This window comes from Glandiceps talaboti, chromosome 2 (genome assembly GCF_964340395.1).
Source record: "Glandiceps talaboti chromosome 2, keGlaTala1.1, whole genome shotgun sequence".
NCBI classification, from domain to species: domain Eukaryota; kingdom Metazoa; phylum Hemichordata; class Enteropneusta; family Spengelidae; genus Glandiceps; species Glandiceps talaboti.
Genome location: NC_135550.1, coordinates 18,481,427 through 18,534,483, shown reverse-complemented (window position 1 = coordinate 18,534,483; position 53,057 = coordinate 18,481,427). Strand labels below are relative to the sequence as shown.

Sequence of the window (53,057 nt, the reverse complement as noted above, 5' to 3'; positions counted from 1 at the left end):
TAAAGCTTCTATGGCACAACTAACACTTAAGTATATCGAGTTGTCGGCTGACTGGATCCAAAACCACCGGATATAATATCTGGACCAAACCTATAATAGTAAATGTCTTAAAGCTAATGTAATTGGTATCTGGTGAATTGCACAATAGACTAATTTTAATCAAATTAGCATTGAATGTGAATTAGCTAGAAGCAGGAAAGTAACACTTTTCTTGTAGCTCTGACAAGCAATTAATTTAAGTGAGTGATGTCAACACTATCCCCCTCAAGTGGATTTTATGTATAATACAGACATTCTCTTTGCCTAATTAAGTTGCTTTCCTCAAGGTTGAGACTGAAAAAAAATTAACTTAATTAGCATATTATGATTTTAGCTATTCTTAATTCCTATTTATCGATTCTAAGAAGAAAAAAAATGGCCGATGAAATCCATAACTCGGAGTTGTGACAATTTGGTTTTGAGTTGGTGTATAATTTTATATAGTGGCAGCATTCTAGCAGCAGTCTGTCTTTGCTGTTTGTACCATCACTAAAAATTAGTGTGTTTAAAAAAAGAACAAAAACTCAACATTAAATCGTGTGTACACAAGTATTTATGTACATTTATTCGTATGTTTATGCAGACATGTTTTCACATTTTCTTGTTCTACAGTGAGACATTCTTCAAAAGGAAATGTTCCATTATAATACCTTGTACTTGGCAAGTTGTATGGTGTCAAACAGAAAATATGGAATTTATTTGTCTGGTCTTTCTATGTCACAACAACACATGTCTACTATGCCATTGGGTCTGTGGTGCTTAGTAAATGAGTCAAAACATTCAAAAAACACAGTTATTTTTGCCCATTTTTACTTACTTTAGGTTTGTGCTGGTATGATTATGTTATTCTTCGAAATTTGTCTTCAATCAGCCAGATAATGCTCATAACATAAGGGTTTGATCACCACTTGTTTTCAACATATAGTGACAAAGCCCCTTAGGTCACTTGTATTTTCCCCTTCCTGCTTTTACTGCACACCTCTGAACTATACTTTTATATTTATAACAGCAATATTTATGTTTTCTTTCATCAATATCATTTTAAAAATCTTTGGATATTGCAAAAACATTCATGATATAAAAATTGTTACAATATAATTTTTGTGGGTACCGGCCGATAAATTTGAGAACACAGTCCTAGTTTACAAGGCTTTTTTGTGTTCATAAATAATTTGAACACTTTTATCACATTTGGTTCAATATATTAAGTGTTAGTGTCTATAATTGTATTAAAAAGAGACATTTTGTACCTTGACTTTTAGTTCAAAAACAGTTACCCTTCAAATTGCTAGATTTATAGTTGGCAATATATTGTACATGCAGTCTGACTTTAAATTGCCCCCCCCCCCCTCCCCAGTGTCGCACAACCCCTATCCCGTCCACTTGTAAAATTGTAAGCCATGCATTTAAGAATACCCAAATTGGTATTTTTTAAAATGATTTTGTTAGATTTGATTCCAAACTTTTGATGTACAAGTCATATCCAATAAGAAACCTTGAATTTGTACATGTAGCACTTACACATTAGAAGATAAAACTTTTAAAAAAAAAGAAACTAGATATTGTCAAATATTTTTCTCACAATTTTATTTTCAAGATAAAAGTTGAATGTTTAAATAGTTTTCTTTTATAGATGAATTTATAGTTGTTGGTATTTTGTGTATGCATCATTGAAATTATGTGGTTTTGGTCAATCATATAACATATCTGCAAGAGGATATGCATGTACAAGTGAAACCACAAAGCTTAAAACAGAGTGTAGTCTGGTGCTCTTACGGTAGTACTAACTGCTACATCTTCATCCCATGTTACACTTATTACATTAGCATTTTGTTGCACTTTAGGTGATATTGTTCTGAATAGGACACTGTGACTTGTTTGCAATGTTGGATTATATTCAGTGAAGTATAAGTTGTTACACTGTATCAACGATCAGATAAGATAAAAACAATGTAGCAATGTTGGTGAAACAACTTTAATATCTAGCCAGAAGATGAAATGTATAGCTACCATTTCAGTAAGATATGTCTGTTGAGTCTAGACACTGAAATGTAGCTTAATTTATTTATTTATAGAAAGATTTTAGTCGTGCCAGGTTTAGTAGTTTCAACTGTAGCTAAGTAGAACTGAAAACAGAACAGTTTTGATGTGGATTGAGGTAGCCAAATGTCACTACAGTATCGTGACTGAGGAGTAATGTACAGCACGTCATTTATAGTGGAGAAGGGAGATTTCAATTATGACATGCTATAAGATGTATAGCATCAATATGGTGGCAAAGAGAAGAATTGCAAGTGACCATATGATGGTTGTGAAGTATAATCTATACTCTAACTCGGATCATTACAAATGTAAGTCCTCAAGGGAGTAGGTGCCCCAGTTCATATTATCTTACCATCTTTCCTTTTTGATTCTCAATGGTAGAGTGTAAAAGTAGTTTTGACAAGGACATATTCACAACACAAAATATGGTGTACTCTATATACTACATGCATGTATGATTGCAGTGTTCAACATTTTGTCTTAAAACACAGTGTACATCAACCCTGGTTACAAACACAACTACTTTTTGTAGTTTAGTCAGTTGAGTTTGTAAGCTTTTCTCTGGAGTGAAAATATACATACATAAGATTTAGACTATTCCTGGTGCTAGTTTATTTGTATTTATTTATTTATTTATTTATTTATTTATTTATTTATTTATTTATTACCATCCAACAGGCGTGCCACAACAATCATGTGTCTGTGTCATTGATTCTCCTCTGTTCGAAATATTTGAGTCAAAATGCTTAAAATTGCCAATATTTTCCCCGATTTTTTAAATATATTACTGGTGATGCTATAATTATATTATTCCCCAATATTTTTCTTTATTCAGCCGGAAAATACTTGTGACCTATGGGTTATCACTGCATAACAAAGTCTCCTTAGGTACGTCACTTGTATTTTCCTTGACTGAACAAAGAAAAATATTGGGGAATAACATCTAAATATATCTGAATACCAGGTTTAAGTTCTGCCAATAGCAAATGATGGTAGCAGAGTGTCTAAAACATTTTAATATGCCACAAAATCTACCCCATAAAAACATGCAAATAATGTTTGGATCCTAGCAACATAATTTATTGAGAGTTTCACTGAAACAAAACTATCAATTCTCAAGAAATGTTAGTAGTTCAACTGTCATATGTTACTTAATATCCTAGCTGCCTGCAAGTGGTTGAAGTTCAGTGTTTTCCTAACAAACTTGTAGAGTTTATTTATTTATTCAAGTCTTCAAGCCTTTTCTACATTGACACTTAATTGACAAAAAAAAGCCCTCCACACAAAAATGGAGAGAGGTGACAATAGAGTTTATCATTCATACTGAATTATTGGGGATTATTTTGTTAGTAACCGTGAAAGTGTATCATTGACCAGCTAGCTCAAACTATGTGCAATGTGTGTGCAATTGGTAATTGAACAGTTGAAATGTCTGTCAATAACTTTGTGTTAAAGAGACAGTCTGTAACTATATGGTCTTTTGTTATCATGTTTTGTTTAAAGGGACACAGTCCATAACTTTATAGTCTTTGGTGGTTACTTTTGTTTAAAGGGTCACAGTCCGTAACTTTATAGTCTTTGGTGGTTACTTTTGTTTAAAGGGTCACAGTCCATAACTTTATAGTCTTTGGTGGTTACTTTTGTTTAAAGGGTCACAGTCCATAACTTTATAGTCTTTGGTGGTTACTTTTGTTTAAAGGGTCACAGTCCATAACTTTATAGTCTTTGGTGGTTACTTTTGTTTAAAGGGACACAGTCCATAACTTTATAGTCTTTGGTGGTTACTTTTGTTTAAAGGGACACAGTCCATAACTTTGTAGTCTTTGGTGGTTACTTTTGTTTAAAGGGACACAGTCCATAACTTTATAGTCTTTGGTGGTTACTTTTGTTTAAAGGGTCACAGTCCATAACTTTATAGTCTTTGGTGGTTACTTTTGTTTAAAGGGACACAGTCCATAACTTTATAGTCTTTGGTGGTTACTTTTGTTTAAAGGGACACAGTCCATAACTTTATAGTCTTTGGTGGTTACTTTTGTTTAAAGGGACACAGTGTGTAACTTTATGGTCTTTGGTGGTTACTTTTGTTTAAAGGGACACAGTCCATAACTTTATAGTCTTTGGTGGTTTTGTTTAAAGGGTCACAGTCCATAACTTTATAGTCTTTGGTGGTTACTTTTGTTTAAAGGGACACAGTCCATGACTTTATAGTCTTTGGTGGTTACTTTTGTTTAAAGGGTCACAGTCCATAACTTTATGGTCTTTGGTGGTTACTTTTGTTTAAAGGGTCACAGTCCATAACTTTATAGTCTTTGGTGGTTACTTTTGTTTAAAGAGACATAGTCTGTAATTTTTCTTTATCTTTGGTAAGTTAGAACACAGTCTGTAACTATCTTTGTGGTCTTTGGTTGTTACTTTTGTTTAAAGGAACACAGTCTGTAACTTTGTGGTCTAATTTTAGGTTTTTTATAACACCATGCATTTTCATTGATGTTTCTCTTGTTGAACACTTATGCAGAGAACTGTATTTAATACATACATAAGATTACTATTGATATATTTTTGTTTATTTTCCGAACTATTTTATTTGTAGTTATGTGTGTATGTAGTGAAACAACACTGTCATGATCATCCAACAACAGTGAATGAGTACTAAAGCTAATAGTAAATATGATATTCAATGTTTTGTTGTTATAGAAACTGGCAAAAAATACAGAAAAATAAACAAATAAAAAAACCATCATTTTTTGGTTAAACTACAAAATATGTACATTTAGTACCACGGTGTCATATTTTCAGTGACATATTAGGTGTGTATTAGCTCAGACACTCAAGGTTATCTGGGATGGTACCGTGTTGTTATTTTGCTCAACATACTAGCTTGACTGATGAATGACATTGTCACATCCATCAAGCCAGATATCCAAGTTTCTATAAGGTACCTATACACCTACAGAGTATGTTTTACAGAGAAATGGTCATGTAAAAAAACCAAAAAAACACACACTTCAGTTGTAACTATTTTTTTTTTTTTTTTAAATTCGAAGAAGATATTTGGAAGAAGCAATTGTTCACAACCTTGATATTTTCACATTTCTGATTTATATAAAAGCTGAAAGAAAATCTGCTCCTTTCATCCCACTTAACACTAAAGATCAGTCTAGTATATAACCCCTCCTAGGAATAATTCATTTGCTGCTAGTTTGATGATCCCCTGATACTATATAGCCACCAACCAACTCAAGTCAACTTTGCAATGCTTTGTTGTCAAATTTGCATGGCTTAATTTGTCTACCAGCCCTGTATATTGTCTTTCAATGGTGTCTCAGTATGGCCGTCTATCAGCGTAAGGTAAAACCCCATAGTCTCATTATGACAATATCCTAATGATGGAGTCTCACTAAGATGAGTGTGTGTTGGCGTACAGTGACTCATTTATTCAAAAATAAAAATGATACAATCTGAAATATTTTCAACATGATGTCAGCGATAAAAAGTGAAATTATTGCATTCACTAATTTATATATATATCATGTGCTACTAAGTGCTCCAGATGACAATACTGCACAAACAAGCCGTCAAAATAACAACTTATTGTGTAAATTTACTGAGATCTTGTTGGCCTTGTTGCTTTTTTTTTGTGTGTGTGTGTGTGTATTCTGGTGACAAATACGGGAGGAATAAAGGTCGAGTGAAGTGATACTATGAGCACAATGCAATCGTGGATTTTACTACTTCCAATAACAGGTTCTATAAATAAGTCCTTTGTTTCTCACAGAAATAGCATACGCCCTAATTAAATTCAAGACATGAATTTAGCAATTTACACTACCAGCAAAGAGTAGCAACCATCTGTAGACAATGTAAGGTTTCCATTTCATTCGTAGCTGCAGGCTTTGCATATACATCAGTTCTCTTAGCAGGCCAGTCTTTTTTTTTTTATATAATGAATTTCTTACCCTGACTAGAATTGTTGTTGCTGGAAAATGACACAACCCGAGGCAAGAATGTACAGTCTATAGATTTGATAATGATGACAGCTTTCTGCATATATGGTGAAATATTATCAGAATGGTGTCATTATCACAAAAAGTAGTACATCACTGCATGGTAGATTTATGACTGACAGTACCAGTGATGTGGGAGTACATACAGCCTTTGTGTTCATGATATTACTCCAAGGTTGTGGTATTCACCTTACAGACAAACCCAGTAGGAGCTTTTTTATGAGCTAGAATAATGCATGTCACCGAGAGTCAGATTGAATTATTCCACTTCCTTGCTAATATCTCTCAACCAAGGCACTATTACTAAGTTACAGCATGACAGATAATATATGGATCAGCTTAAGTACACACTTCATTATATGCAACAATAATGGTATTTTTACTCTAAGATCCATCATTAATCATCTCTTGTTTTGGCCCCAGACCTTTTTGAAGAGGGCAAGATTAATGAATTAATGATGCACTACTGTACCTTGAGAGGAAATTTATTGGTAACGCACTGCGTTGGCCACTGAGGGAGGTAGGCAATTGGTAACAGTAAATGGAGTCTGACATTCCTTGTATCTGTGTTGGTTACTTGGATATAAAAGACTGTCTTCAGATTAACCTTGTTTAAATAAGGAATCTACACTGAAATTGACATCTATACACAGAAATTGATATCTTTACACAGAAATTGACATCTTTACACAGAAATTCATGTCTACACAGAAATTATGTCCTCACAGAAATAAACATCTACACAGACATTAACAGCTACACAGAAATAAACGCGTACATAAAAATTAACATCAACAAAGAAAAATACATCTACACAGAAATTAACACCTACACAGATATAAACACCTACACAGAAATTAACATGTACATAGAAATTAATGTCTACACAGAAATAAACACCTACGCAGAAATTAATGTCTACACAGAAATAAATGTCTTCACAGAAAAGAAACATCAGTTCTATACACAAAAATTAATGTCTACACAGAAATAAATGTCTTCACAGAAAAAAAAAAACATCAGTTCTGTTCACAAAAATTAATGTCTTCACAGATTATAAATGTATACACAGAAATAAATGTCTTCACAGAAAAAAACATCAGTTGTTTTACACAGAAATGAACATCTACACAAAAATTAATATCTACACAGAAATAAACATCTACACAGAGATAAACGTCTAAACAGAACTCTGCCTTTGGTACACTAAATTGTATTTTTACCAAATGAATACTGTAAGCTGTACACAGGAAATGATGTATCCTAAAAAAGATAAGTTTTCTATTGCTGTTTTTAGAAATTGTTGATAATTACAGAAAATAATATGGTCTACAAAAAATTGTGTCTATTTTTATTTTATTTGTGTGTATTAAATATATTGGACTAAAATTTTAACTTTTTTTTAGCTACTTAGCACTATTAAAGAAAGAAAGATTTCTTTTTCAAAAACTGAGAATGGATAAATATTTGCCATTGAAATGTACAACTGGTACATCTGATTAATAGCATAGAACAATAGGTAGGCACTGTCTAAATTAGCTAAGTATGATGAATTAAATTCATACATCAATTTCACACATTTGTACAAAACGTTTGTGTCAAAGTACTTGGTGAAAGGATGAACTTATATTCACACACACACACACACACACACACACACACACACACACACACACACACACATTTAAATTTATCATTATAGATGAAGACAAAATATGAATACATGTCAACTAATGTAAAGATGGTAGAATTAGAATAAGAGTTTACATTAATAAAGGAATGAATTTAATAGATTAACAGATTTATGTTTTGCTAAATGGATGGATGGTTGGCTAAACTGATGGATCAATGGATCTATTGATGGTTAAAATGGATGGATGGATGGATGGATGGACGGACGAATGGATGGATGGTTGGCTAAAAGATGGATAAAAGGATGGATGGATAGTTGGCTAAACGAATGGATAAAAGGATGGATGGATGGATGGATGGTTTATATATAGATGGATGGCTGAATGGATGGATGGATGGTTGGCTAAAAGATGGATAAAAGGATGGATGGATGGTTGGCTAAAACGAATGGATAAAAGGATGGATGGATGGATGGTTTATATATAGATGGATGGATGGATGGTTGGCTAAACGAATGAATAAAAGGGTGGATGGATGGTTGGCTAAACGAATGGATAAAAGGATGGATGGATGGTTGGCTAAACGAATGGATAAAAGGATGGATGGATGGTTGGCTAAACGAATGGATAAAAGGATGAATGGATGGTTGGCTAAACGAATGGATAAAAGGATGGATGGATGGTTGGCTAAACGAATGGATAAAAGGATGGATGGATGGTTGGCTAAAAGATGGATAAAAGGATGGATGGATGGTTTATATATAGATGGATGGATGGTTAATATATAAATGGATGGATGAATGGTTGGTTTATATATAAATGAATGGATGGATGGATGGATGGTTTATAAATGGATGGATGGATGGATGGATGGATGGTTTATAAATGGATGGATGGTTTATACATGGATGGATGGATGGTGAAAGCAAAATTACAAAAAGACAAATATGAGTATTAAAATTAAGAATCATTTTCTCCAGGATTATGATTACGGGAGACATTGTAGGCCCCTTAAAGTATTTGCTTGAAACCCAGTCACCTCTATATTCCTCTTTGCTCTAATTTCTGATTGGCTGATTTCTGCTACAGTATGACCACAGATAAATCCGCTTTGATTTTTATTTTTAGATTGGCACGAGATATAAAAGATGTGTGTGTATTTCTCCAGGCCGGGTGGACACATGTCAAACATTTTACCAATGAAACAATAAATGGTATATAGCGATAGTTGGAAGAGCCGAACTGCTAGTGTTAACCAATCACGTATGCAAGAGAAGCTGGTAGCAGCACGAAAACGCTTAATTTCAAATGAAAATATTCCAAACAAACATTTGTAGGTCATGTACGTGTAGATAGCAAATCTAGTTTATACTGACTGTGGGCAGTGGTTAGGACGGGAACATTATAGAGAAAATAAATGAATAAATAAAATGAAGAAATAAATAAATAAATAAATAGATAAATAAATAAATATAAATAAATAAATATGCAAGAAAAAATACTAATGAGATACGAGTCAATAATTGATGCAGATTTCAAGTCTTTTTTTTTCCATTGTTATCACATAAGACAAGTATTACAATAACATATAAATACCCTGACCTGATTAAGTTGCTGGCAGATTCTCCACACAAACAGGATATCAAAAATGAAATTATGACGTTTTGATTCTCAAATGACAAGCATATAAAAGCAGACATCTTTTTTAAGTTTTAGTAAATTCAGTGGGTAATAATGTGTGTGCTCCTTTCCTTAAAATAGGGAAGCTTAGATTAGCACTTCTACAAAAAAAAAAAAAAAAAAAAATCACTCCCCAAAAGCCTTGATATTTTAACACTTAACACCACATGGTGTGACATACTCAAAATCAATGAAATTAACAATTAATCTTTCAAAACAAATATGTAACTGATTGAAAGGAACACGGTGTTATTGTAATCTACAACACTGAAGTGGTCAATTTATTGGATATAATGATTCCAACTATGGCGGAAGATGTTCCTGTCATCGATTTAATTACACGTTGATGAATAGTCATTTTCTCATATTGACTCAATGCATATAATACATGTAACCGTCACAAATGGTGTGTCCATTGTCTAGGTGGATGGTGCAAGGTTTTTTTTTATTGTTTAAATGGTTTGTTCAAGGTTCTATGTAATTGTCAACAACAGTCAATGATGTGCTTATCATTTCTCCAAGGGTTGTTGGACGCAATGGTTCCCGGAATCAAGCAGTTAAATCTCTCTCCTTTAAGTGATGTCATTGTCTCATACTTTTAAGCCCTAGCTTAATCTCATTTGCTGAATATGTGTGTACACATTGAAATCAAAACAGACTGTTTTTTTTATTAATTCTTTAGCTTTTTTATTGCATGTGTATATCTTTAAAACACAAATAACGACACAAATTCTCAACAAAAATACAAAAATTTTATCAGAAAATCCAGTTTTTCATACTTTTGACGTTTCTTAATATTTGTGTATACGTTGAAATCAAAACAAGGACAGACCATCAGAAAAAATTAGAAATTCTATTTATTTTTTTTAAATCCAGTTTTTCATCATTTTAAATATTTTCCATTTATGTGTGTACATATTAAAATTAAAATGAAGTTGTCAGAAAAAATAGAAACATTATAAAAAAAAAGTCAGAGTTATCCATACATACTTTACTCAGTTGGTTTCAGATATGAGTATTATGCAAATATATGTTTTAATCTTAATTTCAAGAAATGTACAAATAATCAGGAAAGATACCAAGATTTTCTCAAACTTTCCATCACGGCTAAATAATGTAAAATAATACATCTGAGTCTTGGTATACATGTTTTCGTTCTTAGAAGTTCATTTTTTTTATTTTTTTTTTTTGGGGGGGGGAGATAAAAACACAACTTGATACTGGATGGTCTCAACAAAAATCAACTGAATAGGTTTGACAAAATTGATACAAATGTACAGTTTGATGAAAGATAAAGCCAAAGCCCTATACATTTATTTTTGAGTCGTCATTATTTTTCTCTCAGGGAAGTAACATCACCTGGAGCAAGTATCCAGGCAACAGTCTGTTGAACATTTTGCCCAAGATGAGATCATTTTCTTAATTGACATGGTTTAATTGCTTTAAATGATACATACTGTCTGTAGTAACATTGATTTATCCCCTTCTGTCATGCTGCATGAATAGCTCTGTGTTATCACCAAATTTAATACTCCATAAATTAGCTTGAAATTGAAATTGTAACCGTCTCTGGTAGTGTATGTAGTAGTTTATTTGTGAATTGAATGAGACTTGTCAGTATTAAATATACTATCAACTTCCTCTTCAATCAGTTCTAATTCCAAACATATAAGTATTTATTAAATAAAACATTCATTTTTTTTTCCTGTTATATTTGTAATCACATTTTAGAATTCTGTTATTACTATTTGATTCTTTTATTTATTGATAATGATAATTTATTGATATTCTTAATTTTAATATGAACTTCTCTCAACTTTCTGTTTTCCACCAACACATAAAACTGCAGAGATCATGTTTTTTGTTACAGGCAGTAGTAATTAATAGTATTTTGGGTAGTATGTAAAAATTCGACCAGAAGTTGCCCTGGTAGGTTTCCCAGATTTAGCATGATCACCCCCATGATTCTAATTATAGTCAAATATATGGGAAACTGTTTTTTGTTACTACATTTTCTTCGATTACTGAGGTCGCAACTTTGTCAAACAATACTAAATGTTTGGGGGAAAATTAAGAAAAAGGTAAAAAAAAGGGGGGGGGAGGGGACAGTATGGTTGATTTTCTCTCTCTCGGACTTAATCAAAATTTTAGCTGCAAATATCTCCAATTATCTCATTCTTTCTTCAATTTATTTGGGATTAAAATATTTTAGTATATTTATTGAAAATTCAAATTTGAAAGTAAAAAGCTGACCAATATTCACTATTCTGACAAGGCTATATACTTAATTTAACCTAGTCAGAATCTGAATCATCTACCAATTCTATCATGCTGTTTCTAATATAAGCGTACAGTTATCGTAACATTTCATGATTTTTATTGATGTCTAACAAGAATAATCTATTGACAGCGATCTTTGACCTACCTATTTTATTAACGGATCACGAGTGTGAAAATATGTTGTCAGGGATAGCGGAATCCTTGTGTCACAAATTTGAAGAAAAAAAATCAAATCAAATTCACCAAAAATGAGATTATTTATACATATCCAGATTACTACAAAGTTTGATGATGTAGGACGTAGCAAGGTATATAAATAGAACATGGTTGGAATGGTTAAATACTATCATATATAAGTGTGTATAGCGTTATTTCCACATATCAATAATGAACACTTGTACAATAATTGTATTTGCTATTCCAGTACAAGTAAAGGGGAGCAGTAATAGCAAGTAGCCTTATTATAGCGTATCAATAGACGCCACATGGCAGGCTTCTCAAGGAAATCTATTTAATCAAATTAATGTTCTTTTGTAACCCAGGTTTATCCACTAAAGTGTCACTGTTTGCATTTTTCTTCAAATCGAATGTGCCAACACTACACGATATTGATTACATACTATTTCATCAAAGAAAAAAAAAATCAGTTCTGTTGACTTTCTTCGTGTAGTCGTATCTTGTTCCTTTTTTTCTGTAAAAGTGAAATGTAGACACGCACAAAATACTGAGGTGTAGTCTGGTTGAAAAAAAAAAAAAATCAGTGGGTGGGAAGTTATTGTTATTTAAAATAGGATTTTAATTTGAATACTTATTGATTTCTGTTTTAGTTTTGCCTCCAGCCACTAGAAAATGTCCAGTTTCTCTTTTAGTATGTATGATTCAAAGTGAGGAAACACCCCCCTGAGTCATTCCAAACGGTTGATTCAAAGCTCACACCAAGATTTTTTGGTCTCAGAAGTGTCCTAACAGAACAAATATTAGTGAAAGTTCCCTTAGCTCAACCATATCTTTGTTTGGTGTACCATTTCATTTTCCTGTGGGAAAATCTTGTTCCAAGACATTTGGAAAACATGAATGGTGTCTTCATGTATAGCAAGAAATGTGACAGCTTGCCTTCTGTGTGATGGATAGGGTTAGCTAGTCAGTTATTGGTTTGCACAAATTGACACAGCCCTTGGGAAATTGAAAGATGGGCAACAGGATAGCAGAAAAGGAGGCTGGTTTGCTTTCTTTGTTCTCAAGACAAAGCCTTGGAGTTGCCTCTTAAAGATGGCTCACAAGATACTATTCACTCCTAGCTGACTGACTTATCTTCGCATCTTTTCATTTCTCTTGGCAGATTACAATCGTTGTTCTCTGTGTTGAGAAAAAGACAATTTTGATATTCGCTTTTCATTTTTCAGGTTACCTTAACAACCATAACACTTGAAGCATCTGAACATTCACACTCAAATTAACACACAAACAAACAAACAAAAAAAGAGTCATCACACAATGAGAGTACGTTTTAATGTTGATTTAATATTGTACAGGAGTAATCCAAGAATATATGACTGACTGGTAATAATATTGTAACCATTTGAAGGGGGAAAAAAATGGTATGTTACCTATAACAATGGGAAAGTCAACAAACTTCTCCCATTTCAATGAATTGAACTTGTAACAACCAACCAAGTTTATAACAGAAACCATTTGATTTATTTTTTCTTAAATTTTGAACTTCTTCAATGAGCTATTATTTCCATGTAAGTTTTCTTTTTTAAATTTGAAAATGATGTAATCTTCATAATAACACTACGGTAATATCCTCATGCATAATGTCAAAAATTGCCCGCATTTAAAAAACTGAGTGCATACAAGGCAGATGAAGGCACCTATTAAAGATTGGTCCAAAACTCAGTCTAAAAACCATCCCAAAAGTGGCATTTTATTTTAAAGCTCAATTTCATTTCTCTAGAATTTTTGTGCAAATATAAAGAATAATATTGGAAGATTTGAGGTGATGTTAAAAGTGAGCTGAAAAGCTCGGAAAAAACCAACCAGTGGTAAAACCCCCTAGTAATACTACCGAGCAGTAAGAATGAACGTTTAGGAAGAACTTTTTGAGGAAAAAAGTACAAGTCTAATTGATGCATAGTATTAAAAGTGACTACAATCGACACTACAAGAACTCCTCTGTAAATTTAGTTGAAAATACAGCATTTTCTTAACATTGCGTTTTTTGAGAACAGAGAGATGGCATATATGTGGCGATGATTTAATCTTTACACTCCTCATATCATGATGTTTTCGTTTCCAACGACAGTAATATTATTAGTATGGTACTTCAGGTCATTGGATCATGCTATGAGCACATCAGCCATGTGTGTAAGGAAAACAGACGTCTGTCTTTTCCTTTATTGCAGTCAACCAACATTTCCCACACAGATAAAAGAATGAAGGTACAAGCGAGTGCCTCCTTATCTAAATATACTTTGCATAACAATAAAGGGATCACATTTCAGTGTGTCAGCTTGGGAGACATGTACATTCAAGACACGCACGCAACAAAATACCAATATGGACATTTTTTATATTGCCATTTATAGTAGAGTCACTATAAACCACTCCGCAAATACAATCACCGTATAGAAAATGAAAATAAAGAACATGTATTGGTGTCATCCAACACAGCTACTTTCAACATTTCTCGAGGCCAGCACGATTTTTTCTGGAAATATTCAAAAATGGAAAAATGTACTGGTACATCAATTCTTCTTTGTTTTTTCTGGAGCAGTAAATCATGCAAGTGGTTTTGCAGAAGACAAAGCCTTCTAACAGAAAACAGAGTTGCTTTTTTAAAAAAAACCTGACATTCAACAACCTTTCTTAAACTGAGGGTTATACCAAATAATATATGTTGTAAATCAATGGGGACAGGGTACCACACCCAAACACAATTTCTACTTTCAAAAAAACAACTATTTGCATCATTTATCCATGTCGGATTTTATTTTTCCTGATAAAATTTAAAGGCACTTGTGGTTTGGTGTATATTGCTTATTCTTTTGAAAAAGAAACTGTTGTATGGGAAATGAATCATGCCAAGCTGTGTGACACTGGAAGAATATGATTGACTGCCATTTCACTGGTTTTTTTATCTGAGTCACGACTGGCAGCCTTTTGTGCATACTGTAAGAGATACAGTAAAGGTAATCTAATATAATCAGGCAGCATTTATGACCCACACTGTCTTTGCACTCATTTGCATAACAAAAGGCCCTTGTCAGAGTGTCATGGAAGAATAAGCAAAGAAATGGGCAAATCCAAATGGGGTGGTGTTGAGGAGAGCTGCGTGCATTACATGTTTCCCAGTAGGGCTTGGCTGGCATTGTGCGTGTACCCTGGGAATATGAGCTTCCTACGGAGTGGCCATTTGTGATGAACCAACTCACAATTGCAATATTGCAATATCAAACCATCTGCACTCTAGATAACAATGCATTATTAAAAAATATCCAATTCTGTTTGTAACATGTCATGACTGGAACTCTTAACAGGGAACACAGTTACATGACTGCTCTCTGCCTGATTACAATCTGTCCCCATATACTGCTATGTTATTTCTGAGTTGCAACTTCTTTCAAGCCATCCCTGACCAATCACATGCGCATGCAGGCACTGACGGTGAAAACACTGAGCGTGACATTTGCTATATTACCAGACTGCATGAACTTTGGGGTTTGATCATGTTCAATTCAAACCAATGAAATGCTGCAAACCACACTAACTGAGTTTGGATGGCGAGAGCATGGAAATAAACCCTCTCTATTGCAGCTGGGAAGGGCAACCCCCCTTTATTGCAGCAGAGAAGGTCAACCCTCTATTAATTGCAGTAGGGAAGGGCAACCCCTCTACTGCAGCTGGGAAGGGCAACCCCTCTACTGCAGCTGGGAAGGGCAGTGCCCTCTATTACAGCAGGGAAGGTCAACCCTCTCTATTGCAGCAGGGAAGGTCAACTATCTCTATTAATTGCAACTCTATTGCAGCAACCCCCTCTATTTCAGTTGCAAACATAAGGAAGACATAAAGTATGGCGAGTTGCTATAAAAAGCAGTTTCAGTTCCCCCTGAATATTTTACATTTCCAAGAAAACAGGACTGTCCACAGACATTTCTATAACAACCACATTTTTTTTAAGACTGTCCTGTTGTAGTGACTCTTTTAGCAACAACCCAAGTTATCTCTACAATGTACACTCCATGTTAACAGCATACATGGGACACAATCCTAACAGACAATATGTTGCAGATTTCACAAAATGTTGGTAAACATACTCAATATCAAGAAGGTCATCATCATCAAACCAAACAATCAGGGTCGACTTAAAAAAAACACAGAACTTCAGCAATTTTTCATCGCTGAAACTGTGTGTGTGACTCAATACATCAGGTTTTGAATTTAAAAGGATATCAAACAATGTACTGTATTGACTTGTATCCATACGGTAATGTTGGTTCACAAGTACTCTTTCAATCACACACACACACTATATGCCACTCTCTGTTCAATGTACAAAATATGACTAAACTTCAACCGACAGGGTGAAACAAAAAGAAAAAAAAGCAAGACAAGTTATTGAATTACACTGACAAAAATTACCTCAAAATTTTTTCTTCTCTTTATAAATAAATTTCACTAGACTATTCAAATATTAGGACAATCTCAGAATAAAGTATGTATTTCTCTTAAATTCAACCAAACATATACAGAAAACAAAATACCTTATTGATAAAAACCCTTCAATTTATAACCTCAAGACTTTTATATAAATCATAAAATGATGAAAAATATGACAATAAAAGTACACATATGATAAAACTCTATTATTCCGCAAAACAACAGGCTTGTTTTTTTTTCATCATCATCATCATCATCATGAGGTTGAAACACTATATTATATACAGTTTGGTGTATTGGTACGGTCCACAGTTTTTATCTCCACACTTTATTTAAATAGGATTAAATTTTACTATTGCAACAAACAACATCATCTTCTTCTCTCTTTTTTTTTTGTAAAGCTAGAAATTTTTAGAAATTCAGTATAAAATTATATCTTATTGCTAGTAGTAGAAATGTCTGTTGTCGTTTGTTTGTTTTTCACATTACATGACATAATATCAGTGTATGACACCAATCACTTAATAACAACAATTTTTACCTCACTTTACTATTACTGTTAACAACAGGCACCCACTGAACAATAAAGACACATACTGACTTTTTTAATTCCTGTTTATTTAAATACTGTTCAGGTAATATGTATTGCACTTTTCATTTGGTTTTTTTTTTTTTGGCAAGATATCTGTGTCTTTGGCTTGACTTTTAAAAGAAAGAAAGAATGAAAAAAAAAAGAACACTGCACTACTTATAATGCATTGCCACTCCCCACCCCCTAAAGTATAGCACACTTGTTATTGCATTTGATTTGATTAGATTTGATTTGATTTGATTTTCTCAACTAGCCAGTACATATAAAGTTGCGATGAGAAACGATGGCAGTTAATTTATATATTAAAACAGAACAACTTCATGCAAACACGTTGGACAAAACCACTTGGAAACACAAACACCGACTGGATATTATAAACACATCAAACAGTCCACCAAACACATTTGTGGAAAAATATATCCTCATAGAAGTTGTTCTATTCTGAAACTCATCTCATTTTTTGTTGTAATTTTTTTTTTGTAATCAATACAAAGTTATGAAGGCACAACCAAGGTCAGTCACCATTGGTTTGAAGGCAGTGTCAAGTAGCTCCAATCAAAACTGTCATTCCTGTGGACCGCACCAAACACGGCATTTTCTCTCTTTTTTTTAAAACTTTTTTTTTTCTTTTTGGAGAAACGGTTATCTTGTTTACCCATATCACCAGAAAATCTTATGAAATCTGAATAAATTAGTTGCACAATACTATGTATACCATGAAGGTAGCTTTGACTGCAGAAAAACTGCACTGGTATTTTCTTTTTTTTTATCATCAACTCACTATTTCTTTCTTCTTTTAAACGCTACCCTTTATATCACCTTAATCTATATTAACTAGTACTATTTTTTTATATCATAATATCAAAAGTTGTTCTGACGCTCTAGTCAGAACACAATGGAAGAACTCATGATATTGGTTTTGGGTTAAAAACCACATCGAAGGAGAGATAGAGCATAATAAGTTATTTTTCTAAGTTATAAAATTAGTCAGATTGACACTTGCATTCTAAAAAAAAAAGCAGTGAGATTTGCATCCTTATACTGGACATTGCATCTATTATTTAAAATCTTATACCACTCTAAACACTACTAGGTGCAAGAATTGACTATGTAAATCTTTTAAACTGTTTGCTATAAGCCAACGACAATGCTAAAGTACACTCTGCAGTGTTCTACATTAGCTGAAAGAGCTGCCATTCTATGATACAAGCTATGCAGGAAAAACACACCACTAAATATAAAGAATTTGGAAAGTTTCTTTCGTTATTCTTTTGCTTTCAAATCTTACTCTGCCCCCAATTTTCAAAACTCCCACAAAATTCACAATGACAGAAAATGAGTTCAATGCAACGTACAAACGTTATTCCTTGTTTCAAAGAATAATAAAGACTTAAAACGATACATCATCAGTTCTAACAACCACACATAGTGGAAATAAAAAAACAATTCCCCATCACTGACTTGGGCGACAAATGTAGCTCTACGCAATCTGTGACCTGTTTTTTTGTTGTGTGCCTACATGAATTAGAATTGTAGCAATATGATGCCATCTCCTAAGTCATAGTGGAGAGAGACTCATAAACACAGCCAACAGATGCTACCAGTTAAGAGACTACATTGTGGCCTCCACACAGGATACTACTCCACACAAACTACATTGAGAAAACAGTGGAAGCGCAGGCTGTGCCAATGACTAAGAACAGTTCTAAACACAGACATACAGAAAGCATTTAATCTATGATAATGAGAACTAAACAATATCCCGTCCATATTTGGGTTACTTTCTCACGATAGTATCGCTCTGGTCCAAACAAAAAGTACAGGAAAAGAAACAAATCCGACTTGCATTAATAAACTGTTCCAATATTGCATTGATCTTTCTAACACATCCAAACACAACACAACCTACGGCTGCTGATACTTTTAAAGCCACAATAAATTAAAAAGAACCTAAAAAAACTCTTATAACTCTTTCTATATAACTAAATATTTCCTTTCCCTTTTATTAATGTATTCAAAAATTTTATATAATTTTCTCACTCGATAATTTAGTTTTCATAATATATTGCAAATTTCCGTAATAAATAATTAGTTCTGATCTTTGAGATGAAGACAGTATACTGATATTATTACTATAGTATAACCACCAATGAACCTTGACCCTTGGGTAACCGGTAACCATGGTAACACTCCCTTTACTGGCAGTATCTCGGCTTCTGGCAAGAAGTATTCTAAAGTGACAAAATTCTGATTCTAAAGTTTGACTTATCCTCTCACATTGTCTTTTTCTCCTGTCATGACAGAAAAAAAATCAACAAATATCTTTGCAACATATACACAAGAAAAATGACCAATGCAGTGAGAGGTAGAAAACACATAGTGATTCTTAAGATTTCAGTTTAAAAACTTCAACTTGACATACATGTAGCTGCCAAAATAAAACACACATTCTCTTTGCTTGTGTTCCTATACCATATCATAATGTTGCTTATCATGCTTTAAGCATTGACAAAGAATTGAACTATATAGTAAATAAATTAAGACATAAAACAAAAAACAAAAAAATCCAATCCTTGAATGACACACACACACACACACACACACCAACAAATACAATTATATATATATATATATATATATCTGTATATATATATACTGAGTGGAAGCAACACGAAAACATCAAAACGTTGTAACTTTCAAATTTAACAACATATTTTGAAACTAGATATTCTATGTGCGTAAACATCTAAAACATGCAAAAAAATAATTTTGTTACAAACGAAGGTCAATATATTCATTTAACAAGTTCACAATTGCAACACACAAATAGATTGTACCCAAGCCTGGTTTTCCAGAGCTCTGTATAATTACTCTAGCGTTCCAGTCTTTCTAACTCTTCTAGGCAGTCTGGCGATCGGAAGAACTCTGGTAAGGGGTCATCTAACTTGCTTATAATCTTGTAGATGGCCTTCTTCCAGGAAGCGTCAGTGTCTTTACCAGCTTTGATGGCGTTGAAGAATTCTATTAATGTCTTACGGCAGACTATTAGGAAGATGTCTTGTACCTGTTGGAAATGAAAAACACAGTTGAGTGGTCAGTTTACATGTAAACTTTTCAATACACAAATCACCATTTATTTTTTTTATTTTTTTGCAATCTATGTTTCATTTTTTTAAAATTTTTTAAAATTTTTTTTTTTTTTTTTTTTTTTTTTTTTTTTTTTTTTTAACACTGTGTTAGGGTTTTTTCATTTTAGCAATACCTTGTTTTTTTTCTTCAATTTTTTTGGTCACTATAGAAATTGCTTTCCGGCATTAAAACTATGAAATTACAACTGATCAGAAGTTAATGACACTTTTGTCAGAACGACCAAAATGCAAAAGTTGCCATATGAGTGTTTTCTAAGAAAAAGCGTGAGAAGTCCAAAACACATGATATGTAGATTAACACAGGAAATGACAATATATTGAATGACTATTTCTTACATGCTATCTTTGCATCATGATAAATTCGCTTTCAGTTGATTTTTGTAATTTGAGTCAACAGCTCGAAGATAAATTTGGACTGACCAAAATGTCTTCGCTTATATCCTAATGTACCAATCAGTTTCTTTATGCAGAAATATCATTTTACAAAATAAACTAGCATTTCCTGTCACAAAAATTTAATATTACTCTCTTAAGGTCTCAGATTACAATGTCAAACCATTTGCATAAAGATTACTTTATCACAGCATGAGATGTATCACCAAAAATCTTGTAAAAAAGCTCAATTCTATTTATATTCAAATATCATTAATGTTGGTTTTATAGTCGTACATAGTTGTTTTTATCTCTGGAGAGTGCTAGTATAAACATCGGCTAAAGAGCATTCAATTTCTGATGTGTGCATTAATTTATCTCTGTATGGAAAAATAATCTAACATAGTAATCTTTACACTAGATTTTCGACTGCACTGACTACTAATTTCAATCAAAGTACTACATCGTTACCCTAGATACATGATATGTGACAAAAACCGCATAACTGTGTTAGGCAAATATGAATTCTCGGGTACCTGCAATAGCTTTTTACCTCATGCTAGAAGGTCAAAATAGAACACGAAGGTTGACTTATTTTCACGTGTACCTATAGTAGTGCATGTGAAGCGTGTGGAGCGGAAGTTATGGTGTCGACCAAGAAATCGAGTGTTCGTTATTTTTATGATGCACCTAGGCAGTAATATTCTATTTCAGGTACTGAGAAAGTCAACATGTTTTTTTTCTAATCATGGAAATTGCTAGATATCAGGACATTAACGGAACACTAACACCCCCACCCCCATCCCCCACCCCCACCCCTCTCCTCTACTAGTGTAGGTAAATAATGATGGAGTACAAGATAAAAATAGGAAGGAATAATTTTGCAAGATACAAAGCAGCTGGGTTTGTAAATATAGTGCAATATTATTAAAAAAGACGTGATGCAGAATTCTGAGAAAACATAATATGATTATTGATATGCTGCCCTGTTTATTTATACCTCAATTATTAAAAGCGACAGAAAAATACCAACTCGAAATCTTTTTTGTCAAATCATGTATCAAAATATTCCAGGTCGCTATATTTTTTCCAGTGGGAAATTGAAATTTAGACAAGAATATCTAGTGTTGTGAATATGTAAATTAGATACATTATATTGCAATGAATTTCTGATTGCTGAGATATTAATAGAAGTGATGGTCTTCAATGTAATACAGTAAGGCCTTCCAGTTTCAGGATGAAATTACCTCACTAGAAAACCTGACTTACACAACACAGTTGAAATCACTACTACAAGCAGTAAATTTTTGATGAAGTGACTTTCAACAACACTAAATATCTGCTATGAAATGGAATCTAAAATCACTTATATTGGCCATAGTAGCAAAATTTCTGTATGGCAAAGGAAGTTTAAAAAAAAAAGAAAAAAAGGTCATCTCTGTTTTGTGTTACTCATACTCTCGGAACCATTGAATATGAAAGAAGATATTGTTACAGAGTTAGGACTGTTTCCTGTGATCTTTGGTTTCTCAAATTGATACCAAATACAAACTGAAACATATTTTTCTTGTTAGGTACTTCCCCATGTAAACTACAGTATTCCCTGTGTAAATATAAACCACAAGGGTTTGTAACATAATTTTCTTGTTAGGTAAAAGCTACTTCCCCACGTAAACTATATAAATGGTATTCTCTTCATGTAAGTGTAAACTCAGACCACTCATTAGTAAACCACAGGGGCTTGTCTGTCAATTACTTAGTACACAATAAACAGCAAAGCTAAGGCTAACACATCAATCAAGTTGTAAAGCCAGTGACAGGGAAAGGTTGGCTAAGGACAGGTACAGCCCTCCTTAAAGACGTCTGTAAATCTCAACAGTCTGCCAGTCTGTCTAAACTACTTACAAGTGTTACGATACTAGTCAACATAAACGGCTCTGTTCTGAATTTATACCTCAGGTAAAACATTCAACCTGGGGGTCATAGGTTATTTAAAAAGCACACAGAATTGGAAGACATGTTATTTATCATTTTAATAGGCAATTAAGAGATCACCTGTATCCATGTGGAACTGTCCACACTGATACACAATCAGAGCCTACTTTGAATATCAAACTCTACAAATTTCATAACCTTTAACAAGTATTTATTAGGTTTTGGGCCAATTACATTTCACTGTAATTAACACATATTCTCATGTATTTGCAAATTTAGAATTGTTTCGACTTTCATAAAATGTGTTGTTTTTTAAAAAAGTTTTTACTGAATGTATTTTAGTCAGTGACTTCATTGGTATAGAGTTCTTGCCATTTTCACAAACTAGTAAAAAAAATAATTGATTTTACTACCTTCCAAGAAGGTAATCCAAAACCATAGTGGTAATAAAACTTCAAAACATTAGCTTTCACAGCCATCCGTTTTGAAAATGTACCTCTTGGGAACACATTTTATTCTTGGCAGGCAATGAAAAAGAGAGGCTGCATCATACAGAGAATTAGGAATTAATTGAATGTCTTTTCAAGTTTACTGTGAAAAGTCCACATGTTAGAAAACTTGGAGCAGTACAAACTCTTCTAGATTGCTAACTAAGTCTTGCGATCCCCAGGGAGCGTTCTTCATCTGCTCTTGGCTGCCGAGATCAGCTGGTTGGCTTGTCGTCTTGTGTATTTCTTAAGCTTTTACAAGGCACTCTCTTAAGTGGACACATGTGTTGCAATGTCGTTCGATTCCTTTGGGGTTTTTAAGAAATATGAATTATTGAGAAGTGTCATCAGTCATAGGATGTCCTATATTTCCAGCATCATGCTACAACTACTACTAGCAGTAGAGTTGGAGTCAGCTGTGTTGAGCTCTGCAAAGTCTGAAATATGGCATGTTTTCATTTGTTTGGACCTTTTGCTCACAGGTTTATTCTATAACATGTCTACAACTAATGATACTTAATGTGGTCCTACAACCACACATTTAAGCATCACATATTAATACATATTCACAACCGAGCCTTCACTTGCATTTCACTGTAAAACCTAAAAGCCAATTTCTGATCCTAAATTTAACAGGTTTATTTTTAAAGCCAATTCCTGATTCAAATTGACAGCGCTGTTTTTCTGTCCCGTATTCACAAGTTTAATGCCGTTATGTTAACCCAATGTCATAGTATTCTTTCAAATCGACAACAGATCTCATGAAATGAACCAGGAGGATGTAACACAGAATTAGACATGACCACTCCATGACCACTTACGATCTGTTATGCCTGAATAGCTAAAACTGAGATGATAAAGAAGAAGTGTTTCCCTGGGTATTAGACACTGATATACTGTTATCAAACTTGATGAAGTCAAGCCTAATAGCACACTTGAGCCGCCAGCTGTTAAACTGACCTGTATTTGAAAGGAGTTTTGCTCGCCTTAGTGTATAAGTACATTTAAATGATTTGGAAGGAAAATCTATTGTTGATTCCTTAAAGAGTAATTTACCATATAAAAGAGAAGTAACAGTTACTGTACATTTCAAGCCTCAATATGTACACACTGTTTATAGTCTCAAAATCGAGGCAAGGCAAGGCTTAAATTTGGGTTGCCCTTTAACAGACAAGCATTGCTTTCCTCCCACCAAAGTGAAATGTGTACTTGATATTCACTTGAAATAAACATATTGACTTTTTTTTGGAAATTTTACTTTAATAACCAAATAATTTAAATTCCAAGTGAAATATTTCTAACCCTCTACTGCTTCTTACACAAAGACATATACTATTTTTAGTAACGATAAATTCCCACCCAAATATTAAAGTGAGTCATGACATAATCAATTTGCATGTGAAGAGGTGTATCAACTTCAAGCACTGTTTGTTTCACACTGAGGTGTGCTTGTTGTTAAATTTGTTCAACATGTGTTAATAAGGTGCTAATGAGAATATCAAACAGATTGACAACAAACTCATTCCAATCTAGTGTGTATACATGTAAACATAACTGTCTTGTTTTCCCACCATTTTGTGGTTGTCCCCTCACAAACCATATATATAACATATCTCTGAAAAACCTAGACTGGAGAGGAAGTCTTATCTGATGTAAATTTTCAGTATTGGTGCTAATCCTTCAAGTAGGTACAGTAAACTCTGACCGAACAACGCCTTGGCTTTTTATTATTTTTTTTCAAAGATAAGATTCCCGCTATCAACAAAACACCAATAAACAAACCAAAGCAGAAGTCGGTGCCCTCAATAGGAAGGCAAAGGCAAATAGGTCTCGGACTGACTGCACTCAAAAGGTGTGGCCAACCCCATACCACTTGGAGCAAGTCTCCAGAGATGTGAACTGATAACACACACACACATAGAAATGAAACAGGAAGTCACAAACAGTTTTTAAATCATCTTAATACCGCTACGGATCAGTCTACTATACTGACAAAAAAAACTCAATTTGAAATAGCCATGACGATAATAGTTCATGACATTACAGATTTTACGCTACAATAATTTACTTATTAAAATACTTTATTAAAATATCTAAACCTAATGATTAAAAGGGGAGGGAAGATTGAGTATATCCCCATAAGACTGGCAAACAATGCGGGTACAGTTAGCATCAAACGGCTAAAAAGGCTACAAGGTGTTTAGATATAGTGTCTCTTGTTATCTTTTCAACCTATCGGTTAATCTCATTAGCAACAGAACATATTATCATACCAAAGATAATGGTACCTAGGCTGCACACACTCAACAAATAGACACACTTTGGGGGTAAGACTCTAGCTTGTCATATTAACATGATAAATAGATCTTCCCATTTTGCTGGATAGCCTGCACAGCTGTTGTACATGTACACAATTTGCATGGCATAAAAAAACAGGTCTTTATCTACAATTGGGTGTCAAGGCCACGATGGCTCTACAATGGTAACAGGTGGTACAAGATCCCCCCCTCCTGTAAGATGTACCAGAACAATACACAATTCAAAACAATACATCTATCATTTTCTGAATTTCATTAATATTTTCCATTATCAAAGAATCACCATAATTATAGATTTGACCTTTCACATCAATAATTTCTTATTTTTAGAATTTCTTACAAAATGAAATCACATTGTTAATATTCATTATCTTATGTGACAGGCAGTTTTTCTGGGACTGAAAGCAAAACAAAATGGCGTGCGTTAAAGCTGCAACTTGAAACAATTTTTTTTTTTGCCTGCCAAGTTAAAAGGACAGAATTAAAATTTGATTCTTGAAATGTTCACAGGATGTGAATCATCAAATTAATTCTGGCAAGTCTTAATTATTTCCCTAACCATAAAGTTATCTATCAATTCTAAGATGGTGTTAATTATTTCCTGGTGGCATATATCAAACAAAAACTTCTGTAGCGGAGAGGTCGAAGGCAAGCCATCTGAATTATAAGGGTTTGTCTGACTGCATGATGTCCTCATGTCTCATTATAGCAGAAAACATTACTGATGTGTTTCAATTTCCTGGTTATCAATGAACACGACAAGGATACCATTTCTTGGCGCAGTCTACGCACCTACTAAATCGCCCCAAACACAATTGAGCCAATTTCATCACTCCACAACGAGCTTGAAGAGAATCCGATGAAACGTTTGGAAATTACATTTTGTGTCATCTCAGCTAGAGACAGCCAATTTTGGTTTAATGACTAGTGGTCTTTTACTTCATATTGTGAAAATGAAGAGCAAACACGATACCCCTACGGCTAAAATTCAATTATCTTTTCAAGTCTTGTATTCTTTGTCTCTGCGAGAGGCATTCTCGATATCCTGAGATGGTGGTAGTTATATGCTGTTATTACATTGGAAATTGGTTTTAAAAAACGGTGAATAGATTTAAGGATTGAGCGATTTCCTACAAAACTAAGTACCAACAGAAAATAAAAAATGAAATTACTATCTTTCCTTTTATTTTTTCCTCCAAATCGCGTCTTCAGTTCCTTGTGAGAAAATCAACGCAGACTATTATCCTTGTTTTGTATAACAAAGATGTGTGGGGAAAACCCACCTAATCTAGCATACCAAACAACCTGTTGTTAGAATGAGCGAGGGCTATTATGGACGTGACCTCAGAAGAAAAGCAATGATCACTGTTGTTACTATTGATGAATACCTAAACATCTCCAGAATTGTCAATCCCCATCATACTTGTCTTTGATGGCAGGAAAATAATTCAAGTCTTTTCATTCCTCATTAAAGAATATAGCAATTGTGGAGAGATTCGCAATTCTCTGTGTGTATTCATAGGAGACATTGTCGCCCCTAAAAAAAACATCTACAAAAGCAACAAGCATCTTTTTATTCATTTTCCATCACGCACGACTTAGCCATACGCTTTACAGCTGTTGTGTTGACCTTTTCTATTTAAATTTACATGTAGGCTCCATTAAATTCCTTACTCTACTACACAATATGCTTCCCTCGTTTCTTTTTAGTGTCATTCGAAGAATTTACTGACAAAAAATAAAATACTTTCATAACATGGTGCATGCTTTTAAAACTAACTTTACAGAAAGCAAGACAATATTCAAAATCAGCCTTCAAAACAATTGATGCTGGCATGAAGCTCAGTTTAACATTATTCTCTCTTTTCATTCTCTTTCAAGAACAAGGTTCGCATGTTTTTAGAGGTTTTCATTTCAATTCCTTTTCTGGACAACAAGCTCTTCACAGCAGGAGCTGTATTCACATATCCATTAAAAAACATGATTGATTGAGAAGAAATTTGTAAAGGCATTAAATGATTTCTGACAGGGGATGAAAACCTTGCTGGGTGAAAATTACTTTTCAATAACAAAATCCTTCATTGAAATTAAAATGAGTGAAAGTGTATACCACGACATGTTACAACTGGTCTCGACTTGTACACAATTTTTTTCCCCTACAAAGAAAAGTATTGAATGTTTACCATACATATGATTGACATTCAAATTGTATTTAATTGTCGATTCTACACGACCACAGCACAATCTGGTTCTTGCCTTTGTTATGGATTTTTTTGTCTACTTGAAGGATTTATTAGACTCAGTATAAAGGAAATGCCTTTTCAATTTTACAGACTAGTTCAAATACTGCTATTTAACTCAAGTGCCACGTAACCCCCAACTAAAAATTGAGACTCTAATGTTCTCAGAGCATGGTTTTGATTATATCACACCCTCTCACAACACTTAAAAACAATTACTTTTAAAATCTACATTACTATTTTAAGGTTCACGATCAAATTGATGGCATGACACTGATCAATGTACACAGTAAAATTTATAGATTTTTTTCATTTTTTTTAAGGATATCATCAGTACCCAAGTCCTTGTCAAATGACAACAAAAGAAACTTATTTTTATAATGGATTGCTTTGCTACAAGTATAATATTTGAAAAGGACGAATAAAAAATAAACATGTCGGGGTGGGGGATTTTATTTCAGTCTGTGAAGTAAAAATGAGAGTAAACATTGGCTACTACCAGCAATACATAGAGTCACACTACCACCTGGTGCACTGAGTACACCTCACTTTACAAAGCAATTTTTTTTTTTGTATTTACCAAGAAGGACAAGAATTCAATATAAAAGCTCTTGCTAAAACATTTGATATCAAGCATGTGTTTAAACATCAAATATAGCCACAGGGGTATCCAACTTCAAACTATTTATCATCTGGTCTGACCATAAAAATTGAATTATTTAATCTTTTTCCAATCTTTCATGGGATTCGAGAGTAGTAAATAAACCAATTTGTTATCTTTTCATTTTTTAATAATGTGGAATTGTTATTTTCAAAGATGACAATATCGTTGATATTAAAGTATAGTTTTCACTTGATTAAAAACAGCTTTGCAGAAATAATCATATTAAAAAACTGACTGTGTGGCCAGTCGTGGGGAAAAGTCTGTGAGTACTTACACGTTAGCACAGGTTACAAAATGTGGCTGTTAAGTACTGTGGACACGGTTCAATCTTTTAATTCACTTAGACATTTATTTTGTTGATGTATTTATAGTGGTTATAACCTAGACAGTGGTGTTCTTTTTTGGTTTGTTTTACTAATAGCTCCAGTTTCGTCATCTATTTTCATAGTGTGATCTCTCTCCTTACAGCCAATTCATTTTTGCAAACATTTAATTGATCACTACCATTTGTCCCTACCAGTACTTATACACAACTTTCACTGTTGAAGCAATCATTTTCTAAATTAAACAAGTCTTTGTAGAACACACAGTCCTCCTCAAATACTTTTACTTCTATGTGACTGAATGGTGACATGATTATAAGAAATCGGTGGCGACAAATAAATAAGACAAAGTGTCTGTGATAATGCAGGAAATTGCTTAATTCCGATAACTGAACCTGAAGGTCCAGGTCAAGGCCAAAGGTCAATGTCTCAAAAGAAAGTTTAAACCTCGCAATATAGGGATAGATACTTAAATTTGGTCTCTATGTATTAACGTTTATTGAGATAAGTGGTCATGGTTGTTCACTACAAATATGGCTGCCAGTGAGTAAAAAGTGATATGAGCATGGCAAAAGTAATGCATGTGTATGTTTATCTTGTGCTGTATTACCTATAGACAAGATCTAAAAGAAATTGGCCATACATAATTGCTACAAAGTGTCTGTAATATGCCAGTAATGGGCTAATCTTGATGGTCTACCCTGTAGGTCAAGGTCAAGGTCAAAGGTCAATGTCTCCAAAAGATAGCTTGCATCTAATAATATGGGGTAGACACTTGAATGAAGAGATGGCCACCATGTGATCAAATTTGCATAATAATAAAAAAAAAGTGGCAGGAATATATCCCATATGATGTCCCTTTGCACAGGTTTCAAAGAAATCAGACATTGCATACCTGAGAAATGATGTATTACAGACAGACGCACAGAGCCCATTGTAATAGTACCCCCCCATCAGGGGACTAAAAATTTATACAGATGCCTGTTTTAATATTTACTTGAATACTGTATGTCAAAACACATTTAAAACTAACACACCCACAGTGTATTTATCAGAAAATTGCAAAGGCTTGTCAAAAATATGATTTGATTTAAGTCCTGTAAACTGTCTTTTGAGTTTTTTATAAATTCTTTTGTGAATTAATTTCACACATAACTAATTGGACATTGTTCTACTAACTAATGACAAACTTGCAACAAATGTTGAGAAATTGACATGGCGCTGTCTCACGAAAGGGTCATTAAAGATGTATTGTGTAGCTATTTTTAAACAGAAATTAATATCCCTTTTTATACAAAAGAGTTAAATTTCCAACTTACCTCGAATTCATTACTCTTATTGTAATGCAGGTTGAGTACTTTAAAGAGCTCGCAGTCACGGGAAACATTCAACATCTCAGGATTCTTCACGCCTTCACTTAGAGATTGCCTTGCGAACTTCTCCATTTGGATGTAGTAGAACTCACGGAAGTTACTAAACCATTTGATGAGTTGCGCAGTGTTGTGTCGGTTGAACTTGACATCGGGGAAGTGTTGCTTTAAGACAGTTGAGCTGGGGTAGCGTGCATAGAAGAACATCAACTTGGCTTTCTTGAGATGAGCTGGAGTCAATGTCGTGCTGAGGCAGTGAGCTAGTTAAGGGAAACAATTCATAAAACAAACACTTTTTTTTTCTGAGCTAGCCAAATAAAGCTCTTTCCATTATTAAAAAAAAAGTCGTGTGAAATAAGAAATTCAAATTTTATTCATTATCATATTCTGAAGCATATTTATGAGCACTTTCCACAATGAAAGTATAAAAGATAAAACATTAAATTTATGACCTTGTATTCAGTTAATATTAGTCAACAGCAAACAACAATAATTGGTACAGTAGAGTAACAATTTCTTATTTACGATCAATTACATCTGGTAATGGCCTGTAAACTTGTTAAAATGATAAATGAAATATCTTTTGAAATCTAAGATTAGTGATAATAATAGTTCATATAAAAAGGATATGGCACCACCAGAGGTGAAGCTGGAAACATCCATACTATAGTCATGGCTTCTTGGGCTTGACTCGGCCAATGGTTCTGGTTTGAGTAGGGACAGAGGTAGACCTTCTGGTTGTGCATGAGCTAAGTCACGATGGTTGAGTCCTTGTAGTGGGTGTCTGGAATCACCTGCAAGCAATGCAGCAGACTGACTATGTAGCATGGTATTCATGGGAACGCTACTGTAGATTGCACCCATGCTCATCTCTGGATTTCCTGCACTGTCAGAAATAGGCACAGCCATGTGAGGGAGTAAGGAGTACTGGAGACTTGGGTTGGGAATGGCTACTGAGGTTGGCAAGGTTGCAGGCACTGCAGGTTCAAATTCATGATGAGGTTGAGATTCAATTCTTGGTGTATTTTCTCGGGATGGTCTGTCACGGTTCTTGTGTGGTACCACCAGTGGTATGGCTTCAGTCTGTTCAGACTGATACATGGAGTCTTGATGGATAGTGGGGGAGACCCTGGGGTATTGTGGATGAGGTGGTGATCGATTCATTCGACTCATGTACACTTGACTATGATTTTCATGAGCTATGGTTAAATTACAGGCTTCATCTTGAGGAGAAGGGGAGGAAGCCTGGCTGGCATTATACTGCTGCTCACTGACAAACTTCTTGACCACTGAATCAACTACTTCAGTTACAGCAGATGTGAGTTCATTCTTTAAAACATCAGAGAACCGTTCCTGTTCCCCTCCATTTACTATTGCATCTTCAGCTTTAGATTGCACATTGTCGTCATTATTACACATTTTTGGGGGTTTCCCAGATGTATGTTGGTGGCGAAAGTCTTTGTTAGATTTTGAATTACTCTGACTTCCCTTCTTCAACTTCCCACCATCACTGTCAAGAGCTTCTTCCATTTCAGAATCAGTTTCTTCATTATCATAGAGTTCAAAGTACTTGTGTTGTAGTGTGTTCAAATGGTCCTGCAGCTGTGTCAGGAGTTGTTTCAGTTGTCGTTTCTCTTCCTTTCGGCCTCCTTCTTTTTTGTCTTCCTGTACAAATACTCTCTGAGGTTGAGGTGCGTTTTGTTTGCGTTTTTGTCGCCTGGTCTCATTTCCCTGATTATTTTTACCATCACTGCCAAGTTGAGAAGGTGACTGCCTCATACTGGTCACAATGTTCTCTACTCTGGCACGTTTTGCCATTACACTCTCTTCAGGTTTCTCATTATTGCCACTTTGATTTCCATTGCACTTGTCTTCAGATTTGGAAGCTCCATTCATGACTGAATCTTCAGTATCATCACTGTCTGCCTGAGATCGGGACATTTCTTCACCATTTTCCTTGTTGTCTAGGTTTACATCATCTTCAACTTGACAATCGGTAAGATCTTCTGAGTTTGGGTAGCCAACCCCATTTTCACTTTGACCTCCACACTCTTCTGGTTCACCGTTATGTTTTGATTTATTTAACATGGAAGCACTCAAAGAGTCGTCACCATTCAATCTGTCTCCATCCCCATTCACACCCTCTTGATTATTGCTGGGTTTAAGGAGTCTCCTTAGGACTTGGTTACTATCAGTCACTCCATTACCATTCACCATTCTTGCCAGTGTTTGACTTTGTCCGTATGTATTTCGTGGTAGTCCTGTGTCTACTCGACGCCTCTTAGACTGCCGAAGAGAAAAATCCTCTACCTCAGCCATCTTTTCTCTGCTTGGCAGTTATCCTCCCCAGCTGTGCCTAATGCTATCTCCAGTACAATGCTTGAGCTTATACCACTTGAACGCACACAGTTTTCCACTTCCTGGTTTCTATTCTGTCTTTCCTTTCAAATTTTGTTGTTTTTCAGCGATCTCGACCCCCACTATCTGTTGTTTATCCTGTTCACTTTCAACTTCTTCCTGACCTTAAGTTACAAGCTTATCTGTTCATCAAAAAAAAAAAATTGAGACAAAAAAAAATGTGTCAATAAGACCAACACGAGTGTGACCCCTCTAGCAAATATTCATAATATTAACAGCAAAGCCCATCTAGCATAATGTCTCAATATTCTTTGACGCAAGGCAACATCTGTGCCACAAATATGAGTATGCTTCAGTGAGTCAGGTCTTAGAATGTGCTACCAGCAGAAATGAAGAACACGTTGTGAGGCTGTTATGCACATACAACCACTCTGAATGAAAGCGATAGTGTCCCCGCTACACATACACATATTAATTATAATGCTAAGACTGTAATAGCTCCATATTTGCAATATTACCATCAGTGGGTGATCCCTCATTTTCTTTCCTAAGGAAATGTAGTTTAAATGCCTTGCTATTTAATGGTTGGCATTTAAATTCAATTGCTATATTAACAAATTTCACCATCTACCACAGCCTGCATTTTGACGATCATTGTAAGAGAGCTGTGTCATAAAGGAGCAATATGTACACAAAAGAAATATTATTTCGGCAGAAAAAAAAAAGAAGTAGAAAAAAGAAAGGGCAGTGGGCATGCATACTAATCCATGCTTGCAGCATATGGTCTCTTCAATAAAAAGCCTAAGAGCTTCATTTCACCTTCTTACCGGTCATTCATCACACACACAAAGAACTCCACGAATATTTTTCCACAGAATGTCTCCTTGAATACAACCTGCTACCAACACAGTAGGGGAGACAGGAGGTAGAAATACTGTAGTGTATGTGTAGGTTTGGGTATATAGCCTGAAGATTAATCACACACTCACACACACACACACATCGGAATATAACAAGCTGACAATATTGTATTCACCAATAAAGAAATCCTTCCAGATATAGCATGTAAATTACATTAATTAGCATAACAATAGCTGATGCCATCTTAGAATTAAGACAGCTTAATAGCGGGCCTGATGGTCACATCGTTCCGTCATGTGACTATGTTGACAGATGACGAAAACGGTGAGTGAGTGGAGGTCAGAGCAATTGTAATATTACTGCTTATTAGCTATCTTCATTTTCAGCTACAATATTTACACGACATATCTCTTATTTATTTCTGTCTCTTAATCACAACGAAAATTATCTCATTAAAAAAACAAACAATCAAAGCAATTTTTGACGTCGAATTAAAGTGAAGAAATAATTTAGAATATTTTTTTTTTCAAATAAACGGTACTACAAAGGTACTCCTTACAACCCAGCAGTATATCACAATTTAAATATACACAGGAGTTTTCATGCTGATGCCTTCTCTAGGCAGAAAATATGTACAGACATAAATGTCAACATTGTATATTTTCAATATAAATCTGTATGATAAGGAGTGTTTAAAAGATGTTGTTGAAACTGTATATGGGTCAGTATTAGTTACTCTGAAATTGATATCGTCTTCAGGAACTGAAACTACGTAAATAATATGTCAAGAATATTAAAAAATTCCAAGTACAACAACAACCATAATCCAATCCAATCTCTGCACCACATATAAAAGAACAACATGTTTTCACTTTTGTGTTCTGCCCGGCCATATTTCCCCAACAATATTTCAAGTTGCCATAAGACTCCACCCTCTTAATCGCACTCCCTTTTTTGTGCTATTGAAAAAATGAAATACTTGATTATACTACAGTGAATAATAGACTCTGCTATTTACGGTGACATAAAAGGGCCTCAGTTTTCTTCTTTCACAAAAGAACATAATTAATACTCTCGGCCATTACTTAGATTATATAATAGCTTCATCAAGACACCTAGCACAGCACAGACAAGTATTTTTTAACCTCGGTTTTTCTCTTTATAGTATTCATTACTAGTAGCAGAGCTGTATTTTCCTTTACTCTAGGTTTTATTTAATCTTGCCATCCAATCCTTACAAGTTGCTATTTGATGTTCTGTGTACATGAGGCAATTATTTGTTAAAAGTGTGTACTTTTTAAGTTATTCAATTTGAATATGTTCTCTCACTGCAATTATCATATAATTATATGTAACTGCATGTCACAGCCGTAGTAAAGCCATTGTTTTGGCTATTGTACTCTGCAGTCACACATGTCTCATCCCATGCCGCCTTTGTTGCTTTTTAAACATTTTCTTCAAGAGCTATATTAATGAAGCACGGTACATAATTTTTTTTTTCAAGGTTGTTCTTACAATTAGTGCATTCACCCCTCGCTATACTGTTCATAATTTTAATTCAAAAGACATAATAAACAATGGATTTATTTTCTGCATTACTTCAATTATAAAGGTCCTTTTGTGTTACTCGGCCATTTTTCTTAAAGATTTAGTATCTTTGAAAAACAGCAAGCCTTCCTTTTCCTCCGCATGATATTCATTTTTCACTGAGGCTTTTATATAATTAAAGCCAATCTCATTTGATTTGATTACAAATTTTCATCTCAAGAAAGTTGTAATGAAATCATTAAAGCACTATTCTACAGCCCGATGTAATTAGACATTTGAGTAGAGTTTCCGCTGTACATAGCCTCCAGCCTAAAGATACCATTAAACAAAAAAATTTATATTTATCTGACCAGATATTCCTTCACTTCCAATAACATTATCTAATTTTTTTTCATTAATTTTTCCAGGAGGCTTGTACTATTTGCTTCAAAATAAAATTCTCTTGCTTGAAATATAAAGTGTTTTCTCAGACATGCTCTAGCATGGCGTCACACGAACGAATAAAAATGGTGGAAATTTCCATATTGTTTGTGATGGTACCATCATGTTATCTTTGCAACAAAGAGATAAGTTGTAACCTTGGAGTATCAAGACAGTCATCTTTAAGGTGTATGCCTGGAGAACATAGTATGTGTCCTTCAAATTTTGTCTTTATCTGAACCTTCACACCACACCCATTGGCATGACATTGACCAAACCTCAAACTTAGGCGTTTATACATCTTTTTTTTTTGTCATCTTAGAATAATTACAAGGATATCAAAACGCTGTGAACCAAAAATGTTTACAAAATGCCCTTAATTCACAATCCTGGTTCAATGCTCCTAAATGTTGACAAGTATCCTAATCTTCATTAACATGAAGCAATTAATCAATTAATTCAGTCACTAATCTGTAAATTTGATACAAACGTAAAGAGACAAAACAAGTAAGCACAAGAGACAGAATAAGAATATCACGTACGCACAATCCACCTTTTCTAGTTTCCACGGACTTTGTACAATGTCTCATAGCCGTGCAAGGAACAGACAGTCACGGTACACAACAAACATACTTATCCTCATCATACATACTTGATAGCTTTTTTCAGATCCGTATTCTACAGTATATAAATTGTGTGAATTTGAATGCTGAGATACTACCATTTCTTGATATGTTACACTACAGGGAAAGGAAAAGTGTAACAGGACACTCATTACCTTGACAAATGTCTCATTTGTAAAAACTCTCCGAGTGATCAACTGCATTCAAATAGGTCCTGCTTTCTGAAGCCAGAGTCTACGATGTCACGCGGCGTTTGATTGAACTTTACTCTAGACAAATTATCAATTTCTGAAGGCACGGTGTGCCTGGTTTCTGAAGAATCTTGCTAACATGGTAAATTATTAATAAAGACAGTACCACAGAGTGCAACCAATCTCAAGGATATCAATAGTGACGGCATTGTATCTTTAAACTTTGAATTTCACAATTACACTAAAAACTGAAAGGATGGCTAGGGGCAAGACAACCACTTAAAGTGTTCGTCACCTTGACTCACAACTTAACTTAGTCACAAAGTATTAAAGACAAGATGACATCACAATATGTGGTTGCCTCAGAGACTGTGTCACACATTACTAACTTGAACTCCTAATTTGCTTTGGAAAAATATTTAGAATATCGATCTCTGAGAATGTCAGGCTGAAATGCAAACAAGAGATCGCCTGAGAAGACACAAGAGTGTGTGCCACACTGAAGATGATACGAACTGAAGATGAACTTTGTACAGGGAAATGATACAATTGAAGATCACCAACATTTATCAGTGTGATCCTTAAGGAGAGAGGGCAAATGGTGACACGGTACAGGCAAACACTTAGTGTTTACTCGATAGGCTAAATGATTGAACTAAGCCAACTATATCTCTCATCATAGTCAACAGAAGACTTGATAAATACTGACTTCATTTTATGACAAGAAACAAGACAGACTGTTAAATATATACACCTCCATACAAGACAGTCCAATTAATTGTCCTCAATCCTCTCTTCAAACACTATTACCCTCTATTGTCTCCTATGCAGTGTTGATTGACAAAACAATCAAGACTAAATGTACTAAGAAAGCTGATAAAGTGCCATGGCAATTCCCCCTTTATATTCTGAAATTAAATATTTCCGCCTCCATGGAAGAAATCCTGAGCCTAGAAAAATGATACTATTTCCTTTTGTTGTCTCCACTTTTAATTACATTCTCAGGCTTCCCATCTGTCCTCATCTCTTTGCTGTCTCTGTGCCTTCAAAGGAACTAATCAGGCATGATACCAAGTATTCATTTTACTTCTTCAATCTATATGCTTATAAAATTGTTAAGATTTTCTCCGTCAGAAAAGAACCTACACCATAATTTCACACCCATATATATCACACATGTAGGAGTTTAAGATGAACTTTCAAAACCGGATTCGTATTTTCAGTGAAATTCAATAACGTCGGTTTCACTCTTGTAACAACACGAGACGCTGTTTTATGGTTAAAAGCAAGTCGTCCATTCAATGGACACGTTTACCGTCGAACACTACACGATTCTCACACACAACCTTGGCAGTAAATTTTTCTTCGATTAAAAGGGCAAATACATGTAAATAAATAACTGACATAAACATATAAACGACCTTCTTAATTTCGTTAATTGGGATGACAAACAACGAATGTTGATCTTTTGTTCCCTTAATCATCATCTCGCACAGTGTCTACTCCAGGGTCCGAGAATTATCCCTATGCTACGTAGCTTACAGTCGCATATTGACCACCAAACAGCAACGTTCTACACTATGTACATGCATCGCGATAGAACGCAATGATGGCAAAGAACGAACTACGAAGAAAGCTGCGAGGAAAAGACGGCATCATAAAAGGAGATCAAATCAATATTCAATCACAAATTGCATGCAATCTAACATTAACAAAAGATCCGATTTACACAAAAGAAAATATCGAATATTACACAAAGAGCGAAATCTTTTCTATTCAATCTCCACGTAGCTCCCTCCGTGGGGCAAATTGTCGCTTCCGGGTTCTCTGTGCACGATCGAGCTCCTAAGGCGCAGGATTTGCACGGAAAATTGCTCAAGAACCTAGATTTATCGGTGTTTCTAAAATATGGAACATATACCGAAAGCGAAAAAGGTAAATCGTAACTAATATGAAAATATTACCTTCATAAAATGTCGACATGTAGCAGACACACAGCAGACAAAGGAAACACTGCCAGTGGAAGTCTAAGACACGTAACGAAACCGCTGCAAGTAATAGCGATATAACGCTAATTTGGCACCGTGAAATATTTTACAAAAATATGGATAATAAGCGACGGCATTTTTGGTATCAAAAATTAAGTAACTTACCGTTATTTTTGCATTTTATGGAAGAAATCGCAGGTGAAAATGTAAAGACCTGCCGAAGAAACACCAAGAAGCCCTACTAACATTCTGTACGCATGTTCATAATTCAGGCTCTTTCCAAAGAGAAACCTCTGTCTATCGCCGTGTTACCTGAAATGCATTATAAACCCCTTGAACGAGGAGCTTCAAATAAAAATCACGCATGCGTATAATGTCGGCGACCATGTTATCTCGGAAAGCGCTTGGTTCGCGATATTTTTTGTATTTAACGAAGCATCGCGCTACTTTTGCAAGTGCACAGGTATGCCCCTTTGTTTCAAACATATCAAAGAGTCATTTTGTGGCGAAATCAATTTATAACAGTAGTCTTATTTTAATACCTTGAACTTTGACCAAACCGGTATGTGTATGTCTCAAGACCGGAAGTGGTCGAAAATGAGCATATTTCTCGCCGTGGACGTGTAGAAATTTTCTAAGAACCGATAGGAAAATTATTGTATGACAATCCCCAATAATTACTATCGTTTGCCTTTTTCATTTTAGTGTATAACAGCTGCTCGAAGACCGTATTGCTTACAGCCACGTAAGTCCCTAACCCTAATACCTCATCAGATTCTGACTTTATAGTGATAATAGTGCCTATTAGTGGCCTGAAGTCAACGTTATTATGTCAGACTGTTTGCTGTGGTTTTCATTTCTTTCCCCATTACAAGTTTACTGCCCCAATTAACTGCATTTAACTGCGATTGCACTTTGCAGTCACTGCTATGGCACCCACTGACTGTCACTTGTGGGCAGTGATGATACTATAGTGGATAGTATAAACTAAAATTTAGTACACATAATCCCTTTTAATACAGAAGTGATTATAGTTGCTAAATTATGGTAACAAGAATTTAGTTTTATAATCTCAACCCACAAGAAACTGCAACCCACCCATCCCACCCCACCCCCACATCATGCTTCCTCAGCAAAGACTTCAGAACCCCCCTTGTGGGAGAAATGGCAATCTGTAGATATTCAGAGCATTTAGGTAAACTCTAGTAGAATGGTCAAGAATTGGATACATTTTTATCAATGAAGTAAAGACTAAAGTTAGAAATACACAGCTATCAACAAAGTTAGAAATACATATAGCTATTTGCATTCTTGAAGAAATCTGAGCAATGTTTGCAATGAAGGAAAGTCTACCCAGGAAGTGAGAAGGTCGTGTCCCCAAAAGTGTGTTCACTGATAAGACAGTGCATTTGTGTACCATTTCCTCCTTAAAGGAAACAACATTTTCTTATTTTGATAATGTATGTTGTGAACAGGAATCTGCAGTTCAAGATTAGCCAAGGATGTAACATTCACATCAAGCAGGTACGAAGGTTATTTCTTCTACACATATCTGATTTATTACGCTGACAGATTTATTATCAGATGCTTCAAACATTGCACAACAGTGTATTGAAAAAGTGTCACATTTAAGAATGATAAATTACTTCAAAAGTTGCTAGGGTTAGTTTCACCAATCAGTGACATTTTTATTTTCTTCATGGTTTTTAGAAATTATTTAAATTCAAGACTGATTAAGAACGGCTTCAAATATTGATTGACATTTCTGCTCAAAATGTTGAGATACAAATTATGTTCTGTAACATCTTTATACTTTGTTTTGTGTGAACACGGCTGGAAATAATGTTAAAAGTTGTTGGGAATGGGTAAATGATGAGTAACTTGCTGACTGATGTAAAGTTAAGTGTGGTAAAATGTAAAGCCAAAATTATCTTTCAAAATAATGATATTATTACATGGTTGTTTGAAACTACATTCTTAAGTATGTTTACTTAGTGTTTGTCCAATATGTCTACTTTCATGACTCGAAAAGTGAATTTTTTTTTTTCCTTTGTACTAGCTGGTGCTATAGTGCCTCTAATGCAGCTGTCAATACTTCTAATCGGTCTTTTCACTCATCAAGAATCTTATGTAAGTAGTCATAGAAAAATATCTATGCAGACCTTGCATTAAAACTGCTCAAAGATTTGCAACTGTTATGAATAATTATGGGTTATATAATTTCTCTTTGAATGTTTGGAATGCCAGTGGTGAAATCAAAGGAATTATCATTTTATGTAGTCTGTACAAACATACAATTTGACATTATGTTTGTTAGTGTTGCCAAGCATTCAGACTTTCTGTGGTCAATTCAGACATATATTTTGATAGATAGGACAGTCCATTTGGTGGACTTGCAAGATTTCTCACATGGAATATTTTTTTCTGAAGTAAATGTAATGACTAAAAATGCAGAGATTGTACTTGTCAGGTCTGTATGACTGGCTGGGAAAGCTGTGTCAGTTCTCAAAAAATGATTGATAATGTCAAATACATCCTTTTTGTGCAGATGTTGACATCATTGGGTGATTATAAAACCTGTGTAATTTTAACTGTAATAAATGAACAATGCAAGGAATGTGGAAGTCTGAGAAGAAAATTTGATGTAGGGAGTTAATGATGTAGTCAGCAAGGACAACAACACTGTAAGATTTATAGTGACACAAACATTCTTTTTCTGTTTTTTCAGATGATGAAGTTAAGATAGTCAATGTTCCTCCATTTGCTGAATCTGTTTCTGAAGGTGATGTCAGGTGGGAGAAAGGTAAACCCTTACAAAGTGTAATCAAGTAACATTATCAAGTTTTCTACAAGAAATAAGTCAGTTCTCAGAATATGTTGTCAATACAATTATTGACTTTTTTTATAAATACTTCATTATGTTTAAGTTAGATTATGAACACTTTCTCATGAAGGATTATATGAAAATTGTCAGATAGAGAAGATATCGTGCATCGAGTCTAACTGCTGTTGTTGTTTTTACATCTCTGATCTTCTCAGCTGTCGGAGACTATGTTCAGGAAGATGATGTTGTTTGTGAAATAGAAACGGACAAGGTAAATTGAAGAAATATTCTTTTGAAAATGAGTATGCACTAAGAAAATGAACTGTGACATTACCAAGGAGTGTGAATGAAACAATGTCATCATTATACTGATACTAGGCTGTATTATTACTTAACCTGAAGTTTTTACTGGATAAAAAATACAAAGTTTGCACGTCTTTGCTACTGCTACAGGACAACATTATACATGTATACCATTAAACTATGATGATTTGTTGATGTTCTCATAAAATGATAAATTTCAAATAGAGTATACAATAATTTTATTTCTGTACTCTGACCACTGACCTGTGGTACAATAATTTTATTTCTGTACTATGGCCACTGGCCTGTGGTACAATAATTTTATTTCTGTACTATGGCCACTGGCCTGTGGTGCAATAATTTTATTTCTGTACTCTGACCACTGACCTGTGGTACAATAATTTTATTTCTGTACTCTGACCACTGACCTGTGGTACAATAATTTTATTTCTGTACTATGGCCACTGACCTGTGGTACAATAATTTTATTTCTGTACTATGGCCACTGACCTGTGGTACAATAATTTTATTTCTGTACTATGGCCACTGACCTGTGGTACAATAATTTTATTTCTGTACTCTGACCACTGACCTGTGGTACAATAATTTTATTTCTGTACTATGGCCACTGACCTGTGGTACAATAATTTTATTTCTGTACTCTGACCACTGACCTGTGGTACAATAATTTTATTTCTGTACTATGGCCACTGACCTGTGGTGGAAGTGATTTTCAAATAAATGTACACTAACAGAGAAATGAAAGTCTGAAGGATAAGATATCGATCTTAATGATAGATTTTTATTTCACTTTATATAGACAGCAGTTCAGGTTCCAGCACCTGCTGGTGGTATCATTGAGGAAATTCTAGTCCAAGATGGTGAAACTGTAACTTCAGGTCAACAGTTATTTAAGTTAAAGATTACAGGTATGTGATAGTCCATGTAAAGCTTATCTTATTGTAGCATACTATTTCTGTTTTGTATTCTTGTAGTGTACTTTATCTAGCATTTCATTTTTCTACTTTTATTGCTATTAATAGAATTATATCCTTTACTAGGGAGAGCACCAAAACCAGCAGCATCACAAGCCGAGGCTCCAGTACCACCTACAACACCAGCACCTGAAGTTTCCGCTCCTCCCCCTCCAGCAACTGCTACAAGTGCTGAAAGTGCTGTCGGTCCAATCCCAACGGCTCCTCCCCCAGTGCCTCCTCTCCCACAACAGCCTATCTCAAGTACACCAGGTAAGTCTACCTCTCAAACAAACATTTCTAATTCACAGTCAACTTGTGTGTTATTGACAATATTTCAGTTGTGCTATCTTTCATTCAGGCCTCCTCAGCTTTAGCAATATTCATGATATATCACCTAACCAACATTTGACATAACCACAAGCACTTTACATGTTTATAGAGTTTGTTTCATTCTCATTTCTGCCACAAATCACATTTATACATTTGATGCATAATCCTGAGATAAGAGTCCTATTAAATATTTGATACACAAGCAAAAATATTTAGCGTATAATTACATTGTGGTTATAATAATGTTGTTCTAGTTTCCCCCATGTATCATAATCCTCATATTTACATTAACTAAGTTATTTACTATCTAATTATAATATTGTTGTAATAATATTATTCTGTCCTAGTGGCCGGTGTATCACCTCCTGGACCACCAGCAGCACCCGTTGCACCAGCTGCAGTCATTGCTACACCAACTGGTGCCAGAACAGAACAACGTGTAAGTAAACTTTACACTTTGTTCTTGTGTATTTACTGAATGTGATCTCATTTCGTTTGCCAGCAGTATAGTATTAATCTCTTCCTGAAATCCATTTGATCAGATCACGTAATGGAATGACAAGTAAATGTATTCAAATAGCATTGTTGATGTCTTGTTTGTCTAGAGATAAATCAGTGCTGTGTATTAATCCCTGTATTATATTCCATATCAGGTGAAAATGAGTCGAATGCGTCAACGTATAGCTTACAGACTCAAAGAAGCTCAGAATGTATGTGCCATGTTAACAACATTCAATGAAATTGATATGGGGTTAGTAGAATTTATCATAATTTCACAACCGTTTTTTTTTTTAATGTGCTAGGATGCTTTCTTCAGCTTTGCACATTTTGATGTAGTTTCTTGTATTAAGTTATTTTCATATCTTAGAGTCACCCTTTTTCAACTTTTCAAATCAAATCTTGACCAAAAATGTTTTTGTTTTTGTTTTTGTTTTTTCATAGTAATATAATGGAAATGAGAAATCAGTACAAAGATGCCTTTCAGAAGAAACATGGCCTGAAGCTTGGTTTTATGTCAGCATTTGTCAAGGCAGCAGCTCATGCACTCCAAGCCCAACCCATTGTTAATGCAGGTAGTTACAACAGCAGTCACATTTATTTGTATTTATCTACTCAAAGAAACTAGATCAGGAACAGATGACTCTTGTACACAAAATGTACCCTAAAACTAAGGCCTAAAATAAAATTGTTTGGTTCCAGTTACCTGACCCTCACCTAGTTTTCACTGCCGACCCTAAACTTTTTAATAATTGTGTCGCAAAGAAAGTCTCGCAAGAAATAGTCGGTCTGGAAACTGACATCAACTTAAAAAGACAATATAAAATTGTTCTCCCAATCTGTAATAGCTGTACATCTGATGAGAAGAAACCAACAACACAGAGACCATATGGAAAACATAACTACCTGAACTAGACACTCACATATGAAAAAAGATATTTAAAAAAAAAAAAAAAAAAATCCACCCACCTATTCTAAAATTGAGTGTAATCGGAACCACACAATTTTTGTTGTTAGGCCTTAGAAAGTGTCAATGTCTAATATAGTAGAGATTAAATACAGAAAAGTACTATGTTAGTCTTGTTGACTTTAAACTTAGATGTGTGAAGATTCAGAATGTGTAATTAAGGTACAGTTGTGGTAGCTGGCAAAATATATTGTATGTTCATAGGACATACAAAATGTGTAAATAGTAACTATCCCAAACTAGTGTTTGGTTTGTTTTTCACTTTGGAAAAGAATGTAAGAAGAGTTATTGAATCATATGGAAGAGTATGCTAGCAGACAAATTTACTGTTTGTAAATTTGAATTATAACATTGCCTTGTTTCAAAACATTCTACAAACAAACAAATTCCGATATGAATGAGAGAGAAATTTTCAGGCTCACGCTTTTTCGTATTTTTGTGATGACTTAATTTTTTTTTGAGAGAGGAAATGAATAAAGAAAAGACAATTTAATGTCAAACATCAAACATAGGTACAAAAGAATATTTCTCGTGAGAGTCCATTCTTGCATCAAAAATTACATAGTGCAAATATTTTGAGTTCATAAGGTCAATGTTGTGTTTTTACAGTTATCGATGACAATGAAATTGTGTACAGAGACTATGTTGATATCAGTGTAGCAGTAGCAACACCCAAAGGTCTTGTTGTGCCTGTTGTACGTGATGTCGAAACAATGAATTATGCTGATATAGAGAAAAACATTCATGCTTTGGGTGAAAAGGTAAGCTATAGAATTCCATTATGCCGTGACCGTGAAACCACAATATGTTTTTATCTCTCTTTTTTTCGGGCAATGAGTAATGAGATATGATATATGTTGTTCATGACATCATTAGTGTGTTTAACAATTTTGTTTCTCCAAGTAAGTTTCATGAGATCCTCTCTTTTGGCTGTAATTTCCCCTAAAGTTAGTGTTAAAATTTCCCTAAAATTAGCAAGTTTGTACATTTTAATTTGGTGAAAGTGAAAAAAATGAAGGTGATATTTGGTTGAGTACAGGGATTGAATGTGTATCAGAATGTCCATAGAAGTACTAGTAGCTACCAAATAAGAGTAAAGACTCGAAAGAGTATGTCTTAATCAGATAGCTAACTGCAAAGACTCAGTTCAGTTGGTAACATCCTGTAGAAGCTTAAATTTTGTCACACGGAATCAAAAGACTCCTGGATAACTAGAAATACCGTACTACCAAAACAACACCTACAAAAATGGAGTGCTTATAAGTTATAGACAATGAACAAATGCTATGATCTGTCCAAATTTTGTCAAGAATGGTCCTTTTCTTGAGATATCCTAATATTCCTTACAAGAAAGGGTAAAAAGGGGATATGATAATCTGGACTCCTGGATAACTAGAAATTCTACAAAAACAACACGAATGGAAAAAGAAAAAAACAGAATACCTCCTGTTAAGAAACAAACAGCAATGGACCTGTCAGGATTATTTCTCAAGAATTGCTGTTTCTTGAGATATCCGTACAAGAAAATGTTACAAGGGGGATATATAAATTAAATGCTCACAGAAAGTGAAAAAGTAGCCTTACCTTGGAGAGCACATTGAGTGTAATGAATTGGTGCCTGTCTACTTACTGTGAGTGAAGGACTAATACTCCTTCCAGCCTCATATATTTACTTATTAATTAATGTGGCACATGCTGAGACTTGTTTTCTAAACAAGTTTCCTGCTGTATTTGCATACCAGAGTATCTGGAACAATTGCGCCAATTTAGCAAAAAGGCAGTGGCTATTATGTGAACAGAACAATGTACATCTAAGATGAAATGGGTTATGAATATAAAATTATTTCTCATTGTCCACTTTAAGGATAAATCACCCACCCAGACTTGTTCTGACAAGGATCACACCATTTTCTCTATTATTCCTCATGTATTCATCCTTTTTTTTATGAAGCTGTTTTTCAAGACAAAGCCTGCTTAAAGTGCCACAGCTAGACATTTGTCAGTAAACACATATTTGATAAAAATAGTAGCATATATTGCTTCTACATGTCTACAGAGGTTTAATTTATTCAAATTGTTGCTTTTTTTAGTCTAAAATGGCGTAAAATTGTTCACAAAGGTTGGTAGTAATGTGAAATGTATTGACTATCTTTGACAGGCTCGTACCGGTGCATTAGCTATTGAAGATATGGACGGTGGTACTTTTACTATTAGTAATGGTGGTGTGTTTGGCTCTATGTTTGGTACTCCAATTATTAACCCACCACAAAGTGCTATACTTGGTATGCATGCTATATTCAATAGACCTATGGCTGTCAATGGCAAGGTGAGTGTGACCACTGGTGCCTTTTGTCTGCAAGCTTAGCACCCCTCCTTACACACTTATGCAAATGATATACTAATTATCCACTTTCGTTTTCTGAAGGCTGTGTTTCCTGTCCTCATTGTCTCAAGAAAACAGGAAATGTATCAATGAAAGTCCCTACACAATGAAGGTTTACATTTCTTTGTCTTGGAAGGAAGTAAAGCGATTTCTTAGCTTTCATTATTTGTCCTGGCCTTTGTCCTTTCTGAAACCAAAGTAGTTTGTTGTTTTGTTACCTCATACTAGATGTAGGATCATGAAACTGACAAATTTTGTTGTGTTACTTCTTCTTACAGTGTGCCTCAGAAAGCCATATCTAAGATCACCAAAACTGATTATTATTGTTGACTTGCCAATTTGTTGTTGTACTTCTCCATATAATTGTCTTTGCTTTCATGTATGTTGACTTCTTCTCCACTGTCTATGCTTCAAGTTGTACGATAGACAGCTATAGTGTCGATGGTTTTACATCCAAAACTGAAGCCGACTCTTTTGATTACAAAACCAAAACAAATCAACTGAACTGAACTGAACTGAACTGAGATCTTGAAAAACTTAACAAGAGTCAATCATCCGTTGGTCTTTTTTTAAATTCTTTGTACAAATTTCATGGTATTACATCCAAAACTGAAGCCGACTCTTTTGAGTACAAATCCAAAACAAATGAACTGAAATGAACTGAGATCTTGAAGAACTTAACAAGGGTCAATAATCCGTTGGTCTTTTTTTAAAAATTCTTTGTACAATTTTCTTCTTTATTACAGATTGAGATCCGACCCATGATGTATGTAGCATTGACCTATGACCATAGACTGATTGATGGCAGAGAAGCTGTATTATTTTTAAGAAAAATCAAAGATTGCGTACAAGATCCACGTTCACTTCTACTAGACTTGTAACTTACATAGAGTTCCACCTTGTAGATTTCACTGCTAGAAATTCTGTTAATTTCATATTACGGATAAAATATGTAAATTAATTGTTGTATGGGTTGTCTTCTGCAATGTCCAGATTCTCACAGTCAATAGTTTGATGAAATTAAATTGTGAACTTTTTAAAAAAACAACAACAACAAAATTTCAGTTCTTCACTACTCAGTGTGTCGGGCTTTAACATAGATAGAAGCATTGTGTGTTTGCTGATGTTCTTATGTAAACTAATTGATATCAAGACCAGCATTTCTTCATTTCTGAGTCACATATTTTGGACTCTGACCAGAAATCTGTACAGTGATTTGTTTTTGTTTTCTTGCCCCGATGCAATAGTTAAACCAGTTGTTTTTTGAGAATGCCTGAATTGAAGTAACAGTGTAAAATTTGAATAAACAAAACTTGTTAATATTGATCTTATTTTGAGTCATTCATAATTTAGATCAAATATTGGAGATTTTGTATAAACCCATTCTTTGCTACATTCCTGTCCTCAGTCCAGTCAAAAAAAAAAAAAAAAAAAAAAGTTGTATTTTATCTTATTACATACACAATCATGCAACCTTGTCATTGTTTCAGACAGGACTGTTCACGGTAGTTCATGGACAGGTGAAGCTCATGGTGCTCATGCATGGCGAAAAATAATAGCTCATCAAAAAATTGTTCTTTTGCAATATACTCATATATTTTTAGTCTGTCTGAATGAAAATCATACTTACATAAATCATTATACGTTTCCATATTTAAATGTTCATTAAACGTATCTGTGATAAAAATATCATAACTAAATATAGGAGATTACACCTTACGATCCTCATTATAATGCCCATATTTGGATAGTAATATGATAGTATTCCATTTACTCATGGTCCTGTGTGATGCTGGGAAGGACCCTTTTATTTCAGACCAATAATTTGACATTGCACATTCTGGTTCACTCTGTTCAAACACACTCTGGGGTTTTTTTTATCTCAGTTTCATGATACTCACTGTATGTTGAACATGTGTATTTATAAACCTCAATTTAGTAACGAATACGTGAGATTCTGACATGCAAGGTATGATTTCTGTAATCTCCAAAGGCTTGATGATGAAAAACTGACAACTGAAATACAGAGTCTTTGGTCCTCTGAATGTACAATTGCTGCACCCTAACTGAATAGACTACTTTCTGTCAATTATCTGAAACTACAAAGTTCATGTTCAAATTATTGCTGTGAACCATGGTTTTGTGACTCCATCAAGCCATTCCTTTAACTAAAAAAAAATGTTTGTACTACAGATGTCTCAAAAACATGCATATTTTATTCATTGACTGAGATCCTACCCAAAATTTAACTATAAGCTTCAAAATGTTTTAATACTCAGTGTACAGAGATAACCATAACTGAATAGTAATATTTTAAACTTTCACTAGCTGCAACTGGGATATTTTTTCGTCAAGTAACCAAGATGTATTCATTAAAACTTGGTCAATTGCTTTTAAAAAGACATTGTGTCTGTTAATTAGTGCTCACTATTATCTGTAGGTAATGTAGTGGCAAGTAAGAGCTTGGTTTTGAATCTGTCGCCATGTTCAAATTGTACTGGTGTAACTGAGGTATCATATTTTGATCAGACTGAAAATTGTTCAGACGCCAATAATTAGACATGCATGGTAAGTAGTGGTCGATATTTGGGTTGTGGACTCAAAATTCAATGGATTTGATTTATCGTCTATGCAGCAACAAAAAGTACATTTACCCACAGGTGATGCAATACTGTTCACGGTGTATGATATTACAAGTGATATACTTTATACCTAACAAAACATTGTTTTTAAATCGTTCTGGTTGCCACTAGTACAAGTTTTATAATTTTTGCAAAAAGTCCAAATATTCGTTTTATTTTAATTTTTTTTTTTTGGCATAATTTGCTAGTGTAATCTTACATCTGAAGAGTGACATTTAAAAAAAAACAACCTGTTAATTAATAACACATTTAAAGAGCCCAATAGCAACACCCCCAATGTAATTGTCACTTGATGCAAACAATGGTCTAATTTGCAATGTATGTATGCACAATAAAGAATGTCTTGGACACCTGTTACCAAACACTACAAACAAATCATATCCATGTGGTGCCATCTACTAAGTACCTCTATGTTATCAGTTTCTTGAGTCCCACACTGAATTGAAAAAAAAGGTTATTTTAGCACCAGCTGTGTCATCTCATAATGTGTCTTCATAATTATTTCTGTATCATCCTGTGTTTATGACAATATACTTTTTTTTTTATCATGGATTAGGTGTGTTAACATAATATCTGCCTCAGAAATATTTTTAAAAATCTTAGTCTGCCTCGGAGATTAAAAGTATCTTAACCTTAGGTGTATTAACATAGTATTTCCTTTGAAATACAAGTCAAAATGATATTAAAATTAAGTCATTTTAGAATCCAATATGGCCACCAATTGTGGGAAGAGACAGATTTGCTGATTTCTTTGAAAGCATAGATGATGAACCCCCACACTCCTTTTATTTGTTCCCATAGTACCAGTAACAAGCTCTCATACAGGAAGGTGTATGTGGATAAATTCAAGCGACTTTGATTTTCAAACGACTGGTCCCTGGTTGCATTCTTCCTTTCAGGGAAAAATGTGCGAGTCCACGGAATAGAAGGATGGTGAAAGGTGTGTCTGAGACAGTTTTGAATACTTAAAACTTCACTGAATATGATGATCACCAGGAGTATACTACGATACTAGGTAGGTACATACACAAACACCTTGACTTGATTGTGAACAAAGAGAAGATTATGATGTATTTTTTTTCTGTATTTGGCCACCACATAGTACCATGTTCATATTGTTACTATTTGAGTCAAATTAGGGCCAAAGACTGAAGTATGGCATTTTATGCGTATAAAAACATTGCATCTGCTTTCAGAAACTATAATATTATAACCCTATAAAACTTAATACCCTATTTTAGGGTATGATTATATAGTGCTTTTGGGAAAAGATGTGTGATGTCAAATTGATGTGTAGATAGTGACGTGGACACTGCTTAGAGATAAATTAACACACCGGCCAAAAATTACAATTAAATGTTTTGTATATCATTCACTTTAATACATTAAATGGATATCTGAAAGGGAGATAAGCTTTATTTTTTTTAATGGACAACTGTACCAAAGAAAGGGATTAACATCAAATGAACAAATTAACAAGAAAGAGAAATTATATTTTGTATTTATACTTGTTATCAGTTCACGCAACCATGACCTTTAACCTTGTCGTCTCTCAAGGTAGCCATCTTGAACATCTGCCTTTTAAAATCCTAAAATGTTCAAACTTTAGAGAAAATTTATTTTTTGTGAAGTGTTTCCAATTTCCGTCACCACTGTTAATGTTGCACTCGATCCAAACATCACCTTCAGTCTTCAATTAATGAAATATTAACAGAATGATAGTGTACCCTGAACTCTGACTTGGTAACCGTTACTATGGTTACACTACAACTTCGTGTAATGTTTTCATGTACTGGTCTTGGTAACCATATGCATATATGTTTCTATCACACTATCTTTTGTTTTTGAATGTTTTTGTGATCACAACCAAAACCAAGGAAAAAAATACAATACCAGACGAATATCGAACCACCCAAAATGTAAAGTACGCCGTGACAGGGCGCCCTCATCCATGTCATGCATCGGTCAACCCTTCATGACACGTAGGAGGCTAATACTATATTTAAACTGAAAGATGTTTATTTTTTGTTCATGCAGCACCAACACCAATGATCCCTCTGTGTTTTCCTAAACACCCCACTGAATGTAAACATTTTAAAGCAAGCATTGTTTACGCGTCTGAATACTATAGTATACCACACTAGGTCGGAAGCACAGGCATTTGTTTCGCGAGTTATGTCTCAGAATATGTCAATCAGAATACAATAAAATGGCGATAACATCGTTAATATTGACGTATTTTAATAGCCAACTATATATGAAAAGACACTTTCGCAGTGAGTGAACCTGCGCGATCACAGAAACAAGTGTATTTTTACCCCTGTCATATATAGTTGGCTAAATATGTCATTATTAATGATATTATCGCCATGTTATTGTATTCTGGTAGAAATATTCTGAGACATAACTCGGGAACCAAATGCCTGTGGTCGGAAGCTTGTACTCTTTTGTACGATTGTTGTATACTGCCCTCATACTTTTTAATTTGCGTTTACATATCTTTCGTTTCTCCTCGTTTGTAATGGAAATGGAAGATGATTGAAAACATTTTACAATGACCGTAGAAGGTCATAACAGTAAAACACAATGTGATTAAAACTGATTGCAATGTTACTGGACTGAACTTTCATAAGAAGAGAAATGTCACATTAGTCATTTCACAAAATGATTTTAAATCTTTTCATGGTAAACTTTGATATTTTCAAAGTACTCCAAGTACAATCGGCTGTTTTATTTTACTATGAAGGAAAATGTAAATCAAGTTTAATAATTTTAATACTGGGTTTTCAGTTTTTGTAAGTAAATGGATGGAGAGGATATCCTTACATTGATTCAAATTATACCACACTGAAAAAATGGAGCTTTGTTTTTTGTAGAAAGAAATTGTGTGTCGACGTGTTTGTGTTTGTGTTTGTGTTTGTGTTTGTGTTTGTGTTTGTGTTTGTGTTTGTGTTTGTGTTTGTGTTTGTGTTTGTGTTTGTGTTTGTGTCTGTGTCTGTGTCTGTGTTTGTGTTTGTGTTTGTTTGTGTTTGTTTGTTTGTGTTTGTGGCTGTGGCTGTGGCTGTGTCCTAGTCCGTGTCTGTGTCTGTGTCTGTGTCTGTGTCTGTGTCTGTGTCTGTGTCTGTGCCTGTGTCTGTGCCTGTTGTGTCTATGTCTGTGCATGTGCCTGTGCCTGTGAGCACGCGTATGCGTTATTTCTTTTGTATTTCTTTTCTATTTTGTTATGTTTGATAGATTTTGAGAGCTGGGTCAATGTGGGAGTAGCTTTATTTATCTAAGCCTGGTTTTTTTGTCCTTGACCTTCAGTGAGATTGCTGACCCCCCCCCCCCCCGCTCCCTTACCACTCTCTATTTTAATACGCTTTTGGTAATGAAGCTAAATATTTGTTTTTATATGGCGACAGTGGTGTGGGTGACGGGAAAGAAAACCGTGAACATGAGCCACCACACAGACAGGTAAGAATGTATTTTGTTTATTACTTGTGTACGTGCAACAGCATGGCAAGTGTCGACTCTTACATGATGAAGTACGTATGCCTACAAGTTATGATATAGATATTTTGTTTTTGTTTTTTAAATAAAATTGCAAACCATTTCGATATTAAATAACCTACAGTTTCACTATGTCCTAAAGCTATCGATCTCGATTTCCTATATGTAGCATTCACACATTCACACTGATAATGAGCTGTAGCTCAAAACGTCTGTTATGATTTATTTTTCAGGGACTGTATTATTACCATATTATTCTCTATACTCTCTGTGTTCACTCACAAATCGATTCTTTAGTACACAAACTTCTGCATTTAATTTGATTAGTTGAAAACGTAGTTAAACGTACCCGTTATTCCATACACATCGGGTAATATCATAAAGAATTTTTATAGCCTTTTTTCTTTCTTTCTTCTTTTTTTAGCCCAAACAAATTATCGACTTTTTAAAACATATCTCTTTCAACAGACTGAGGGCTATCATGCATTATAGACAATTTCGTTTATCGGGAAATATTAATCTTCCATGGTTTTTCGTTCTTGTTGTTATTTGTTTGCAGTCACACAACACATACATGCATACATACATACATACATACATACATACATACATACATACATACATACATACATACATACATACATACATACATACATACACGCACGCACGCACGCACGCACGCACACACACATACATACATACATACATACATCCATGCATGCATGCATGCATGCATGCATGCACGCACGCACGCACGCACGCACACACACACACACACACACACACACACACACACATACATACATACATACATACATACATACATACATACATACATACATACATACATACATACATACATACA

At 34.4% G+C, this 53,057-nt stretch overlaps 2 protein-coding genes across 2 annotated transcripts; one reads left to right on the top strand and one right to left on the bottom strand.

Moving 5' to 3' along the window:
- Nucleotides 1-19,717: 19,717 nt before the first annotated feature.
- LOC144453345 (prospero homeobox protein 1-like) lies at nt 19,718-38,071 on the bottom strand. The gene is made up of 4 exons (XM_078144615.1): nt 37,942-38,071; nt 30,423-32,327; nt 29,737-30,047; nt 19,718-19,992 (listed from the first exon to the last, which is right to left on the bottom strand). Exons 2-4 carry the CDS (start codon nt 32,104-32,106, stop codon nt 19,801-19,803), a joined length of 2,187 nt encoding a protein of 728 aa, XP_078000741.1. The 5' UTR covers nt 32,107-32,327; nt 37,942-38,071; the 3' UTR covers nt 19,718-19,800.
- Nucleotides 38,072-38,153: 82 nt separating this feature from the next.
- Nucleotides 38,154-47,362, top strand: LOC144450487 (dihydrolipoyllysine-residue succinyltransferase component of 2-oxoglutarate dehydrogenase complex, mitochondrial-like). Its single transcript, XM_078141115.1, has 14 exons — nt 38,154-38,239; nt 38,482-38,521; nt 39,252-39,300; nt 39,836-39,906; nt 40,505-40,579; nt 40,816-40,871; nt 41,724-41,832; nt 41,965-42,150; nt 42,558-42,649; nt 42,864-42,961; nt 43,153-43,283; nt 44,285-44,436; nt 45,834-46,001; nt 46,805-47,362. Exons 1-14 carry the CDS (start codon nt 38,162-38,164, stop codon nt 46,937-46,939), a joined length of 1,440 nt encoding a protein of 479 aa, XP_077997241.1. The 5' UTR covers nt 38,154-38,161; the 3' UTR covers nt 46,940-47,362.
- Nucleotides 47,363-53,057: the final 5,695 nt, after the last annotated feature.

Excerpts from the sequence above, each read along its gene's own strand:
- LOC144450487 (XM_078141115.1), top strand. The coding sequence starts at position 38,162 with ATGTTATCTCGGAAAGCGCTTGGTTCGCGATATTTTTTGTATTTAACG. Across the intron at positions 39,907-40,504 it reads TCACTCATCAAGAATCTTAT|ATGATGAAGTTAAGATAGTC; the intron begins GTAAGTAGTCAT and ends CTGTTTTTTCAG. Across the intron at positions 41,833-41,964 it reads ATTTAAGTTAAAGATTACAG|GGAGAGCACCAAAACCAGCA; the intron begins GTATGTGATAGT and ends ATCCTTTACTAG.
- LOC144453345 (XM_078144615.1), bottom strand. The coding sequence starts at position 32,106 with ATGGCTGAGGTAGAGGATTTTTCTCTTCGGCAGTCTAAGAGGCGTCGA. Across the intron at positions 30,048-30,422 it reads TTCCAGCTTCACCTCTGGTG|CTCACTGCCTCAGCACGACA; the intron begins GTGCCATATCCT and ends TCCCTTAACTAG. Across the intron at positions 19,993-29,736 it reads ATAAGAGTAATGAATTCGAG|GTACAAGACATCTTCCTAAT; the intron begins GTAAGTTGGAAA and ends CATTTCCAACAG.